The sequence below is a fragment of the Phlebotomus papatasi genome, chromosome 2, assembly GCF_024763615.1.
Source record: "Phlebotomus papatasi isolate M1 chromosome 2, Ppap_2.1, whole genome shotgun sequence".
NCBI lineage: Eukaryota > Metazoa > Arthropoda > Insecta > Diptera > Psychodidae > Phlebotomus > Phlebotomus papatasi.
The window spans coordinates 77,734,666-77,806,754 of record NC_077223.1 but is presented as its reverse complement, the minus strand read 5'-3'; the positions used below and the strand labels follow the sequence as shown (position 1 = coordinate 77,806,754).

Here is a 72,089-nt window from a genome sequence, read left to right as displayed (position 1 = left end):
AACCTAGAGCCATTTTAAGAAAACACAGTTGACTCCTTCTAGCTCGGGTCAGGAGGATCCGGAGGGCATACGTTTTTCTAATTGAAAGCTTTAAGGCCCAACTAAAAAAAAAATTGAAATTGAAAAACAAAAAATAATAATAATGGTAACGTTCCATAGACGAAATGGGCCTTCTCGCAAACGATATTTTCGGTATATGCACTAATTTTTTTCTTATACCGGAAAGGGATTATCAGTCCCATGCCCCGTGGAATTAAGTGCAGTGCGAGGTTCACTGGATGAAATTTAAGCAACTGTTAGAAAATTCCTGGTGATCCCGAGATACTTTCATCATAGAACAAGTGCTCTACCATTTATCCCATTGAGTGCCCAGCTCATGCTAGGTTATTGAGACATCAAAAATGTTTTTATTTCTTTTAAGCTAATTCCAATTTTCACCCGATATTATAATATTTTCTAAAAACAACAAGTCGTTATCTCTCTTAGTTTTTGAGTTTTTAAGCTCCAAAGACCAGCCGGACCACCGGGAACGTTTTTTTTTGGTTATAGGGGAAAGGCTCATAATTTTGAACAGGTTCTAAATTGGGACACTTTGAGGATAAAATTGGACACTAAAAATAAATTGATTAAAATTATGGATTTTTATACCAATATGTGGTGAATAATGAATTCTATCTAAATATTTGTTCTTTTTGGAAGATTTTAACACTAAATACGTTAAATTTTGAATATGATTTGAGTTGAAATTGCTTTGTTGAAAATTCAGTGTGAGCAATTGCTTACGAGAAATATGACAAAACTTTAGATTTAATTCAGTCTTATTTAGCTGTGGTGAAGAACTAACAATGTTTCCTCGCCTTTTTTGAGTAATATTATTGAATATTCATTGAATATTGTGTTGATTTACATTAATGGTGATTTGTACATTTGACCTTGAGTAAGATTTGCCTTGTGAATTACATTTTTTGTGTGAAAAATGGGAAATTTTCTAAGAGATTCACCAGTGAGATGATAGGCCTTATTTCCGACAGGTGTCTTTCTCTCAAAATTTCGTGAAGTTTTAGCTTTTGTGATGACCAGGTTGTATAAATGCCTGGAGAAACAAAGGAGGATCATCTCTACGAACGAGTACTGAGAAAAGCCTCAAAAACGCTCCCGGAAAGGCCAGGGAATGAGCGAATCCGCGAGTACTTGGATTACCGAAGTCAACTCACTTTAATGAATGATATAGTAAATTTCTTCGCTTCTTGAGACATTCTACGGTTTCCTTACATAAATAGGAAGAAGACTTGGTAAGATAGGTTTTTGAAATGGAGAACAATGTGAATCCTATTGAGGCGAATTAGCTGTCCAAATATACAACCAAGTTGTCCAAAATAAGAGTCAAAATCACCTCTATATATCAATCCATTTTCAAACGTATTAAAATTAATTTTAGTGAAAAAAAGACGATAAATAGCTTACCAAGTTTCTAAACAGCCCATTCAGAAATGAGAATAACAAAAAAATCAATTAGTATTGAAAACATCGCACTTCAAACTTGAAACATCGATGCTTATAAGCAGACTGTCCAAAATTATGAGCCTCTACCCTACGTATATTTGTGATCAGGAAGCAGCGAAAAACATTTGACAAAGTTTGAGCGCATTCAGAGGACTTGAGATTTTGTTAAGATTATAGTAGGCGAGATTGTTGACAATCTCACCCAATATATATAACAGTTCTACGTACCAACATGTTGTTATGTACAAGTTTTTTTTTGTTGCAGAATAATTCATAAAATAATATTTAGATCTTTTTATTGGCCATAACACAACGAAGAGAACTTTCAAGTGAAAGGTAATAGCGGAAGCAATGAATAATACTGTATGACATATTTTATGTGTTTTAAATTATAGTATTTTAGTAATAATGGGAAACAATATCCCATGAAGTGTATTGGTCTTTTTTCAAGTAAAATTTTTGAATGCATAAAAAGTGTTTTTATTCAGATATTATTCCGATAAAAATCTAGTATCTCTAGATGATGATAAGCTCGTAATATACTGCAATTTACCATAATTCCTCCTTTGATCACTGGATTAGGGGTGACACATTTCTTTTTTGGCACATTTTTTTCTAGCTTTTCTAGTTACTTTTGCTAATGTTAGTAGTATATTTCAATTTACAAAAATATTGAAGGGAAAGAGGAGAAATGAGGAAAAAATTAAGGCCCTGTTAATAGTGCGAAAGCCGACTTTTGGGGGGGGGGGGGGGGGGGGGGGGTCTTTTAAAGATCCCATGACTCTGTCTCTAACCGTTTAGCCTGCCGTTTCAGTTTCTCACAGATGGACAAATAGCATGAAAATAGCGCGTTGAAAGAAATAGTTTGAAACGCAAAAATGTTGAGAAAAGTGGTTTCCGTGGGTTGGAAAGTGGAAAATTTGTGGGGTCAAAACATTGAGGGATTAGGGTAAAGTGATATAAGTTGGACATAGTGTTACAAGTTGGACAGGGATTTTTTCTTGATAAATACATTACTCATTTTTTAAGCACAAGGAACCAAATTATAAAACTAAAGCATTAAAAATATACAAATAAAAATGAAGTACTAAATTTATCAAGAGAAAAAGCCCTGTCCAACTTGTACCATTTTCCAACTTGTACCATGGTCCAACTTGTACCACTTTACCTTATAACTGTTCTTTCTGTGAAGTTTACGCAGTAAAATTTCTGAACTGAATCTTGCCATTATATTTCTCATCGTGACTTAATGGAGTAATTGTATCGTCAAATTCCGTAAGAGAAATCAAGAGACTGAGTTTGGAAATTTGTTATCATGTTTTAGAAATCTTTAGGGGAATGTAGGCATGGTTCGCACACGGTGAATCTTCAAACGATGCGAATTCACCGTCACGCCTCATGTGGTTAATAATTGCTTAATAATTATCTATCTTATGTCTAATGGTTTCTACACACTAGAAGTAATTTTCGTCAAAATTGCCTTTTTTAAAAAATTCTGACGTTTTTGCCTACAAGGATGGGAGAAATTTTCTTTAAAAAGGCATTTTTTACGGAAATTTCTACTAGTGTAGGCCATAAGAAATGACGAACTAGTTCTTTGCAAACAAACAGAATATTCGCATTGATTGAAAGTTCACTGTGTGCGAACCATCATAGCTACATTCCCCTACAAAGGATTTTTTTTTAAAAGAACCAACTACCTAAATTGAATGGAGTTGCCTTGCCTTCAATTTTTTCTTAGTAATAGAAACAATTAATATTTACTTTAGAATGTCGATACTAAGTGCTCAAACATAGCCTGACAATAAAGCTTGTAATAGACAATACGAGTGGGGTATAGCATTGTGTACCATTTGCACTGCTTAATGCTCAAACACGCAATCGCAAATATTTTATGTGTATAATGATTCTTTGACCCGCACATGACAAAAGTCAATGTGAATCAGCTGTTGACTTTGGTGATTTTCACAAAGACTTTTGCAAAATATAATTAAAACTTTAGTTGTATTGAGTAAACAGTGTCCTTCGGTAAGTGATATGTAATGTTTAGCAAATTTTGCAAGATGTATGAGGGCAAAATTGTGGTCAAAAGACAGGAAATCGGGAGTCAAATAATGCAAAATTATTACGTCTTGTCATAACAAATCGGCAAAATTGTGATGAGCTTTCAAAATTTACGGCATGTACGCCATTAATAACAAATGAGGGGATGGAGTATTAATATTTTCTTTTTGATGTTGCGAATGAATGATTTATGTATTCTCCCCATCTCACAATTACCTCCAAAACCCCAGAAAAAAATGTTTTCTGTATGTTTTCAAATTGAATAAAAAGAAAAAGAAAGACTCACGGTAAATTTCAAGTATCACAAAAGAAACATATAAAAAAAATAACTATATAACATATTCCCTATTACGTGAAAAAAGTCTTTAAATTAACAAAGGGAATTAACACAGAAACAATAAATTTAACAGAAAAGTAAATGGAATTTCAATAACTAATTCCCTCTGCATAATCCCCATTCTCAATGTCACACAACTTAAATCCCTATAGAGAGATACATTCAACAGTATTTTGTGAAAAGTGAATATAAACAACGTCAGGGAAAATTTATGTTACACATAAGAATTACATGGAATAAAGATAACCGATTTTGGACAAAGCACAAAATTATAACAAAATTCAGAAAGATGAGAAGCGATGGGGACAACGAATACAAAATCGATGATTTTGTATTGAATTTCAAAGGCTCTCATCTTCCCTTTCATCTCTGTTTTTCCAATAAATTTTGGCAAAGAAAATTCATTTGAGCCTAAACACTAAAATAACGTCGCCATAATATTTAGCAATAGCCTATATAGTCTGAAACATTCACTCGGGTTACTTCTGATCCTCCTTTTCTTTATGACAGACATGTCAGAGAAATAATGAGACAGCAAACTGTTTCATGTAAAACGTAAATGAAAGGAAAGTACAGTAAACTTCCTTGTTTAAAATATTTCATATCCTTATTTCCGAACTATTTTATGATATAACCAGATAATTTTACCCATTTATAAATAGCAACTAAAGAGGTTCAATTTAGTACATTGTACAATAAATGTGACAAATTAAAAATATCGGTTAATATTTTTTTTAAATTTATATTGTAAGAAATATTCTTAATTCATTTAATTAACATGTTTTCAGAATTGCCTATGAGAGTGAGCGAGGTGACTAGATCGAAGTATCACTTACTGTTACTGAAATGTCAAAAACTTGTTTTGTAAACATGTTTTTGACATTTCAATGGGAGTGAGTGAGATCTAGAGCTAGTCATCTAGCTCACAATTATGGAAAACTTTAAAAACATATTTACAAACAAAAGCTATTGTGCGCTAGGCATTACACACATTGCAAAATATCCTGTTTGTATTTATATTTTTAAAATTGTCTTGGAAAGTGAGCAAGATGACTGGATTTAGATCTCTTTCACTCTCAAAGCTGACTGAAACGTCAAAGATATATTTACAAAATTGCTTATAAGAGTGAGTGAGATGACTTGATCAAAATTTCATTCACTCTTATTGATATATCAAAAACATGTTTACATAACTAATGTAATTGTGCTTTGGGCACTATGCCCACTAGATTTAGATCTTTTTCACTTTCATCAAAAAGTCAAAAACATGTTTGCGAAAAATATCACAAAAAATTTTGCTTCGACGAAAGAGATGATGTGAATATACTTTAGAAGAATTCCAGAAGGGCAGGGAACTCTTAGAATTGTGGCCGAAATATTGTCCAAAGCTATGTCTATAACTTTATCCATTTTAAAATGTAGAAAAAAATTTAGAGAAAACAAAGCCGGTAGACTATCTACAAGGTTTCAAACAACACTTCTTAATAAAAAAAAAAAACAAAAAATCAATTTGTATTAAAAAATATTATATTTCAAACTTAAGACTAATGGTTACATATATAGCAAATTTCTGGTGATTTGCAAAAAATATTCTATATTCCATATTCCTACAACCTTGTTCTTTATTCTTATTAAACTCATTCTCTCTATGGGCCACCGGTGCCCCAATCGTCCTTAACCGGTGAACTTAAAAACAAGTTACGCAGTGGAAAAACTTTGTTAACACACTTGAACTCATGAGCATGATGTTTTCTCCATGAGTTGGAGCTCTAAAGATTTTTGTTAATTAAATGATACGAAACTTGTTTTGAGGTATAAGTTTCAAGTCACGTGTTCAAGCACATCGCAAATCAAGGACTTTTTCACCACTTTTATTTCCTCATTTACTGGATGAATTCAAGACTGATATAACAGCAGTATAATCTACTGATGCCAAGGTTTGAATCCAAGATTTCAGAGTCATAGAGAAACTATTCAATCTGCTAATCAACTGATGTACAGTATAAAAGATCATTTTTGACGTGATCTATAAATCTATTTTAATCGATTGAGATCCGGAAAATGCATCCACAAAATAAAACAGAACTTGTGATTGTAATCATTATTCTCTTACCTAATTTGGAATGATTTATTTTTATTTTAATCATTCTAGTGACTCTAAATCAGAAGTGTGCAAGAACCGTTGAAACCGAATAAACGTCAAAATAAGTTTGTTCTGGTAGCGTTTTGACCATTGACGTACATGTTTCATTTGACGTTTATTCGGTTTCAACGGTTCTTGCACGCCTCTGCTCTAAATAATCATGGGTGGAATGATAACTTTTCGATGCTATTGAATCGATAGTATTGATAAATCTATATTCTGTTCGATTAAGTGAATATCAACTTCTTACGCATTGTTAGACCATTCAATACGACATTCTTATAAGAATGTGACTGTGGTAAGTATAAATTTTATCTATAAAAAGCGCAACTGTTCAAAATCGACAGACGATACTATCGAAAATAAGTTATCATGTTACCCCAGGTTTTCAAAATAGATGGTTAACTGGTTTTGCAGTGTTGCTTACACATTTCAATAAATAAATCTGGGTTCAAAAAAAAATTAAAATTCCTTGAAAGAAACGGTTTAAAACTGATTTTATCTATTAAAACCGGTTTTGTAAACTATCTCGCGAATAGGGCGTTTAACCGGTTATCCGGTAACCAGTTAACTGTTGCTGAAATTACTATTCGAGACTGTCTCTAATGGAATTGTAGCCATTGTACTGCACACAAGTGATAGAATAACTTTGTCATAATTTTGTCCCAGAGGTAAGAATTGAAGGTAAGACGGCGATAGACAGTGGCATATTTTTAATTTAAAAAAGATCAAATATAATATCTTCAGTGAGAGATTGTCGTGATATTTTGTACTGAAATTTGTAGACTGCTGTAGAAATTACTGTGCAAATCTGTAACATAAGATATGTGGGTAGACAAAAAGAGGAAACACCGAGGGTTTTGAACGGGAAATTCTCTCTCATCTCCTTGTGATCTCCAGAGAAATTTCTCTCAGTCAGTATAAACATTTCAAGTGAAGAGAGATATATGGGAATATATGATATTTTTCTATATATGGAAAATTACACACAATACCCATATTTCCTCTTTTTCATTTTTGGTGCAAGGCTCTCTCTCACTCTCTGTTCATCAACCTACTGGCATTACCTTCCCCATGTCTTTTCCTGTATACACGACATTGGATACACAAAGCCGATGGGGAGAACGCACTGAAAACACGGGAAAATCTCATTGTTTGTCCCACTCTGACATACGCTTTCCCGCATCCAGCCAACATCCTCCAGAATTTCCATCATATATAGCAAAATTTGTGTGAGTGAGAAGTAGCATCACCGGATGTATGAAAATACCAGGAGGATTCAATATTCACCAGGAATACGAGTGGAAATCATGTGATGGGGGTAGGTGAAGGGCAAAACATTGAGTGGTAAGATGAAAAGCACTGAGGGGATGCTTTTCTTTGGTCAGCCGCAGTCTCACTTCTTGTATTTTCAATTGATCCCACATGTGTGATGGTGGGACATCAGGTACAAATGATAATGTGAAAAAAGTAAGGTGAAATGGAGCTTTGATACTGTTGCAGAAAGAAACTCTGACGAGCTTTAACATGAGGACACCCACGCAATTTAAAAAAAAAACCCTTCAATTTTTAGCTTTTTCTCTTAGACTTATTCCGCATCTCTTAACCAACTCCATTTTTAAAGTAAACCCTAAAACAAAGACCAGGGACAATTTTGAGGTGAAAAAAAAAGTTGAAATTGAAATTTTTCTCTCTTATTCTACACGAATTAACCTCTTGAAGCATTAAAGATGAGCTTTCATCTCACCCAAAAACCTTCCCTAATATATTTCAGTAATTAATCTTCTTCTTGGTACTACCTTTTCAATCTTCAGAAATTTTATCAGTGGGAAAAAAAAGTTTCATGGAACTTTCTCATTTGCTCCTCTTGTCTGTGATTTCGCGCAAAAAAAAGCTCCCAGAAAACACGCGTGATTTTTGCAAGCATTTGACTCTACAAAATATAGAAATATTTCTTTGTTAGATAAATTTCTTACACTGGAATCTCCTCAATGATGTGGAAAATCCTTTATATATTTTTTTTTAAATAAAATTCTCTGGTATTTTTTATGTTGATTTTTTTTTACCCACTATTAAATATTACTCAAAATACAACCACTTTGACACATTTGACACACACTCCAGTAGAATTTTATACTCTCATTTATCTTTTTTTCGTATCCTTGTGTATCACTCTCTCACTCACACTTATTAGCATTTTCCTCTCACACACTCTCTCGCTCTCACTCTCCTGTATTATATTTATATGGCTGGGAAAATGATCCACCAAGCACTGGATGCTAACTCTGTGCAAACGAGAAATATAACATCCGTTCGCGCCAAAGTCCCATTTTGCACTGCGAACCACCGACTTTTGTCAAATATTCAACATGTATATAGTATCTCATGGGTGAGAGAAATCTCCCCCATGGTTGCCTCTTTCCTCAGCACGTCGCGACGCCACTCTCTGGCTCTCTTACTCTGCACATCGACATTGCAGGCATGAAATTCCACGGTGAATAGCTCAACACCCAACTGTTTGCTCCTTTAAAAGCTCTCTCTCAACCAGCATTTTCTCTCTGAATGCGCCGTCGTGTTGATTTTCCACATGAACATACGTCGAGAGATAGCTCCCGAGAGAAGGCAGGACTAGGTATGGGCACCTCAAGAGAGGTCAGCCAAAAAAAAAACACATCCCCCGTGAGAGTGTGACTTTAAACGATCAGGGAGCCCAGGAAATTGAGAAACAAGAACGTGGATGGTTAAAACAATATGTGACCAATGGACGTCCTCCACCTCCTGCAATCTCACCCATCCAAAAACCTAGCATCACACAAGAACGACCTTTATTTAGATTGCAATGAATCAATTTCGATGGAGGCGCCTGGTATGTGTCGTTGGGAGACCCCGAAGAAAATGAGCTCATTTATTTTTTATCGCAGGATGTACGGTAAACAAACCAATGATATCGTCAAAGTTGTGTATGACGACTGTCAATGAACAGTGGCAGAGAAATTTCTGATAAACAGAACAATAAAGACAGTAGGAACAAGAGAATTGGCAACAAGTTACATCAACATACTCGCTATCAAGCAACATTGTCTATAACCACAAAATCGAATATCGCGATCCACGATAGAAACTAATGATATATTTCCGAAAGTTTATAGAAATGTACACGCAAGTTTCCTGAAAAGCTTATCAATAACTCTCAAAGTAATTCAAATAAGCACCGTACGGAAGGTTGGGGTAGTTTCTTGTCTGAAAATCGAATTCGATGGGGTGTAATAGGCAATGGACGGTAAATTGTAATAAAAAAAGAAACAAATCACGAAGAATCTTTTAAGTTTTAGAGTTAAGCAAGGTGTAATTCGATGATAATCCCCGATGATGTAGCAATTGATTTTACAAAGCAATACATTTAAAACGAAAGCAAATTTTTAAATTTGACGCACGCTACATTTAATTTTAATATTCTTATTTTTTATTTCCATTGAATTATTCTTATTTTTAATACAAATAATATTTGATTAGAAAACTAAGATATTTAATACAAATATCTGTACATTTGTACTGAAAGTAAATTTATTTCAACTCGAATTTAAATGAAAAATATTTGAAATGATGGTGGTCTCATTTGAAGTGAAAGTTTAACCATTGTTTGGAAAGAAAATTCATTAGTTTCAAATATTTACCCAGAATTTTGTCAAATAAATATTAAATATTTAATTAAAAAAAATCTATTTTTCTCAGTGTACCCTGATACCCTTCTGGGGCAAAATGTAACAAGACGAAGATCTCAAAATTCCAAATTCTCCAAGTAGAAATTTGCTTTCAAAGTTCATTTCGCTTTAAGATACAGGAAAATGATCTATGACAACGTTATTGAACGGTCAATTTCTGTCATAAAATCTGACTGGAAATTTCTAAAGAAATTGTAAAAAAAATAAAACATTTTTTATCGATTAGACCGACATTCTCTACTTTATGACTTATTTCTGAAACTTTAAAACACCGAAATACAAAATAACAAACATTCTTTGAAGAAATTTTACAAATATTTACATAATTTGTTTATAAATAAAAAAACATACATTTTTGTCAAATAAAAATTGTTTATTAAAATATTTATAACCATGGGTGGAATGATGAGTTTTATACATTATTCGGACATTTATTGTACCACTCCTTAAAGAATGTGACAGTCAATAAATATCTACAGTGCCCACTTTGTAATCCGGATGATTGGGAGACAATATGACAGATCTCCGCTTCGTAATACGGATGGATTTTTGGAATTGGTTCAACGTCTCGAAAATATAATACAAGATTTTTTTTAGAATGAGAATAAAAGTTTTAAATAAGATTAAAAAGACATAATTAGAGAATTCTATGCAATTATACTTCATTTATTAAACAAAAACATCACAGGATAATTCATTTTTATTGCTGAACACACATGCATACATGACCTCAAAATTATTTTAAATGTAACCGTTGATAACTCGTCCGGATTACGCCTATCCGGATTAGAGAACGGCACTGTATATTATAGCTACAAAAGAGATGACAAAGCGTCCTAGCTTTGCAGAATGGTCAAACTCACGATTAAAAGCGTTCCGTGTATTATTTCTTCGCATGCTTTTGGGATGCATACCGCTCCTAATCGATTAGATCAATCCAAAAATCTAAAAAAAACACTCCGAAATAAGAAATTGCTTCAGAAAAGCACAATTAAGAATATTTTAGTATGGGTAACAAACATAAGGGCAAATCAAAAAGTAAATCTGAGAAAAGTATATCATTTACGAGTACTGATGCATCACCGCTAAAGTCCTATTCTACCGGGTTGGAAATTTTAAGATTTTTCAAAAAAAAAAAAAATCTAAAAAATATTCCCTTCAAAGTGGTTTGGCTTTGGTCTTCGAAAATTCGAATTCAAAATTACATAATATTTGTTGTAATTTTTAAAAAAAATAAATACCCTAAGCTAACTTTCAGCATTCTCATTTTGATAATATTGATATGTTTTAGACATTATTGCAATCCAATTTTTTGACACTATTGGTATTCCGAAATGTACCAAAAACACGTAAAGTTTATTGTGTAGACTACTGGCGCGGTCCTTAATCAGTGTAATATCACAAAACCTAATAATTTTAAAGGATTAGCCCGATTCCCTAAATAATAGGCTGATATTTAAGCCGGTACATGTGTTTCTTTAAAACCTTAACAGGTTATAGCGCAACGGTACCAAATTTTGGCATAGTTGCATGCAAACGCATAACGTGGACGTAACGTGGACGTTTGACGTGGACGAAACTAAAAATTTCCCAAAACACAGAGAATTTCCCTTTGCCCCGAGAGACGATACTGAGAACTTCCCAAAACACAGAAAATTTCCCTTTGCCCCAAAGGACGAAACTCAAAATTTCCCAAAACATAGAAAATTTTCCTTTGCCCTGGAAGACGAAACTAAAAACTTCAAAAAACACGATTGTAATATCATTATTTTATTTAATAAAATATATTTGTTTAAAATATATGAACGACAAGATTTCCAAAGACAAGGTTTCCAAAAAACAAAAAATACCGAAGACAAAGATTCCAACGACAAACTGGAAAAACAAAAGTGTAAAAACCAAAATGGAGAAAACAAAGATTCCGCAAACTTGACTTTTTTGTTACTTCTTTTTAAAGAATGTTACTAGAAGCCTTGTAGATAGTTTATCGTCTTAGTTTTCTCTAAAATCAGCCTTAATACATTTTAAAATGAATAATAATATAGGCATAGTTTTGGGTAATTTTTCGGCCACCTTGATTCTAATAGTTCCTTCCCCTTCTAGAATTCATCAAAAATCTTTCTGACATCATCTCGTTCGTAGAAGCGATATTTTTTTGCATTGTATAATCTTTAAAGTAAGCAAAAACTAAAAATTCATGAAAATTTGAGGAACAAAAGGAGTGGCCAAAATTGCAAGCTGGCCGAAATTTGGTACAGGCCAAAAATTGTAACAACTACGCTCTTCCCTACGGCAGAACGATATTGACCGTATTGCAAAATACAAGAAAAAATGATAATACAATGGATTCTTTACCTTATAATTACTTTATATATTAATTCAGAATAATGATAAAATAAATTCTAAATCATAAATTTTGTTCCAAATCATAATGTTAAAATCAGAAAAATTGCCATGGTATTCTCTTATCATCTTTTCCACTCTCAGTACCACCTTCATATTGTTCATAGAGGAAGAAAAGTGTCTACAAAATTGTGTGACATACTCAATCTTTATCACATTCACCTCATGAAACATTAACAAAACTCAGTGTTTCACGTATGTTTACGTGGAATACCACCATCATCCTTCTTGTTCATCGAACTTTAACTTAGTATAACAAACCCTACATTTATGCAATGACAATCCTTCTCTTTCTGGATAATTCAATATAATGAACATGAACTAATGAAACCACATTTGTCATTCAGATAAAATATCTTAATTTTCACGCAAACAAACTCATTTGATGTTGATGCAATCTTTAGCTAATATACAAATAAAGCTATCAATTGAAACTCACCATTTGGAAATGCCTATGTTGACATCTAGCAGACTAATGGAATTTACATTTTGAGCAGAAGAGATGTTAACTGTTGCCACACAACCGATGCAATTACCTGAAAAGCAAATATTACAATTTATTGTCTAACTATAGTTCAGAACTAGAATACACAAGTTTATATCAATTACTATTTAATATAAACAACATGCTTCTCTGAAAATTCGTAAAAGTGTTTGGGACAAAGAAAGGAAGTGCTGTCGTCAAAAGAAAAAATATGGGCAAAACGTTATGCTCAACAAGCCAATTTTGTAAGTAAGAAAAATGCTTATGATGTGATAATTAGAAAGTTTTATGCGCAAAATTTCTCTCTTCAGAAATTCTTTTCATGTTCCATCATTTCAAATGTATTTTCCACTTTTCCATGTTGTTTGGCAAAACTTATATAGAACTTATGCAAAAAGCACCATTTGTTGGTTGAAGTAAAAACGTCTTCTTATAGTTCTCTTTTTTTGTAGAAATATGCAAAAGTGTGAAAATAGCATAAAAACTAAACTTTTATGGAACAGTGTGTGTGATATTGAGAAATAAAAGACATAAAATGATAAATGTTTCACTGTAAGGGATAAAAAAAAATGTGAATGAACGTGAGACAGTGCGATGGAAAAGTTTGTATGCATCCCAATATACCTTTTGTTATCTATCTCCAGTAAAAGTGGATGTGCATAAAAAATATGTTGTAGCTATATCCCGAGAAATGTAGGTAAAAGTGGAATTGAAAAAGAGAAACTCTAGTGAATGAGGGCGCGGAAAAAGGTGGATATGGTGTTGGAAAATCTCCACATCTGCACCATATAGTCTCCCTCAGCTCGACAGTTAATTCATGAGCTCACGTTTCGACTGCCATTTGGACCAATCTCTCAAGCACATTCTGATACACACAAGGAACATTTCCACGAGACCACCGGTGAAAATTCACCGTCTCACAATGGGGTGGTGAACGATGGGCGGCTCATGGTTTCCCCGTGAAAACCCCCCGGAGTGTTGCGGACTGTACCGGATGATCGTGTTGAGAGACGGCACAAGAAGAAAAAGACGAGAAGAAAATAGAGAAAAAATATTCGGCCACATAAATTCTTAACAGCTGCTACTTTAATATACAGATGAAATTCTGGCTTGCATCTTTAATTCATTCGACCCTCCCTGTCCTTCCTCAAGACACACATAATTCTCTATTAATCAAGTTGGAAGGAAAAAGCAGAAAAATACCCAATCTTCCAATATACTACCCCAAACTACATATACCTCATGCTTATGTATTTCCAAAGTCAGCAAAAACCAAACCAATTAATTCACTCAATATGACGTAAAGCAACTGAGATTCAATTAATTTTGCCTCCTGTAAATGCAGCACTATTCATCAATGAATGAAAAGTTCTATGCTGAAAGCAGTTGAAAACCCCTAAAGCCAAATTAGCTTAAAAGCTCACCCCATGATTAGAATGCAGCACGCTACTTTACTTAGTATAGCAAACTCACCCTCAATTATACTTTAATGTTGTAAGTACCATCGGAATTCACTTTTTGTACAGATATAAAGTGAAATAAAATGTTGATTAAAGTAATTTTCCAATATAAAGTCCTAGGGTAAAGTGATACAATTTGGAATGTGATACAAGGAACATTTCGCGAGTACAAATTGGAACACTCAATTTTTTCATTAAAAAAAAACAATAACTAAATTTTTAATTATATATTTTCTTTGATGCAGTGTTATTATGCCCAAAGCACAATAACTTTTGTTTAGTAAACTTGTTTTTGACTTTTCAGTGAGAGTGAGTGAGATCTAGATCTAGTAATCTCGCACATTCTTATGGGAAATTTTGAAAACATATTTATAAACAAAAGTCATTGTGCGCTGGTCATAATTTGGTTCTTTGTGCTCCAAATAATGCGAAAATCCTTTCATATTAATAAGTTTTAACATAGGGTCGAAGGAAGGCGTGTTCGACAAGGAACCCCTAATGACACTTTTGTCATAATGTTGAAAATTATATAATGCATCTAACAAATTCTAAGTAATATGACGTTAATTCATTAATCTTCGTTTTTCCGTATAAATTTCTCATTTCAAGTAACATTGTAACCAGTGTAACTTTTCATCATCGAAAAATTCCATCAAACATTTTTTTGTTGAAAGAAAAACGAAATTGTTGATTAGATTTCATTGATATTTCTTGTGTTTTTCAGGCAATTTTTTTTTAGTGAAAAGTAGAGCTTACTTTATTGTTAACGCTACTTGAAGTCTTAAACTGATATAATTAATTATCTTACGAACAAAAAGTGCTTTTTTGAAGTGTTAAAAAAATAAGACATTTTTGAAACTTCAAAGGCAATTCTCAATGAACAATTTTTCCGGACAAAAATGGATAATAGCAACACCAGGAGATTTTAAAGGCTTGCACCACAATCGCATCAGAGGTAAAAGTTTCATTGAAGGAATCGTTTTAAGTACCTTTGCAGACAAAAAAAATTAAGTTATTAAATGATTTCGTAAAAGCTGCAAAAAGTGTATTTTTGGGTATTCTGAGGTGTTTTTGTGACAAACTGGAGATTGATACACTTCCTGAACCCCCGGAGACTGATATTGAGGCAGTTGATAGCCAGTCATCAGGTTGGGTTCCGGTGAAAATCCCGAACGCCAAAATCCCGTAAGCCAAAATCCCGAATGGGCCAAAATCCCGAACGCCAAAATCCCGAATTCTTAAAAGTGTCACAGCTACTCCCACGATTGCAGCCTCGTTTGCTGGAGGCAAATGGAAATCTTCTGTGTCTTGGGAAATTATTCTAAACATTTTCCTCCATATAATTTCATCGCTTTCAGGATTTTTAACATTAAGGATTTTGTATTTCGGGATTTTGGCTTTCGAAATTTTTGCCTTTTCCGTATTTTGCTTTTCGGAATTTTGGCTCCCACCGACCAGGTCATGCCATTCCACTGCACAATTATCCGTATTCAATTGGCCTAGTTCTAAATTGTAAAATTTCCCTTATTCCAATTTGTACCAACTCTGATCAAATTGTATTATTCTGGACTCACGTATTTTTCTTGCATTTAAGAACTTTTCAAACTGTATATGAAGCATTTCCATTAAACAATAATATTTTAGAAGAGTCAAGGAGTAAATTTATGTATGCTCTCGGGGAGAAATATATTTATTATGTCTTCAATCTTGTGTCAAAGTTTAGGTTAGTTTAGTTTAGTTTTAGTCACATTAGGCTATCTTTAAACTTTCTCGAAGTGAACAATCAGCAGGTACTGATATTTACTCACTGAGACACTGAAGGTAATATTGCGTTTCACCGTCACCTGGGTCAACAATTATCGAATAGGCCGTACGCTTACAATAAAATTCGTCAGTTAAATCAGCATTTGTCGTAATTTCATTTTTGCGATTTATAAAAATATACCCATTTGAAATCCGTGTATGTCGTTTATTAAGCCCACTTGGCAAAAGCAAAATTTAATAACTCTAATAAAATATATTTTAAAATTCATTCAACAAAATTCGCAAGATAAATGCTTGTAGGAATAGAGATATAGTTAGTCTGGCCATTTAAGTCAAAAAAAGACTTTAATATGATTAGGTAAATTTTTGTAATTTCCAAAATCTCAATGAAATTGTGGCTTTATAAATGACTGAGGTTACAATAAAATCATACTGTGTTTCTTCTGACATATATCTCTATTTCAGCTCTTTAATCATTTTCTAGATATTTTTTCCAATTTATTTACAGTTTATTGATACTACTTTCTTAATTGTGACTCAAAAGTGTCACACCCAGGGTCTATTTCGGAGACAATTGAAGCCAAACTTAAAATTTAATCTCCTAAAAATTGTCAAAAAAAAGTTACGACAAATACTAACTGACGAATCGGAAGTTACACGCATTTACATAATTTATTATTATTATTATTTATTACCATTATCAGGGGCCCATCAAGCCTAATGAAAAATGGAGCTATTTTTCATTTTTCCTTGTAAAAATTTTTCAGCTATTGTACCGCGACTTAAATAAATTCGCTCGTAGTTCTTGTATTATTTCGGCGAACATTATAAAATATGTATTTTTATATAGCTTTTAATGCACGATTTCGAAATATATCAGACTAATAAGTCAATTCTCTTTAGGACAAAGCTTGCCAATAGTCTTCAGTGCCTCTATGCAAAAACGTATGGAAAAATGAAATGCCGAGAAGCCCCTGCTATTATTGTATTTCAAATATCATTTATGATCACTTTAAAAACAATTTCGATTTTTTCATTTATTAGTGAATTATATCTCGACTTTATTAATCAAATCCATCAAATGGCACTATTATGGCTCCGGCACACCTTTTCGATTGAGAAAATTTCTTATAAAACAAATTCACATCCTTTTCTTTCTCGCACGCTTTGCATATGTCTATCTAACTCATTTTTTTGCACTCCAAATTTCCAAAGCGTGTAAGAAAAAAGGGATTCGAATTTCGAACTCATGAAATTTACCTGACCTAAAAGATATGCAGGAGCCATTAAAAACTAATTTGGTTTACGTAAACTGTCATTTAAAACCAATAAATATAAAGAGGATCTGAAGGTTGATTGTAAAATATGTTAGAAACATAAAGTCCCACAACGAATAAAAGTCTATTTCAAATCAAATGCACAATTTTGTCCCAAATCAAAACTCCCCTATTGGGAAATTTCACCTCTGGAGCAAAATACCATTGCGTGAGACGAAGGCATTGTGGGCAAAATTAAAACCTCCAACTTATATATTAAACTTTGAAATGAAATTTTGTTTGAGTCATGCTAGAGATTTAGCATTTTCCACTGACCACAAGCCATAAACACTGACAATGTGAAAGAGAACCAGAAAAAAAGTCTATAGAGAAAAATCACAATGAAAAGAGAGACGAAAAACAATAAATACCAATTTTACGACGCTTTTCCACAATTGACTTATTGCTCGAAAATGTTTTGTGAAAATTTACTCACATTCAAAACAGAAGCAATTTGTTCTCTTTTACTTTTTTCTTGTGGTTTGAGAATCTTCGCATTTTCCTTTATACTTATTTAATCTCTTTCACCACAAATTTTTAGTGTAATTACGCTTTAATGGCACGAAATAAAAAAATTATCGAACAATTTTCTCAAATTTCTCCTAATTCTGAAAATTGCATTATAATCAATTGGTATAAAACCTCTGGTACATTCATGTGAAATTTTTCATATAAACGAACGATATTAGGGATACGAGCAACTGTCGGTGATTGAGAAGGTATTTTATTCTCATGACTATATCACAAAATTTTTCTCTCGGGGGCAATTGAGAAAAACCACCTCAAATTGGATGGAGATTGTCTCCAAATATTTGTGCTGTGTTTATTTCTCCTTCGGCACTCTTGTTTCCAAAAGAAAAGTCCGTGATTGATACTCTCATTCACTTTTATTGCCCATAGTACATTTGCACGTCTGGTGAGTGACAAAGTCAATCTTTTCATGGTGATAGATTGACTCTGGCACTCAGATGACCTCAATAATTGATGTCATGCAAGAAAAGGAAAACACAGGGGATGACTTTCCTATCTTATAGAGAAAATTTTTGTCATGAAAAAATCGCCAAAATGTAGGCAGACATGACAGAATGTAGGAAAAACTCATAAATAACGGAAATTTTCATACTACCTCACATAATTTCAGTAACAATCACAATTTTGTTCATTCTTATCAGATATAGAGTTATTTGGAAGGCGGAACTGTCGGAAAAAAAACATCACAATATAAAATAAACAAAATAACTTGAATATATAACATAAATCGCAAATGTAATTATTTTATTCTGTCTTATGTGACATCTACAGGTTATTTCATTTTATATTCATTACACTTTTCCATTGCTCTCTCAACTCTGAAAATCTCTTTTATCTCCAAAATGTACATAAATTGTTTGTGAGTCATTCGTATACAGAGTATATTTTAGTAGTTAAAACACTTCATTAAATTTCATCTGCTCTTTTTCTAACTCACTGTCACATATAAGCAAATAATTCTTTCCAACAAAAGCTCTGTACTTTATCACATCTTCCTCATGAAAAAAAGCTTTTTTCTCTAACGTTTTATTGTGAGACAACACATAAACAATGAACGACATAGATAAGTTCCATAACAATGCAGAAAATTATCTAAAGAAATTCTAGCATGAAAGGTTTATCGAAAGTATTCTATCATTTACCGTAAATACACTTGATATACATATAACGGAACTTTAAAAATAGCATAAAGACACTTTTTTTCAATGAGAAAAAAAGGAATTCAAATCTACTTTTAAAGCAGTGATTCATTCGATGCCAAAAAAAACTTCCAAATAGTTTGAAATTGTTTTACTTTAAATGATTTAATTATCACAACTATACAAGATAAATAAATTCAAATGACAGATACACGCTTTAAAGATAAAAGTCTTTAGTGCCATTGATTACATCAGAGGAAAATCTGTTAAATCCAAATCCGTAGTGATTAAAGTATATCTACTTGAACTCCCTAAGGAAACAGTATAACTTTGTTGATTAGAACAGAAGTCCGACAAGATGTTGTATCTTAATTTCTAATCGTTCAATTGTAATTGATTGAATATTAATTGATAGTCTGTGGTGAGATAGATAAAGGTATAAATCTACTTATCTTGTCTCAACTTTGCCATGCAAATCTGCAGACCTTGAGTATTCCTTAGATAAAGTCATATCTTCATAAGGAAAAGATTTTCCTACCTCATTCGCTTCCTGGGTAAGTCTCAAAGGAAATAAAGTTCTTATCGTACCTCAGGATATGGTGATGGTGCTTGTTTATTGCAAATTACCTTTGAGCTTTCGTTTGTATTGGGCAAAAAAAATCTATCTGAAAAGCTCTTTATCAGTTGGGTTAGTTGAAAATACGTAGGATTCAACAAAAAAAAATTTTAAATAATAACAAAAAGAAATTATAGTAAAAACCGGAGGATATTGTGATTATTCAGTATTTGTTTTGATTATTGTCACCAAATGCTAAATGGAAAATAACACTAGCGGAAGCGACAAAAATGCCATGTTAGATTTAAAAAAAAAATCTAACAGCTCGTAAATTGTATTTTAATAATAAATTTGTTCTTTTTACGTACGTTTTCAACACTATTTACCAGACTGTACGCATAAAAAAACAATTGTTTGTTTAATTTCAAATGATGCACAAAAACACAATGAACATCACTTTCTGTGTAATTTCGTTTTTTGTAATACATCTTTACAAAGTATCTCTAAAGGTCAATTATATTGAATGGAAATTTGACAAAGTGCCAAAAATTAGATGTTCAGTCTTGGTTAGAGCATATAGGGACAGGAACAACAATATTCATTAATCATTTTTATAAAGGTAAATCTAAACTTGTTGCATTTTTGAAAGCACAGCAATGGAAACGACTGTCATAGGAATATTAAAGAAAAATCCGCACGCAAAAATTTAAAACATATAATAATTTGATAATATAAAAAAATCTTTGAGAAATACAAATTGTAGGGTGAAAGGAACGTCTATTGACACTTTAAGAACTCGTGTCAGCACCTATTGACACCCTACTCTGCACCATTTGGGAGATTTGGCATATGAAATTTGAACATCTCTGTTTATAGTAAAACGTATATTACAGAAAAAACGTTATTATTACTTATATTTTACTAGATACATTAAATAATTTTCAACATTTTGACAAAAGTGTCAGTAGGGGTTCCCTGTCGAACAGACGTTCCTCTGACCCTTATTTAAAAAAAATATACATATTTATTTTAGAATATTTTCTTTTCAATGATAGGGGAAGATTTTCTGGCTTCGCACATAATCTGGTTTCGAACATTTTATATTTTTCCCATATTCTTTTAATGTATTATGATCCTAATCTAAATATTTCAGAAGGCAGTCAACATCCCGAAAGCCAAAATCCCGAAATCCAAACCCCGAACGCCAAAATCCCGAAAGGGACAAAAACTCGAAAGCTAAAATCCCGAAAGTCAAAATCCCGAATGTTCAAAATCCTGAAAGGGATGGAACTATATGGAGGACAATGTGTAGAATAATTTCCGAAGCCATAGAAAATTTCCCTTTGCCTCGAGAAAGCGCGGGTCCAATCGTGGAAGTACCTATGACACTTTAAGGAATTCTGGATTTTGGCTTTTGGGATTTCGGCTTTCAGGGTTTTTGCTTTCGGAATTTCGGCTTTCAGGATTTTGACCGGGATCCATTTTTTCAGGAAATGTACGACTTAAAACTAGCTATTAAAATATATTGCCACTACATCAGATTCGTTGAAGGAGTTCGGGAAAAATTTGAAGTGCCTGAAGCTAGAGTATGTGCGAAACCTGAAAGACTTGCTCTATATATTTCGATTTTGTAATTTAAGAATATGATAGACGGAATTTTGCTCTGTGTAAATTTATATATTTTGCATGTGAAATATCACTAAATATGTTAATATCGATGAGTTCATGCACTTCAACATCTTGAACTTTGAGACAGCAAAAAAGCTTTTTGAACATTGCGAAATACTTTACCTAAATATATCTATTTACTAAACTTCTTTTACTATTCAACATTTTATTAGTCTCACATGGAGTTGCACAAAACCAATACTTTTTTTTTTCAATATAGATAAAATGACACATTTTCTGTGCATTACCAATTAAATTAAATTGAATTGTTCTGTGAGCATCGTAAAAATATAGAGAATTACACCATTCTTCAATGTCTACGTTGAGTTTATGGAAGACAAAACCTGAGATATGCTAAGAATTATCATTAATTATTTTACACAGTATTACGTCATAAGAATGTCGTCAAATATTTACACTCTCTTCTTAGTCAGATCGCATCGTTTGGGCCTCCAATTTGTTTTAAATGTGCTCAATTGTGTGCGAGAGTGAGACTATTAAGAGTGAAAATATCGTCATAGAATCGACATATTACACTCTCGAAGGCAACGAAGGTGAACAGCAAAACGGAGCATCTCGCGCCAAAGCTTAACGAGAATCCCACATGCACAGTGCTTTTGAACTTATCAGACGTCGGACGCATTTGTTCTGAACGCTTGATCTGTTCTCGCGACGCGATTTTCACCGATTTTTTTTGTGAAAGCACGTGAACCTAAGTTAATTTTAAGTGAATTTGTTTTCTTCTGATAAAAAAAAGAATATTCTGCTCCAGATAAAATCGTCATTATATTGAACTAGTAAAATGTTAACTCTAACAAACTTTTCCCTTGCAATGAAAATCAATCGTCACATCGACATTCAGAACTAAATCTGAAGAGGAAGACAAATTCAGTATCGAATAATTACAAATTGACAGTGAGCCAAAAAAAAAAAGAAAATTTTGTGAAAGAAAAGTGAGACACGAGAAGTGACAATAAATTCAAGTATTATTTTTTTTTCGTCAGTATACAATAAACGGTGGTTTTTGTCGAGAAAGTCGAGTAGCACGAAAATATGTTCTAACATTCCATAGAGCTTTTTCCGTCTTCAGCAAAGTGATTCCGTGTATTTTCCCGCCATAATTTCGCGTCCCTTATCAACCTCCTAAATCTTTAGTGCTTCCCGCGTTTTTTCTCTGTTACATATTTGCTCCGATTGACTACAGGAAGTGGTAAATATGACAATTTTCTCAACATTAACACGCAAACATATTGAATTCTTATACATCTTATACATATCGCAAAGCATTTATTTTATTTATAGTCCTAAAAATTTCAATCTTAAGGTCTCATTTATGGTTTGAGTTGCACATGGAATCATTGATTACACATAAGATTTATTCATGTGAGATTTTTTAAATAGATTTTTTTTTGTTGTTGTGGGATGACACGAATATTCTCTGTTAATTACGTGCAATTCAATTGAATTTTAATTACTTTATACAAGAAGTAGAAGTCCGCCCACTTTGTAAAGTACACACTACTGCTTTGTCTCATTTACTCACTTTTCCTTCATGGAGTAGGAAAAAAAATACCAATGATATCGCATTGTTGACAGTAACTAAAACCACAATTAAATACATCTATTTTCCTTTTGCAAATAACTTCAAAACACAACATTTATTTTTGCATGCAATTAGATGTGATGAGATTTTTTCTTCTCAGAACATATTTTTCACTCCTCAAGTAACCAGTAGCTTGTGTGGAGTGCAGTAGTTGTTGAAGTTATTAATTGTACTCTGAACTTTTGCTTTTTTATATATTTTCAAGTGACTTCTTTGGCATTCGTTGATGAGGTTAAGTGGCAAAGTTATAATGTTTTCTCTCTGTCTTCTTCTACCATTCAATTATATCTTAGTGGTGAGAAAGAAAAAAAAACAGACTGAGTTTCAATTGATAAGAAAACAATTCAAGTTGTTATTTTCACCTCAATTCACACTGTTTATGATGTGGGCGAAATATGAAAAGAAGAATACACTAATTTTATTGAACATTTACGTGATATTCAAACACAATGATTTCATTTAGAGCCTTGGTTTATTTTTACTTTAACTGAATAGTTTCTCCTCCCCCGCCCCCATTGCTGTAATATATCCCTAACAGAATTGTCGTTATCATAATAATTGTATCGGTATAGTAACCGACACTAAAAACTTATATTTAATAGCCACTCGAATAAGTCCTTCTTCAGAATATTGATTTAACGTCAATTGCAAATGACCCTAATAAATGCACTAGTATGGGTTTGAAATAGGGTGGAAACTTCATAAACAGCTTCTAACAAAATTTATTGAAGAAAATGATTAATTTTGTAAAAGGGTAATCTTCCACAAAGGTGAAGAATTAACTTTTCTTCCAAGTTGGTACATATAAAAGGGTTCACATGAATCGTCAAAGTACAGTAAGAACTTTTAATATACCTTACTTTCGATTTTCACGGACTTTTTCACCTTTTTAATAGAGGGGAAAAATCAAAGAGAATTGAAAATATAAATTTGTACAACATTAAAAAAAAACTACAGTGAATTAAGGAATAATTAGGGTCAAAGGAACACCTATTGGCTCCGTTCGGTAATAACCTTTCGAAGAGACAAATCCTGCCCGCTCACAAGTAGATTTTGATTCTCCAATAGTGTCTTGGATGAAAGGTAAATGGAGCTCTATTTGCACAAAAAGTCGTTGAAGTTCGAAGAATTCAAATTCAATTTCGAATTTTCATACTAAATTTTCGAACAAGTTGGGGAAAATTTATCAAATATCACACTAAAAAGCTGGCAAAAGAGTTACTCAGTGATTATGGGGTGATTGCATAATGGGACAAGAACAGTAATCGTTGTTGTTCAGTTTTTTTCCTCACAAAAATGTGAAGACCGTCACATTTTGACACTTGAGAACTTCGAAATTCGAACAGGATGTATCTCATCCACCTTGCGGAATTATCAAGAAATAAGAAAGTCTCTTTTTTGGAACTTCAAATAGATTTTCGAATTTTTCAAGATCTACTTCTGTACGGAAAGATCCACTCCAAAGCCAAGACAAACTTTTCGAAAATCTACCAGAAACCTAAGGTGCAAGTTCACGTACTCTCCGCTTTAGCGCAGATTGTTCTGCCATTTAGAATTTCGGTATTCGTGACACTTCAATCGTCAACAATGTCAACAAAAGTGTGCAAACGTGTGAAAAGAAAGTGAATTTTTGTGGAATTTCAGAATGGCTGAAGGCTTTAATTGCAGTTTCAATAAAATAAATGTCCTTTTCATGAACTTGCACACTTTTGTATAACTCGTCAGTTTAAATTTTCGAAACTCCAACAGGTTTTTAAGTAAGTTTTCTCTGATATCTTTGAATCGGTAGAGCAAAAAACTCAACCGGAGAGAGCTCTCAAATTCGGAAGGTTATTGCTGAACGAGAGGATTGACACTTTCCTGAGAATTGTACAGTAATAACTTTCACGATTTGAGAGATCTCTCCGGTTGAGGCTTTTCCTATACCGATTCGAAGGTATATCAGAGAGGACTTACCTAAAAACCCGATAGAAGTTCGAACGTTCTAACCTACGAGTTTTACAAAAATGAGCAAGTTTATCAAAAGGACATTATTTTAATGAAATAGCAATTCAAACGTACTGCCATCTTTAAATTCCACAAATGTTCTCAAATATTCACTTTTTGCACCAAACATTTACACAGTGTTGTTGGCATTGTTGAAGATCGAAGAGTCAAGAATATCGAAATTCAAAATGGCAGACCAATCAGCGCTAAAGCGGCGAGTACGTGAACTTGCACTTTAGGCTTGATAGAAATTCGAATAGATTTGGCTTGGCTTTGAAGTGGCCTTGTCTCTTCGAAAGGTTATTACTGAACGGAGTCTTTGGCACTCTATTTTGTACCATTTGGGGGGATATGAAATTTGAATAGCTATCCTTATAGGAAGAAGTAGATTAATGAAAAACCGTTATATATATATGTTGCGGCCACTAAAATGATGGCCGGACTTTCCGGTTACTTGTGGCCCGGTGACCTTTAAGTGGTACTGATGGCTGGGGGGGACGGCTGTGGCCTTTATTTAGTGCCTTCAGTGAGACACCTGGACTATTTGCCAATCCCCCTTCGCCGAAATTAAGGGAAATTAGGGTACCTTTGAATTGGGGCAGCTTTGAAACGAAGCTTTTTCTCCATTTTTAAATAGAATTCTGATCCTTATCATCATACAGTTTAACTTCACAATTGGTTTGTGGAACTAAATTTTATTATGAAAACGTTCTGTTCCATTAGAAAATAGAAAAAAAAATCTATTTTAAAGTTGCCCCAATTTAAACAAGCCCCACTTCCCTTACTCGCATTTTATTAGATACAACAATTTAAGTTTCAGTATTATCTCGAAATTTCCAATAGGTGTTTCATGCCGAACAGGTGTTCCTTCGACTCTAAAAACCTTGAAAATTAAAAAAAGAAAAACAAGGAAACTTACTATTTTGCACATATGATGCTTTTCTTGTAATATCCACAAATATATTCTAAACTAGACCGGCTCGAATGAACAAAATATATTGTTTACTTTTCACTGAACTTAAAACTTTATCCTAAAGGTGTCTGCCTGATTAGAGATGTCAAATTAAGTCTGAAAATAAAAAAAAAAAAACATTAAATTAAAAATTATTTTCGACAGGTATAACTTATTATTAATTTGAGGTTATGTTTCACAACTAATAATTATTAGAAATAAAAGTGCAAGTTTTAGAATTCCAATCAATAATCTCACATATTAATTAAAACTAAACTATAGTGAGATTTTTTTTGTTTTAGATTTATGATAAAATTCTTTCAATTAGAATTCTCAATGAGATAAAATTACAATTGTTCGTCGTGTGTGAAACGCATCATCACACTTACGGGGTGTCTCACAAATATAATTACACTTTCCGGATCAGTAAGTCCGGGAAAATAGAGTGCATGACGAAAAAGCTTTCCCCAGGTGCTAATCCTGAATCACTCTGTAGTTATGTGCTTCAATAAATTAATTATTAAGTAAAAAAGCACTCTCGATTCACCCTATTCCTCATTCTCTCTCACAGAGTTATGATATAACCAAAATGATCTAACACTACACGAATATTAAGTGAAGTTTAATTGTATTTCAATAACTACTCCCAATTCAAATCAGTCAATTAGTATTCATAGGATCGACTCAGTGTTAATCTTATAAGTCTGACTAGTTTCCATTTTTATTATTCCCACCTCTTTCAGATCGTCCAAAGCTCATTTTTCACCAGCAACAAGTAAATTTCGTCGTTGTCATTAGCGCTAAAAGCTCATTCGATTTTTTTCTCTCTCCTCACATTGTTGGTGCTTCTACCACCTCGAGTACATTCTTTAAAGTGGCCAGGAAATATTTTTCGTGTCTCTGAATACAAAATACACCATTAATTGGGATATTCCACTTCAAGTACGCTGTGATTGTTATACAAGAAAATTCGCAAGAGTGTGAGCATGAAAAATTGAATGAAAATTCAGTACCATTTCGTGCTTGTGAAAGAATTACCAGCAATTTTTCCTCCATGCACCACACAAATTGCATGGAAAATTGTAATTTAGTGAATTGTTCTACAACAAAAAAAGACTGGTTTTGTGGTAAAATAAAAATAAATACGATCAATGATACCAGATGCACTACTAAAAAATAGTGAGTCATCTTCAACAGACATCGTATTATTAATGCATCCATATGAATGATTTTAATCCATTCTTTTCTGCAATATGAAATTAATTACATTGTGGGTGAAATGAATTTCCTAGCAATGTGACATTATATAACAAAAGTGAGAGGAGAAAAAAAATGAGGAAAAATTTCACGTGCCAATAATTCACGACTTATGCTGTGCATATCGCAAATCAATTCTCAAAAGACCTTCAACTTCAACCACATCTCATTTTGCACGTTCATCTCTGTTTTTTTTCTTCATTTCTTTTCGTTACTTTTTGCACTTTCAGCTAGATTTTCTCAACAAATTCTTTACCAGTCATCCTTACTTACTTTCCCACAAAAAAAAAAAACATAAATAAATAAAAAAAATATATCACTCAGGTGTAAGTATAGGTACAAAATAAAACAGCTTTAACGAGACAATTTCCCCATATAGCAGATAACAACGTCAGATGAAGGCGGAAGGTTTTTCTTTCTTCTATTTCGGAAAATTCTCAATGTTTTCGCTCAATTTGCATATTTTTATTTCACAACATTTTTCTTTAAGTGGTGTGAGAGAGGAAAAAACACGCTTCAGGCTTATTCTCATATTTTCATACATGATTTATTCAACACTCTTTATGGCGACTTTTGTAATTATTGACGCAATCTTTCATCTCTGATATTCATTAGTAAAAAAATTCACATTAAAAATTCAGTTAAAAAAAAAACAAAATGCAGCATGAATTTTAAACACATTTTTCATTGTGAGTTTAAAAAATTATGCAAAAGCGGTTAAGTTCAATGGCACTTGCAGTATACAAATTCCAATATCAATAATACAATATGTTGTAATTGTTAAAATTAAATATTTACATACGTACACATAATATGATATAGACTTTTCGAATATCAAGGTGTTGACCACAGACCTTTTCAAATTAAAAAAAAAAAACAACTCGATAAACTTCTTTAAAGAAGTATTTAGGAAGTATAGGGTAGACTAACCATTTTTTGATACTTTTAATGATAAAAAGAGCTCCATTTGATTTCGACTTTTGTACTCTTGGTTAAATTAAACACATATTTTACATAATACCTGGAAACGATTGCAGCCAATAAGTTTAAACAATTTTTCTTTAGCTTTTTATTCCAAGTCCATTTATTTCCTGACCTCCATTTAATTCCTTTTGAAAGTAAACACATGTGGGCCCTGTGTGTATACTATAAGCCACATAAAAATAAAACGGTTTCTCGGATTTTCAACATAGGGTCATTTGCCTAAAGCGAGACAGTTTGGAAAGTTGGACAAAGCAGTGTGGAATTTGAGACACCTCCTTAAAAACTTGATAATAAATCAATTAAATATTTCAATTTTCGATAAAAAGATTATTAAACCTAATTTTATGATTATTTTAGAATTTAAAAATGCAAAAATCGTTATAAAACAATCAAAGGGTGACTCGCAAGAAGAATTTGAAAAATGTATTGCATGCATGATATTCATAGCCTTGACACGGTAGTTGTCATTTTCTCTGTTTCTTATGGAAGTTGCTAGGAAAATATCAAAGTTAACAAAGGAAATCATGTTAACAAGAACGACAAAGATCCTTAAGTATCCGGAGAAATAGTTGCAACAGCAGTTAGTAGCCGATAAGGAGAAAATCTCGTGGAGAAAGCCTGCCAAGATTTCCAGATTTCGAAGACCACTTTTTCTGACAGAATGGATAGTAAATATCGCAAAAACACATGAAGAAAGACAAATAAGTGCCTCTACAGAACTCCCAAAGCAAATGGAAAAGGATTTGGGCGGATGGGGAATTGAAATGTGCTAAAAATTGCATCCGCTTTAAAGCTATAACTGCTGGACAGCGCGAGGCGTCTCTGAAATGTACAGAACCACTTTTTGGTTGGACGTCCAGGAAGTTCTTGGTAATTAGCGTTCCTCAACTGTTACCCGGACATAAATGAGGGATTAGCATAAAATTTGATTTTCTACATATTTTGTATGATATTTTGTCATTAATATCACTATGTCCAACTTTCAAAAAGTTTTTGTCCAACTTTCCAAAATTTTGTCCATCTTTTCAAAATGTGTTGTTTTCTAATTTGATTGAATATTCTAATAAAAACTGTTAAGATTCTGTTAGAATATTTCACAAGGAATCTCATGATATAAATTAAGTGAAAATAATAAATATTTATTCGGCTTAAAAATGCATTTGAAATTGAACTTTATCTTAAGTGTTTCCCTTTCCACAATCCACACTAATACCACAAAGTCAAAACAAAAAAAATGTGTTCCAAACAATCCCTGTCTTTCCTAATCTTTGTAGCTTCATACATGAAATGAGGCCCAATTTCAAGATTTTTTACTAAATGTCAAACAATCCGAATCAATTAAAAAATCTCTTATTGGGTTCGTAATCTCACTTTATATTTCCTGGAAATCTCTGAATTTCCATCTAGAAGAAAATGAAAATTTAGTGGAAAATTTTACAAAGCTGCCTCGGTTTGCCCAGCTACGTACAAAATTCATCTACCTACGAATGACTATTGTCACTGTAAACTCTACACCATGTGCACAAAAATTTTCACATCAGTATTTAGATGGAACATTCATGTACGTGTTTTAATTGTTTGTAGGAGGTATCATGCATTTTAAAATCTTTTTATGCAATTTTTCTATGAGATGATTTTATGACACTTGGTAAACCATTTTTTACTGGAAATGCAGACAGTCAATTAGGTGTGATTATGATTGTGATGATGTGATTATTTAATGTATTCATCGAATTTTTTTTAACCACCTTTAATCGGTCTTATAAGACATATTTTGAGCACAACTGATTTCGAAAATGACTAGGGTAAAGTGATATAATTTGGAATTAGTGTTACAAGTTGGACAATTCGCCGGTACAAGTTGTACATGGTTTTTTTCTTGATAAATACAGTACAAAATTTGTTTTTAAGCATAAGGAATTAAATTATAAAACTAAAGCATTAAAAATATACAAATAAAAATGAAGTACTAAATTTATCAAGACAAAAAGCCCTGTCCAAATTGTACCATTGTCCAACTTGTACCACTTTACCCTAGCTAAAAATTTAAAGAAAAAATTTGAGAAACTTCACTTCAAATTAAGGGAAATTGGATGAAAAAAATGTACTGAATTGGCATTGAAAGAATCACACCTACCATAAGCAGACTTAGGCTTAATATTTGATTTGACGGGAGTAAAACAAAAAAAATATCTAATAAAATCTCATTCTTGAAGAATATATAACAATCTTGATAAGTTTTGTGAAGTATTATAAGGAATCCATCAATGAATCAAATATTCTAGAACAGCTTGCATAGTATAATCCAAAACAGTGTGATATTACTAACACCGGTGGTCCATAGTTTTGACTGACATAGTTTCCAAAACTGCAAAAGTTCGATTTTACCGAGCTACCAAGGAAGTAGTGTTCGTGAATTTACCACAAAACACAAAAATAGCCCCCATCGAGCAAAAGTTTAGGTGTAAATATTATGCTTTTTAGGTGTATTAGGGGTTAAAGTTACCCTTTTTCATGGTATTTTTACCCTTAAAAAGGTGTAAAATTAACATTAAAAAATGTTGATATATTTTTACACCTAAAAAGTGTTAAAGTTATGAGGAAAAAAAGTTAATCGCACCCTCGTTTTTTCTCAGTGTACATAAAATTACACATGAAAATCATAGTTTTAGGCCCATTTTTCATATTAACTTCTTGAACCTAGGGAAAAACGCCTAGATTCCCATTTTTTCTGGAAATGTGGGGTGTTGGGCAAGATACTAGAACATATTGCTATCGGTCATATTCATTTAGTAAAATAGAAAAAAGGTGACTTTTATGAAACTGAAAGATTACGAAGCTGCAAAAGTTTCCTCTACAATTTATTTACAACACATTTAAAGACGTTTAACCTTGCGTAGAACTTTATTTGAGTAATTCTGAAAATAAGTAAATATTGAGAAATGGGAAGTAATTTTATGTGACAAGAAGTTCACAAATTATATTAATTATAACTTAAAATAATAAAAAATAATAAAGAGTAAAGTTAACCAAGGTGACAAAAAAGTGGTTTCACCATCCTAGTTCGACGCTATAAAGATGGTAATATTGCAGCTTAGAGTACTCATACTTTTATTTAGCTTACTTTATATTATATTTATAATGAGAAAAACGTAGGTATTTTCAAGAAAAATTGTAATATCAAACCTTTTTATCTAGTTCATTCAAATGTAAAAAAATGTTTTTTTTTGCGTGTAAGGTCTTTAGCTTAAGTTATTAAAACATTTTATATTATAATTTTCAATATTATGAAAGCTTATTTTCCTTAAGACTTACTTTAGACTAAAATAAATATTTTATAGAATTAAATATTTAATCACAAGTAAATATAACACTTCTAAAAGAAAATTACTCAATGCGTTCATCAAAATCATGACAATTCTGGAATTTCAAGAGAAAGGTCTTTTTGGAAATCAAAATAATAAAACGATCTTAATCAGAGAAAGAAAAAATATGTTTAATTGGTGCAGTTTTAAAAATGGGGGTTTTCTCCTATTTTTAAATAGAACTGAACCTTATAATATAATTTAGCTTTACAAACTCATTGTGGTGAAGCTAAATTACATTATGATAAGCCTCAACTCCTTTTAAAAATAGGAGAGAAAAGTCCATTTTCTAAGGCACCTCAATTCAATGGTGCCACACTTTTCCTTTCTTTTTGTTTTCTCTGTGTTTTCGTTAAATTAAACAAAATGATACTTCATAAATTTCCAGTGCATACTTCATGATTTATAATACAACATCAAACACTCTTCAAAATAAAGAGCATAAAATCCCGTCTATTAAATATATTGATATTTAAATAAATACCTATATCTGTATAAGTGTTTATTAAAAAACTCATTTCGAATTTTAACAATATCAACAGCTATACAATCCATATATTTGTCTTTTATGATTTCCATAAAAAAATCTTCAATACAATTTTATTCGTTTGTATAAAAAAAATATTTCAATTTTCCTGCAATATTAAAATTTAGTGACGATTTCTTTTATTCATTGAGCAGTAGAATGAACGATTAAAACGATGTAAATAGAATAATTTATTTAATTTATGGTGTCACATTTATCTTCAAGTGTTTGTCTCTTATATCCATTGTATCTCCCCCACTTAAATAAGGTTTTTGCACCCAAAATTCAAGTATATTGCTATTTACAATTGAATCTAATGATTTATTATCTCCATAATGCAGATTACATTTTAAAATAAATACTTTTATCTTTGAGTAATAATATCAATAATTCAATTAATCTTATTTACATATTAAATTAATTGGATGTCGATGTATTGCGATAAATATAAAATATGAGAAATTTTTCTTGACATCACTGCAAATTTATGTCTCATCACATAAATTATGCCTCACTTATGCTTTTCAATATCATCAATGCAAAATTTTTCAATTGAAGATGAATGGGCAAAATTTTCCATATCCATGATAATTTTCAGTAATTTATCAGCATGTCTTTGAACTACAAACAAGTGTGCAAAGTATAAAATTTAAATTTATCTCATAACAATCCTATTTCATTTGTATATTATTGCAAGTATTCCATGCGTTACAAAATATCACAGTGCAATATGCAAAAATGAATCTAATTAATAAATATCGTAAATATCAAATAACAAATAATATATCACAGTTGACATCACGCATTGAGGAGAATCATTGGAAAGAACATCTTCAGAGAATCTTAAGGTTGTTGTAACTCTTCCAAAAATAACTAATTTCATATTGCTGTTCGATTTAGTAAAATTGAAGGATGAAGTCAGACAATCTGTCCCAAGAGGGAAAAAATATTTGTTTTTTCCTGAGTTATTGCAAAAAGCTGAAGAGTAGTAAAGATTAAAAGTTGACAATAATCACAAAAATCGAAATGCGAGTTATACTGAAATCGAATTGACAAGGATGTGTGTCACACCACCGTCCGGAAGATAGATTTTGGTTTAAGGATCTTAAGACTGTTGCTCAGAGGTCAGGAGGATGTGACCAAAAGCCTGGGATTCAGGACAAAAGGTAAAAGGAAGTGCTAGAGCTTTTTGAGAAGCAATTCAATCTTTTCGTGTGAAATGTTGGCAAAATATGGAATACGTTAAAGCTTGGTTCACAAAAGAGAAGGAATGGTTTGATAATCTAAAAAGCTCAGGTTGCTCCCCATCGGACCGACAAACACCGTCAAAGTGCAAAACAAGATTGCGGAAACTCAACGATCATCTTCTCAAATGATTCCAGGGCTGTGGGGAACATGTTTAACCTGCACCGAGAAAAATGTCCATCCTCCATACAAAATTCTAATGGCCGGATAGTAAAAAAGTCACCCAGCAAACGCGATATTAAATTGGACTGTCAAAAATTGTAGAATCTATTGCATAGATAGTAAATTCTAATAGCCGAATGGTAAATTCTAATATCCCGGATTTTAGATTTTACTAGCCGGATGGTAAGTAAATTTTACTGGTGGGATAGTAAATTTTACTAGTCGGATATTAGAATGAAAAATGTCGGAAAAATTTATTTTTCCTTATTTTCATTGATTTTTGGACATTTTTTGAGGGCTTGGGGTCCTTCTTGGATGACATTCTCTGTATTTCAAGCCATTTTGGTGCGTGAAAATCTTTTTCCAACATTTAAGCCTGCGCCGAGATTTGAACACGCGACCTTTGTGATGACAGTCGAGCATCTTCCAGCTGCGCCACGAATTGCTATAATGTATTCAAAGAATATCGGGAACCGTTACATCGGCACACACGATATTCCAAAATGACATTCTAACAGCAGGATAGCAAATTTTACTGGCTTGGATAGTAATTTCAATCCAAATTACTATCCTCCGTTAAAATTTACTGTCTTGCAGTTAAATTCTAACATCTAATATGCGGCCAGTAAAATTTACTTCCCGGATATTAGAATCTAAGAGAGGTCAAGGTAAAATCTAAATGAGGATAGTAGATTTTACTATCCGGCTATTAGAATTTACTATCCATAGGATAGTAAATTTTAAAATGTCAAGATGGTAGATTTTAAAGGAAATTTTCTATGGAGGATGGTATTTTCTACTATCTTTTGAGGCAGTACAATTTAAAGACACGATTTGTAGAAAATACCATCCAAATTTTTCCCGGTGTGCCCTACACTCCAGAAAATTGACAAATAACCAAAGTGGAAAATTTCCCTGGTTTCAATTTGTATCAACCCTGTTAAAATTGTATTGTTTTGCATTCACGTATTTTTTCTTGCATTTAAGAAGTTTTCAAGCTATATTTCAGGTACTTCCATGAATCAGTTAATATTCTAGAAGAGTCATATTCAACGCACAATAAATTTTGCTTGTAAATTATTTCAAAATTTCCTATGAGAGTGAGCGAGATGACTAGATATAGGTTTCATTCACACTCATTGAAAAGTCAAAAACATATTTACAAAACAAAAAATATTATACGTTGGGCATCAACGAGCAAATATATGTATGTTTTTGGGGAAAAAATATATTCATTATATCTTGAATCTTGTATCAAAGCTTAAGCCTGTGGAAATTGTTCCAAGTTATATCACTTTAATTGAAGAACTGAAGTTACCAAAAATCCAATTCGGACAGCAATTCGGATATAAACTGTGGAATAATAAATTATCCAAAATCGCTCAATTTGCGTAGGTATGAGATGTAATTCAATAGTAAAGAATAGGTTAACAAAATTTCCATTGGTTTGATAATACAATGGCAATCAGGGATCACATTTACGAGCATGGATAGAAAAAAATTTACTAATTATTCTTATAATATCATGAAGCTAATTATGCTTACATATTTCCTTATAAGAAGGCAAGGTGTCCCGGATTGAAGGGAAATGGTGCGTTGTATGAGATAATTAGTATTGCCTATCACCGAGTTTTTTAATTTAACAGGAAATCAGCGACATTGATCAGTTTTATCACGTTACACTAGTGAAAGATTTGCAATTATAATATTATGTAGATCTTCACTATTAAAACAAAGAATATTTCTATTTAATTTTTAATATAATAAGACTGATAATATAATAACCCTACGTTTTTCCCTTTCACCTTTTCCACTTTGCACATCAACCAAATGAACATAACCGTTAAGAGAGATTACACACATTTTACGTATGTTTACATTTAGTTTTTTCCAAAATAAATATCGCTGGACAAAAAAACAAACACGAAAAAAATATTTGAATAAAAAAGTGAGTTTTTTGGCAAGTTTTTCTAAAATGAAAAATACAAATAGTGAAATTTTATTCATTCTTGTAAATAAACCTTGAATGAATTATTTATGCTTGCAATATTAAAAAATAATTTTTATTTTCACGAAGAACTGTAATGTTCAATCGCTTTGTAAGATGAATACGGTGAATATGAATTCAAATTAGCCTTTTTTTAAAGCTATCAGAAATACTTTTCTCATATAATTTCTTATGTATTGAATTTGCGACTAGCATGTAGATGCTTTTTAATATTTTTTTTTTGTGAATCTTAGGGTGTCTGCACATTGTAAGCAGTTTTCGTCAAAAATTGCTCTTTTGAAGGAAATCGTAGGCACTGTTTTAGGTAGACATGTCAAAATTCTGTCAAAAATGCGATTTTTGACGAAAATTGCTCCCAATGTGTACAGGTGCCATTAAGAATGATGCAAACTTTTTTAAGAACACAATTCTAAGCCAGTTAAAAGGTTTTCAGCAATTCTTCTTTTTTAATTAATTTAAGAGCTGTATAATGAAATCGGCGGTAGCCTCTGTTCGACGATAAAATTTACGAAAATTACTTGATTTTACCCTTTTTGGAAAAAGGATTGGCTCTTTTCAAACACTTAAGATAACGTAAAATATGTGCGCATTCATTAGCTCTGAAAAATGCGACCGGTTTTAGTGTAATTTTTACCCTGTTTTCTTACACATTTCACGCGATATGTCCAAAACTACGTAGGTTGCCAATTTATGGTTTTCAGTTGCCTCTTCATTATTTAATTGGCTTTTATTTTGTATTAGTATTTCTTGCTAATTCATTCTACAATGACAGAAAACAGCTAATAAACTCAAAAGTTTTTTCGGCTCGCTAGAAACATATGGGACACATAGGAAATGTCGTGCCCCTGTGCGCATTAGCCAAAGTATTAATGAGGAGTTGTAAAGTTTTAATATAATCAAGTGTGCTAATCCGGGCGCTTCGCTATCTAGATCGTTTATGACTAATCCACTTAAAATAATATTTTTATTTTTATTTCCGTAATATAGTCACTACAGTAACATAATATAGTTATTCAAGTTTGAGAAAAATCAAAAAAATTATTTTAATCGATTAAATAAGTGAGTGTAATCGACTCATTTCAGTCTTGTACCAGCTGGGTTCTTCACTAAAAATTTTCTAGAAGTATTTCCCTAATGACAGCTGATTGATTGAAAACATTTATTGTTTTTTCCTTGTGAAAAAAAGTATTTTAAATCCAAAGGTTTAATTAAAAGTGAATTAGCGAAAAGACGACCCAGTTAGTGCATGCTGACTTATTTCCGTATCATCATTATTTTGTAAATTTTCTTTTATTATTTTTGATAATTTTTTCTATATTATGTTTCTGAATAAAACAGTGAATAATTCTATGGATTTAGAAGAAGTAAAAAAGAATTTTATCAGTCCAAAAACAAGTGTTTAAGTAGCACTCTTCGGAAAACGATCCAGTTACCCAAAAAAAATATTTTCAAAATTGCCTACATCGCCTAGACTGTATTGCTTTTACTAGTTAATCCGGATTTCCCTCTACAACTGTATCATATTCTCCCATTCAAAGACATTTGGCAACAATCCAAATATCATTGAGCTTTTGTTGGTCACATCTTCCTCTCAATCTCTCCCTCACATTCTTTGAACCTTGAGCTTGAACTATCCAAGGCGAATTTTCAGCTTCTCCCACACTTAATATAAGATCTTTCACATTAGATATCATTTTGGACTTGTGCCAATCAACAGGTGTTACAACACGCAGAATAATATAGTGTAACCACAAGTATCAATTTAGCAGTTTAATTGCTCTCCACTAAAACAAACATGGTAATAATTTGATTCCATAAAAAAAAGCCAACCCATTAATCATCTTTCCACAGTAAATAAATTAATATTATCGGGGATTTTTCACCTCGTTTGCAAATAAAATTTGTAATCAATTTGTTCTTCCGCCTACAAAAGACCATATTTTGGGCTATACGTAAAATTAATAAAATTATTAAAAGTGGGTCACGCAAATTTCCACGAAATTTTTCAGGTTGGAAAATAAAAATAATCATAAGAAAGTGTCTCAGAGTGTGTAAATAGAGTGATTTGCTAATTACTAGCAAATTAATTATGCTTAATTCTCAGTCTCTCTCACTTCTTAAGATTTGCATTTTTGCGATAAGCAAATATGGAAATTGAGTGCAAACATTACGTATTTATCCACAATTTTTTTTTTCAAGGCATACCAACAAGTGAAAATTACCGGTTGTCGTATATGGTGTGTCATGGAGAGAAGGAAATTCCTTCTAAACTAATTTTAATAGATTTTCTCTATAGGAATTTTTATAATTATCATTATGTGTAGTATCCATCAACAGTAGATAGTTTCAAATAATACCTTTGTTGCATGTGGTGCCATCTATCAGAGAGTAGAAACTAACTCAAATCCGAACATATGGTCAATGAATGACAGCGTAGATTTCGTAATTCCTACTGTGCTCCTACTCTAACTAACGTCCAAACCTTGATGTAGTAAGTGAGAGAGGGAATGTTTTGCAATTTTTGCTTACAATTCCCAGTAGTTCTCTCACTCGTGCTGTCAGAGAGTTCACCTTTACGTGTCGCCTCTTTTTGCATCTAAAACTTCTTAATTGCCATAACTTACTAGTGTTTTGCGAATAAAATAGACGGCTGACGTGCTACAAATTCCCTCGAAACTACTAGTGTTTGTGATCCTACTAAAAACAAACAAGTAAAATGGCGCTCACTAAATTCCAGGTGAGCGATGTCTGTGTGGACAACGAGTAGTGCCGGTTTAGACACAGTTCTTGCCACAACTCTTGGCACTTCCAGCCACAGTCTCACCCGCCATCACAATAATCTCAACCTCAAGCCATCCAACTCTTCGCATCATCTGAACTACCATCAGACACAGCAACAACAGGCTCAACCTCAACAGCCCAGCAGTGGCAGTGGTTCCATCTCCGGATCATCACCAGGAGGACACTGTAATCCCACTTTCAACTATCCCATATCACCGCCCAACTACTGGAAGCAGTCCAACTTCAACAGCAGTGGCACAAATCACAGCAAGGTACACCCACCTCAAGGTGTTTTGTTTTCTCAGCATCTCACCAAGAGATCAATCACCACATCATATCTTTTTGAGCTCTTCCTCAAGCCTCAATCAAATTTTTTTTTCACACACACAGTTTCTCTCATTCTTTGGCTATTGTTTACCACACAGTATTAATAGCCTCTAAAAAATTTGAAAAGAAAAACCACAGCCTGCACTGCGTCAATTACAAAAGAATCATTCGCCACTCTCACAAAAAAAAACACACACAAAAAGACATAACTTCCAATGAAATTCAAAACACTTCAAAAAAAAAAAAAATGCCACTACTATCCCTGAATTCTACTTTCCAGTCCCCAACAATGTGCATCAATTAAATAACCAATACGTTCAATTAATTAATGCATGATCAGTTGTTGCAAACCCAAACGTTCTAAATATAGCAAATTTTCTTTCCAACAAAAATCCTAAAACAGACTATGGTAAACAATTCTTTGCAACCATCTCTGCTTTGACCGAGCTGTAAATCAATTAAAAAAGTTACGATGATAGTTAAAAGAATACAAAGAATACCAAATGAAAAAAAGTAAAAGAAATTTAACGATTCCACAGAATAAATCAAGAAAATCCATTTGAAGATCATCTCTCGAAATTTGCAAGATGTCTTTTACAACGCCGAGTCTCTTTAATCTATACCTCTTTCACATTGTGTGTTCATTTTTAAAATTATTAATCTAATAACCTCTAGAACTACAAACAAAATCGGCACGATAACAGAGTTGAGTAAATGCGAGATAAAAGATAAAATATCTGAAACGCCACGCATATATTTAATAGTTCGTTGTTTTTCTTCAATTTTTGTTTTTACCGAACGTTCGAATGACTGTGCCTTTTCTACTACTCGACTTAATTCGACCAAACAAAGAATTAAGAACAAGCAATTTGCATGATACCATACTTTGTTAGTTTATTTTCAGTGAATTATGAAAATTAAGAGTGAAAAATATGAACTGGTTAAACACACTGCCAGACTAATAAGTTCTATACTATTGTTTATATCTGGGAAACCAGTTCCCCCTAATTTTCATCAATAGTATCTACACGGTGAATCTTTCTTTCTTAATCAGTAGAAAAAATCTTGATCTTTTACGCAACTATTTCATAGTCTCTTCTGAATGACATAAGGTACACTACTGTCTTTATACTCTCATGACCAGCGCACAATAACTTTTGTTTGTAAACATGTTTTCAAAATTTCCAATGAGAATGAGCGAGATGACTAGATCTAGATCTCACTCACTCTCATTGAAATGTCAAAAACATGTTTACTAAACAAAAGTTATTGTGCGTTGGGCATCAGTCACTTTTAAGAAGTCTTTCCTGATTGTTTTGTGAATGCTTCTGCTTTCGAGTGTTTTGAACAAAAATTCCGCTTGATTCGTAATCCGAAAAATATCGTATAGGGTAAGTGTACTAAATGTCGGCCAACTTCAATTGCGGTCACTTTTGTGTTCTTAGAATTTCCATGCATTTTTAGTTTTTGCCTACTCTAGAGATTATACAATGCATAAAAATAACAAAAAATGTCGCATCGACAAACGAGATGATGTGAAAAACACATTGGAAGAATTCCGGAAGTATCCAATTTTTTAAGAACTTAAGATAAAATGTCCAAGATCTACAAGATGGTATGGTCACCATCTTGATTTGACGTTTCTGTCCGCTATTTTGAATAACTGTAAAAACAATAGTCTCATCCGATTGAGCTGAAATTTTAGTATGTTATAGCTGATGTCAAGGCCTTTTCAGAACATATATAAAATCCGACTTAGGTCAAGGGATTGTCTGGATACAGGGGCTACAAGTTCAAAATTTTGACACTTTCATGAATACAAAACTATGAAGAGCTTCTTTTAGTGCAGGTGGCTGAAAAGCAAAGTTGAATTTTCCACAAAAAATTCCACTGAAATTACACAAAATATAAAAAGAAGAAGAATGAGTTCAAACGAAAGTAATTGAAAGTTGAACTTTTTGCTGCCATAATCGGTTGAAATCTTAAAACGATAATCGCATTGATCCTTACACACGATTATCGTAGAAATATTCAACCAGTAAATTAAATGAAATTTACGCTATTTTGTTGTTTCATTTTAGTACTATTATAATAATTATTACTACTATTTATTGCAATTGGGCCATTACTGAGGGTTGAATTTTACTAATTCTGCACTTATTTGATTCCTCCTCAATTGCAAGTTGATTTTTTCAGTGGTTGTTATTCGAAATTTCAACTAATAGAATTCAACTTGCCAATTTCGTCTTGTTTTTACTGTGTAGATTAAATAATGTTAAATTGAGTTGAACAGAATTAAAAAAAAATATCAGAAAATCAAAATTGTATTACTCCTAAGCTATTTTGGGCGATATTTTGAGTGATTCAACCTGTTCAATTAATCAGACGTGAATCGGTAAACGGTAAAGGATACGAAATTACTTTTGAGGTATAATGCGTAATAGCATCTACACACATGTGAAATTTATGTCCATATTTGACAGTTTTTCCTACTAAAGCGTAGGCAAATTACTTCAATATGGATATAAATTTCTTTAGTGTGTAGAGTAGAGGGCCTTAAGTCACGAGAGTTCGAGCTTTACGCAAAGCCGAGGTGCCTTGTTAATCCATTTTATTTTTAGAATGCAGAATTTTGTTACCGATCTAATAGGACATATGTAAATTAATTCAAATCAATAAGTCATAAGTATTATAGGGGGCAGTGGGGCACTTTTGAATTGAGATACCTTTGAAATTATATCTTTTTCACCTTTTTTTTTTAAAGGAATTTAAACCTATTTTGATGTAATTTAGCTTCATGGTTAATCTGGAAAACTAAATTATATCATAGTAAGGTCCAATACACTAAGTCCCGGCATTAAGTCATTCAGGATTATGCACCTGACGGAATTATGCACATACAATTATGCAAGTTTGCCTACCATTGGGATTTAATTTATGAAAATATTCTTAAAATACGCCTGAATGTATACTATTTTATGACGGGAGAAATTCGAAAACAGTGTGCTTTTTCAGAATAAAACTTTAATTTCTTTTATTAAGGTAATTTTTTTTAAATATTCTAACCATTTATTGAAGAACTCTGGCCAAAACGTACTCTTTGTTAATGCATTTCTGTTAAACAGTTGAATCTTTTTGTTTTAACTAATTTTACTCCGAGAAAAATTCGTTCTACGGCCGATTTATTCAAAAGACAGCCCCTGCGGGTATGCAAATTTTCTTGATGCGTAATGCCATTTGGCGCATTTTTTTCGATCCCGAAAATGTGCTTAATCCCGGAACTGAGTGTAATGCCATTTAAAAATAGAAGAAAAAAGTCGGATTTTAAAGCCTAATTCAAAGGTGCCCCACTTCCCCCTTCAACCACTTAGTATCATTATAATAGCCAATGGTTCATAGAATTTACTTTCTTATGAAAACTAATTGTGAATGGCAAATGAGAGTTTTTTTCTCATTTACATTCAAATTCTCAGTATATTCTCAAGATATTGTTTTTCTTTAAATTTTTAACGAAGAAAATGTTTGAATGCAAAATTATATTTAATCTTTATCTTTATGTATGCAAGTCAGCAGAAGAAAATGTTTGCATTCTCTTGGTCTTTTAATCAGTGTATTTTTTTTCTTTCTTAAGTTGTATTTGAAATAGCTTCCAGTTGTGGTAATTTTTATATCACAATAAAGTGTAATCTTGAGCAAATATGTATACACAAAATCTATGTTTAGTATCTTTCAAAAGCACGACCTCAACCTATAACGTTGCCGGCATAACAATTCTAAGTTTTTTTTTCTAGTTCATTATCTTATCATTTTTTTTAATGGCTTATTTTGGACTTATGTAGTCCGCAAATAAGACGTTCGATACCACTGATATAAATTCAAAATATTGTCAGCTGATAAATTCAATTAGTCAATCAAGGACTTTAGTTTGTTTTTTTCTTTACTTTACATGCTGACACTACTCAATATGCGATATTATAGTGTCGTTGGCACAGTTGCAATGCATCTCGAGCATCATTGGAGCATTCTAGTGCCAAATGTGAGAAAAAAAATGGCAAAAAGTACAGCCGAGACTTCGCGAAAATACAACTTTGATGTGTGTGAAGAGTAAGTGGGTGATGAAAAATCGTCCATGTGGGTGTTTCAGACTATTCTCATGAGTTTTCCCATGGAATTTCCGCCTTTGGTCGAACAGAACACCCTGCTCCACGAACATGGGAACAGTGCTTTCGATTGCCACGGACACGTATGACTGATTCCTCACTTGTCATAAGCAGTTTATTCCCAACTTTGAGCGTATTTGGCTCAACTTGCTTATCGACCGTTTTCTCTCATACGACAAAATTTCTAATCGTGGAAAATTCAGTAATTTTTCTCACAGTGGTCATTTCTAAGGTTGAAATGTGTCAGTGAACATTTACCGTGAATTTATTTTATATATTGCGCGCAAGTGTGAGGAAAAATCACAATCAACACAACAACAATATCAGGCATATTATCACAACATAAGTCTCTCAAGAACAAACTATACGTTTTTATTATATAGACTATACAATATGAATTCTAGATAGTGTCGCGTTTTAGGTGTGTGTTGTTGAACCTGTGACGTGTACCCTATCGAACTGAATTTAAAAATTGCTTTAACATACAACTAGTTCTGCATTAAAAATATCATATCGTTTAATTCACATTTTATTGCTGTGAGACACTTTTCCTCGAACTTGTGTACTCACTCTCTTACTTTTGGCAAATCACGAGGAAAAATAAATACATAGACAATTTTCCCGCGGGGTTTTTCACAGAAAAAAAAGAAGAGAGAAACGTGTGTGAGAAAAAGAGAAGTTTTTCGATGTCTCTCCTTCATCCCAGTTGTTCAGATTACAATTTGTGCCCAAATTCACGGCACAACTACACATTGGTACCCCAATGTGACACTCGCCACTTTGGCAGGTACCTCAGTGGTCACGGTGGTCAGAAAGTGAATTTTCTCTCTCCCGCACAGAGACGCTCAATCGGAATGTCGCAATCCGGTGAGGACCTTCATTCGCCCAGTTACCTATCCTGGCGCAAACTCCAGCTCAGCCGGGCTAAACTTAAAGCTTCCAGTAAAACGTCAGCTCTCCTTTCAGGATTTGCAATGGTAAGTGATCAACCTTCAACTTTAACCACGCTCAATATCTTCTTCCTATACCCATTAATTCATTTAATTTTTGTGTTATTTTCACTCTATAAAAAAAATAAATAGCTGAGGCAAACACTTTCCGCGATACGCTCCATTTCCTTCATAGTTTGATTACAAAACATTTATTATTTATCAAAGGCAGAATGTAGATTAAGCTTCTTTATAATGATCTTCAAAAAATTTAAATCCATAAACTTTTTGATTCATATAACCTAATTTATTGATCTAAGAACATCCTCTATACTCAAACACTAAATAAACCATACGATCCGTGTGATCAATAAATCTACCATTTACCTAAATAAACCGTCAGATCCGATTACAAAAAGACTTTAAAAAAATTGTAAAGCTTAAGGAAACTTATGCAACATTACGATTTTCTTTGTAGTATCGTACTATGAAAAAATACGATTTGGGAGTTTTTTTTGCAACGTAGCAAATTCTTATACTGGCTTTCAGTAATTAAATACGTACCTACGTTAGGGTAATTCCTTGTTTAGATTAGATTAAAAAATCGGTTAGGAATTTCCTAATAAAAATCTTGAATTATCTTCAGGTGTAAAATTTATTTAAGTGTCTAAACCGAAACGCTGAAATCAAGCACAAAAAAGAAATAATCTTTTAAATTCTCTTTAAAATTGAAACTGATCTTAAGAGCTTTAAAGGCTGCCGTGTGACTCACGGAGACCAAAAAGGCAACATATTCTCTTTAAAGTTTTTTCAAATAAAAATAAAGCACAAGTAAAAGTTAAACTAAACATAATAAAAAATAAAAGAATATCTACTTAGCTCATCTGCTAACAGAAGATAGGGGGAAGTGGGGCATTAATTGAGCCTTATCGTGATTTAACTTATCTGCATAAACAGATTGAAAAGCTAAATTACATTATGATATGGCTCAGTTCCACTTAAACGTAGGAGAAAAATCCCAATTTCAAAGGTGCCCCACTTTCAAAGGTGCCCCATTTCCCTCTATTTTGTTTTTCGACTTCTGATAAATCTACCCCGAGTAATCATGACTATCGCAAAGTAGTTTTTCAAGAAAAGTCCCCGAAAATAAGGTACTACCGGTTGAATTTTATTTTTTAACTCGTTTTTTGAGTCGGTGTCTAAAGTATACTTAAGTTTTTTTTCTTGTTTCGTAGACAAAATACCAGTTGGAACATACTAAAATAATACTAAGCATTAGGAGAATGTAGGCACGGTAGACACGGTTCGCACTCTCAGTGAAACTTCAAACATTGCGAGTTTTCTCTTTGTTTGCATAGAGGTGATTTACTGGTCTCATGAAGTTAGTAATTTATCTATCTTATGGCTAAGAAATGACGACCTAGCTCTTTGCAACTAAAGATGAAATTCGCATCGTTTGAAGGTTGACTGTATGCGAACCATGTCTACATTCTCTAACTTAAGATAAGATTTTACCAGGAGTCAGTTCTCCATTCCGGATTTCCGATGCATCCAGGCCACAATTTGGGCCCTTTATTTTTATTTTTTTTATTTTATTGTGCTTACACTCGAGTCCTTTTCAAGTAATTATATGTTTTGCGTTGTTGCGGCCACCGCCGTCTTAGCGTTGATGACCAACCTCCGGAGTGAAAAACGGTGGAAAAATCCTTCACAGGTTGTATATGCCAATCAATCATAGGATACATAGTTATAATTCTTGATATATGTCATAATAGCATTCCCTAAACACCGTTATGCAAAATTTAATAGCGGACCTCGAGGGATAGGTAGCGACTTAAAATTTCAGTAATTTTATGCTTCCTCACTCCTATTCTAATTTATCCCCCGATACGAGTAGCCGCTCTAAATCACAGCTCTGTATAAACCCAGTGCCGCTACTATATCACAGTAGCCTATCTCGGTGTGTGTTTGGATCAGTGACAGTGAATATTTGTATCGACTGAAGTACCACTTTCATGTCGAAACTCGTTCTCGTACAAGCCTCTATTGTTTAGGCGGTTCACTTTTTTCAAAGCCGATATGGCATGAGAAATATTTTCCTGCTGCTGCTCAGCTTTGAACCTAAGACCTCACAGTCATAGAAACACTACTCTATTCACTGATCCACTGAGGCTCTTTCCCCTAATTTAGAAAATTGCAAAATTTTCTTTTAATAATAGCGCCCCTAATAGTTGTTTTACAAACTTTCAATGCTTGGAGATGTGGAATTTCACGGGATCTTTCTAAAACGCCCTCATTGATCAAATTCTGTCAAATAAAACTGGATCTAGAACTATTTTAGAAAAAAAAATTGACCCCTTCTGATAAATCTGTGGTGGTCGGGTGGATTTCTCAACCGATAGTAACAAACACGCACTTTTTGTGGAAGGAAATTATACTTTATTTACAGACTTACTTTCTTGAGATGTTGTCTCTCCGAGGGTTCAGCTATAAGTGACCTTCTCACTCTTTCACTAAACACTAACTCCCTCTATGTACAATATTCTTAAACTTAGTACATATTTTAGTACAATAGCAGTTACCGTCATTGGCTAATTTAAATACACGACACCTTCTAGCTTTGGTCAATGGGACGAGGGGGGGCTTAAGTGTTTTTTAATAGGAAGTTCTAAGGTCCAGATATAACGTAATAAAATTTGAGCCCAATCGATGCCATGGTTGGCAGAGGCATCAAACAATTTAGAAAACTAAAAGGGGGGTTTCAAAATTGCGGAAGAAAAGGTGCGGCATAAGGGGTCAATGAACCAAGTTGCAATTTTCACACGATAACCTTTGACGATCACGGCTAGACGATATCTTGGTGTGGATCGTGTGGATTCTTCTTCCTAAATCAGACATTTAGGTCTTTGCACCGGGTGCGATTTGAACTCACAATTGTGAGCCGAGGCCTGGATTTACCCGCACAAGGGTCGATGCTCTTACCTATTGCGCCACTGAGATCCCCTGTATTACGGCTATAAAGTAAAGTCCCAAATAGACTCAGGCTGATTATCGAGAATTTAGCACGTAAAATTTGCCGATGTAACATTAACCCAAGCTTTCATACTCTAAGATTTTAGAATAGATTTATTAATTAGAACTTCTTTGCATAAATTTCTTATACCTGATCCCTTTTTGCCAAAATTTATAGACTAAACATTTTCGAGAATCGGTTTAAGTCCTTTTGAATCTCATACGAAAGATACGATTAAACATTAATCAGTTAAGTTGATTTGTTTATTCAAAATTCAATTAAATAACCTTTCAAGCTATGCAAAGTTCTAAGTTTGTGAGACCGATGCAATATCCGGACCGTTTCAACCATTTCAGTCTTGACTTATTTTTTCTATAAAACTAGATCTAAAAAGTGCATTACGACTGTTAGTTAATAGTTTCTTTATAGTTCATCAATTTGACATAAAAATTGTATTAATTACGTTTGCATCCTCTAGCCAAAAAAAAAAAAATTTCGCATTGTACATCGATATAAATAGCATCGGAAAGTTAAATGATTCCCTTAACTTTACATACACAACAAATAATCGTACATTCAGAAATTTTAAATAAAATTAAATAGTATAGGTTCATCTTAGTTGACTTTTTGTCAGAATGTCGTGTTTTTCACTTGAAGTGTTGACAAAATCTATTTAATTTTGCACAACTTTGGCAACCGTTCTATGGTCTTTTTTTCATTTTATACGTGAAAATTATCTTTATTGCTATTTTGGCTATTTTCACATCGTATTCCTTGCTTTCACTATGAGTTCGCACCTTCTTCCACATTAAACTGAATTCATTGATCTTTAGTGTTGCTTGTTTTCATTGTGCTTCCAGTTACACCTACTAAATCATGTTTTTTCTAGAATATTTTTTTTTCTAATGTTTATCATTATAGATTTCCCGGTAAAATTTATGACACATTATTAAGACATTTTGGTGGGAAATATATGTTATTTTTTGTGGGAAAAAAATTAGATGATGAAAGATTTGCCGAAAAAAATTGTTTATGGGGATTTTTTCGATAGATCTTTTGAGTTATATTAATGATTAGTATTTTCATCACGATTTGTCATGCCATTTTGACAATTTTAACTGCAATTCCGGACACTTTAGACCTTCAATAACAAAAATAGTACGTCTTAGAACTTCACCTTCCGGCTCGAAAATTATTTATTTATTATTCCAAGATTCCTCATTAGAAAATCTGTAAAATTCTGGCATTTGTCCAAATACCTTGCTTGCCAAGCAATTCAACTTTTCACATCAATATTCACGCACATTGAATTAATTTCACGTGATGATTAAAAAACCATCACATAAAAAATTGTCTGGGGATTTTTTTTTAATGAAAAATGCAAAACAAACACAGACAGGTCTCTGGTTCTGGTTCACTTAAAACCTTTTTTTCACACGATTATCAACATTGTCTCGTGTAGGAGATACAATATTGAGTGCAATGGATGTCAACATTTTTTCTGAAGTAGCTAATTGATTTATTTAAAATGAAAGTCGCTTTTAAAATGAACATCATTAAAATCAATTGTCCCTAATTACTTATTACCATATGCAATATTATTATTGTTTGCAAATAATAATAAGTATTTATGAAATAATTTATTATAATTACTTGTTTCATTTACTTTTATGCAATGTTCTTGAGAACATGAGAATAAGAGATAATAGATATTGGTTTCCAGTCTTCAGTGGAGCCCTCTGGCCTTAATGGAGCCCTTTGCATCCTTAAAGCCTTTTCGTTTATTTCGGAAGTGGTTAAAGAGATTTCTATTATTTTCAAATATATATTGGAGATAAGCTAAACAAATATTTCGTTGATAGTTTAATAAATATCTGCTCATAACCGAAAAAATATGCTTTTTGATTTTTTTCAATATCGAAGTTAAATAGGAACGACTCATTTCTCAGCCGATTTGTTCAAGATTGGAATCCATTGAAAAGTTGTTTCAATCAGTCCTCAACATCGGTCATAATCGGTAGTGGATCAGTAAACTCCCGGTAATTAGTTTATATTTCGACTTGTCAGAATATAAGTCGAATAAATCAATTTTTTTGCAAAATTCGTTTTTTCGCTTTTCGGGTACTCCTTGACACTCTCTACTTTTCCTTCATATCTTCCGCTTTCATATCTTAAAAATCCTGCTAAGTATGTAAAATTTCAGCTTGTAATCGCTCTCCTGTAAAGTTGGCCATTCGCAAGTTACTCGTCTTATATTCTGTTCTGAGCTGTAGATTTCTAGAATATTTCTTTTTTAGTTGTCCGTATGCACGTAACCGCGGTATTAAGGCCTTTAGGATTTAGGCTTTCAGGCTTCGCTGACCCCCATCCCAATAAATGTAGATCATCTCTGATAGTCCCCCTACCTTCCAAAATTATATTTGTTTTATTTTGAAAAGTTGAAAAATATCGAGGACTTCAAGAAAAAGTGGAATAAAATGGCCAAAGACAGGCGGTGATCTGGGATGGAGGTGGGAAAGGTGGGAAAAGTCGAATTGAAACGAACGCTATACTTCATAAGAGCTAATTGAGATTTCAATCTGCTGATTCTTCGCTAAAATCATTTGGATCTTCTGATTTTTGCTAATTTAACATACCAATCTGTTAATTTTTAGCTTCAGATCGCCAAAATTTTGCTGATTGCCGCTCACAATTTACTCTGATAACCACTTTATTTACCCCTTGTGCGACCTCGACCCCTGGTAAAAATGAAAGGATCACCAGGGATCTCTTGAAAGCTTCCTTGTTTTGGCACTTATTAATTTTATTTCATTTATTTTGATGTAACCGGGCTTTTATTGCCATTTATAGGGGAAAGTGACCATGCTTGATACTGTAAAATGATGTCCAAGGTTTGTGATTATTTTCTGATTAACACACAAACCGAAGCGATTCTTGCACTATGACAAAAAAATGTCTTACTTATTAGGTTCATAATCCAACCTCAAATAGTTCCTGGAAATCCTTAGATTTTCCTCAAGAAGAAAATGGAAATTCAGTGGCGATTTTTATACAAGTTGGATCCGGGGCCTTCCTGTATAATAATTGATTCGACAATTCGGAGGCCCATTTTCACTGCAAAAAATTCACCGGATACAAAAAATTGCACATCAATATTTAGACGGAACTCTAATCTATCTGCTTAAATCATTTGTAAGACTGGTTATTAGTTTTAAAATCACTTTTATGTAATTTTTCTAAGCCATGTTTTTATGACATTAGGGCGCTAGCGAAAACCATTTTTTCACTTTGAGTCCATGAAAATGTCATTCTGCAACCTTAAAATTCAGGCAACAGGGTTGAATATTATGTCAATTGTCGATAAAATTGGCGGATTGCAATATGTGTAATTATGAAATAATCACATCTAATGATATAGTTGCCACATTAAAATTATCATTCATGGACCCTTCTTAAAATATAGGATGGACACAAGTAGAATTTATGAATTTGTTACCACCCACAAAAACAGTGTCCACCAAGTAAAAATATTTTTACATAAATATTAGTACTGATGACCCCTCTATGTGCCTATGATAGTAGTTTTCCTGTACAGCGACATTAATTAAGAAATACTTATGAAATATCATGTATCGAAATTACAGTTTTGGGCCTATTTTTGATTTTTGCTTCCTGAAACTAGGAAAAAAGAGCTAGGATCCTAATTTTTTTAGGAAATGTGAGGCTTAGCACCAGCTATTGAAATATATTGCGATGAGTCATAACTATTGATTAACATAGGAAAAAAATAGTTATTATCAAGCTTGGATCGTATCAAGCATGGTCACTTTCCCCTACATTGTTCATTTTACAAATATTTTTACGGTTCATATTGTGTATGAAAAATAGGTCCTTTCAGGCGCTTTAATCATTTTCACAAGATGTGACTCGAATTCACAACTGCGACAGACGAGCCGGATTAAAAAATCCTATTTTAAGATGGCCATATCTCCGGTTCTAATTGTCAGAATTTGAAAAATTTTGGTGATTTGGAAAGGTCTTGTGAAATATTACAACTCTTTAATGCCACCAACTTCATTTGATTTAATCGAATGCCCGAAGAATTGAAAAATCAATTTTCGAAATTACAATGTTAAAGATTTCGAAAATAAGACAATGCTTTTTCTATAAAACTGAACTTACCGACCGTTTTTAGTTGTTTTTTGGGTGAAAATTCAATTGCGAATTCAATTTTTGCAGGTAAAGAATCGCGTCGAGCCAACTTTATCCAATTCGGCTGCGAAGAGCAGTTTTCGCGACTCAATTCTTTAATCCCAAAAATCAACTAAAAATCGAATTTTCGCGCATTCGGAGTTACATGCACTCCGAGGTGGCCTGTAAGGAATCTAAGCTATATCATAAGCTTATCTGGGTTTTTTTTAAGTCCCCAGTAGGGGGGAGAGCGGCAGCTATGAATTAAGGCAGTTTTGAAATTGGGCCTTGGGTTTTTTGTCTTCCTTTTAAATGGAATAGACCCTTATAATGTAATTTAGCTTCGCAATTGGTTTTTGGAGCTAAATTATATCATGATAAGGTCCCTTTTCTTTTGAAAATAGGAGAAAAAGCCCAATTTCAAAGCTGCCCTATTTCAAAGGTGTCCCACTTCGCTCTAAGGGTTTTATTAATTTTTCAAGAAGCTCAAATTTATAAAAATTTGGTTAAAATTGGATTTTTGCGATATGTTTTCTGGAAATTTTTTGTTTTTTTTTTTGCGTAAGAAAAACCAGGGATAACACTGGTGTCTACACACCAGTAGAAATTTCTTTAAAAAATGCCTTTTTAAAAAATTCTGACGTTTCTGCCTACAAGGATAGAGAAAATTTTCTTTAAAAAGACATTTTTTAAAGAAATTTTTACTAGTGTGTAGAGGCCAGGGAAAGTACCCTCCCTTCGAACGTTCATGCCTTCGAACAATCCGAATTTTCTTTTATTTTTCCTAAGAGACTTACACAATTCTGTTTAATATTATAGTTAGCTTATTGATAATTATGTGTAAGTCCCTTAGGAAAAATAAAAGAAATTCACATAATTCGAAGTCACGAACGTTCGAAAGCAGTGTACCTTCCCCTACAAATACATTTTTCTTAAATAAATTCAAAATTAGCCTACTTTTTACTAAAATCGTGGCTACGTCCTTAGTCAGGGGCCTCTGGAAATTCATTTTTCCATATACGCTTTTGCACAGAGGCACTGGAGACTAACTGCAAATTTTGTCCTAAAGAGAATAGACTTATCAGTCTGATATACAGTGGGACCTCGATAGAGTCAACTAATTATTTCTACGCCTGTTGACTCTATTGGATTCGTTGACTCTATCAGAGTCCGAAAAAATCAATTGAAATGTGAAATTTTGATATAAAGAGGTATTATTTTATGTTTGGACTAGAAAATTGATAAATTCAACATGATAGTAGAATATTTTATTATATTAATCCATATATTCTATACCCTCTGGCCCAAAAATGTCGTGTGTTTAGACAAAAGTTGGAGATTACGGAATGATTTTTAAGAATATTTTTATTATTGTTAAATACACTCAGTTCTGGGATTACATGCACATTTTCGGGACCAAAAAACTCGCGAAATGGCATTATGCATCAAGAAAATTTGCAAACTCACAGGCGATTTCTTTTTAATGAATTTGCTGAAAAATTTTAATTTTCTGTTGCTTATTTTTGTTTTTGATCCAAATTTTCTTTTGAGATACCTACTGATATTTCAAAAAAATGTAAGTTAAAATAAATTTACACGTTCTCTTTAGTAGCGTAATTTTTATGATTTTTTATCATGTAATTTTTTTTAAAGAAGTTAGATCCTTTAAAAGTTCGAATAAATTTAGAAAAGTTTCTTCACTATGTTATACTCAAAAAAATCTAGCATTCTGTACGTTTTTTTGGAATTCGAATTCATTTTTTGTTTTTGCCATAATATTGTTCACTTACAAATTAATTATAGCTCAAAATTCCTTACATTGTGATCATAGACCTAATCAAAAAATCTTAAGACAAGAAAGGAAAGCCAAGAGAACTTTCAATCGGTCAAAAAGCTTAAAATCACGTAAAGAAAATTATTTTGATGGAAAATGATTTACACGGTTAATAAACTTACGAATTTTATCACAAAATTACCATGTCCTTACATAAATATTTTTTCTTGTGTTCAAAGTGTTACGTTGATACACAATAAAACTGATTTTTATTTCGAATAGATCATATTAAATCATATAATATTATTAGTTCAATAACACAAGAAAAGTTGACTCTATAGGAGTCAATTTGGGCCTAAGTTGACTCTATCGGAGTTCGTAGAGTCAGTAAAAAAAAATAGCTGTTGACTCTAATGGAAATTGACTCTATCGGGGGTTGACTATCGAGGTCTCACTGTACTTCGAATTTGTTCGGATTTGTTCATTTAAAGAAGCTATCTAAAAATACATATTTCATAATGTTCGCCGAAATAATACAAGAACTACAACCAAATTTGTTTAAGGATCTTGACAGACTTGAGGATTAGCCGAGAAAGGGCTTAGCGTAATGATATTTGAAATAATGGTTAAACTTCATTTCCATCATTTTCCACTAATCGCCTCTCGCGGCTTAAGTCGTAAGTGTGTCTAGGGCAAAAGTCCTGGGGGGGAATTCTGTAACGTTGTGAAGCGATCATTTGTGAACTGTTCACTATAGTCCTAAAAAAAGCTATTCTGTAAGCGGTGATAACTTCACGTGAAGCTATCGTTTGAGGTTATGTCTTTCACTTGTCAATTTGAGAGTGATGCGGGTGATGCTGATGCAGTGAAAATGAATGGAAACCGTGAAAACAGTGAAAATTCAGAAAATTCTGAACCAATTCTTAAACAGACAAGGAAGAGGGGTCCCTCAGATGAGCAAAAAAAGTCTCTCGTGGACTTCTTGGAGCATAATCTTTGGGTTGCTCGCAATCAGTGAGTAGAACTTTTAGCCGTTCTTGCTAAATTCTCAATCAAAATGCTTTGTAAATTGTTTTAGGTTTCAATCTGAAGACGGCACGGGTGATCTCAAATCCAAGTGGGATGAGGTCACGAAGATGCTTAATATGAAATGTGGAGCCCATAAAAATCCTGCAGAATGGAAAAAATGTTGGGTAGATCTCAAAACTTCTGTCAAGAAGAGATATTTTGGCTTGAAAGCAAGGATGGTTCAATCCGGCAATAACGGGTCTGTTGTTGATGAATTAGATGAGCTTGATCAAAGGATTGTGGGCATAATTACAATTGAAGCCCTCGAAGGAGATGGAAGCAGGGAACACGGTATATCAGCGACATCAGTGAGATCTGCACAAAGGAGCTCTGTTTTGAGTGACATCACAGACATTGAATTTTTGCCGGGACCGAGCAATGCACCAGAAACAGTTGTTTCAGGAACTTCGCATACATCGTCTTCACAGCACTCGCCAGCTGGGTCCGCTCCACAGCTCCGTCAGCCCACTAGGCCTGCAGCCAATCCCAAGAAACGAAACAAAGAGAATGAGGAAATGGTGCTTTTCAAAGAAATGTTGGAAATAAAGAGACGCAAATTGGAAATCCTTGAAGCAGATAATTTGAGAAAAATTGAAGATGACAAAATAAAGAGAGAGGCCCATGAGGTAAAACTTGAACTCATGCGAGCTCAAGTACAAGTACTGAAAAAACAAATATAACTTTTATGTGAAAAATCATTCAACAATACCAAAAAAAAAACCATTGAATTAGCTAATTTGTTTCTTTTGTGATTATTTAAAAAGGCAATACTTGCGTTACAAAATAAATAAATACGTTTATATTTATAAAACTGTTCTAATGGAAAAAGAGCAATTTATTGAATTCTGTATAAATATAAATGTAATAAAATGTTTTTGAATTCATTAATTTCACCAATTTATTTGAATCTTTCATCAATTAAAATACACTCCTTATAAGGTGCTCCCTCTGTCTCCTTCCTTGCTGTAAAAGCGTAGATGTTTCATTATGCTGATCTTCAAAATATTCCTGTTGATCTTCCTGAATTTCCAGCATGATGTCATCTTCACTGGGTAAAGGATAATATTGTTGAACCATAATATTATGGAGAGTGCAGCAAGAGTTTATTATAGCTCCTGCCCTTTTAGGGGAGTACATAAGTATCCTTTGTTTTGAAAGGCATCTGAACCTACTTTTTAAAACCCCAATACATCTTTCAATCACAGAACGTGTCCTCTTGTGAACAATGTTGTACCTTTCTTCGGCTGCATTGTGGGTATTGGACAAAGGAGTCATTAGCCACGGAAGCTGTGGATATCCACTATCACCAAGAATCCAACTGCTCCTATCACCCCTGAAATAGTTGTCTTTTAAAAATGTGCTTACTGAGGAGCTTTTGAACACGAAACTATCATGGGCAGCACCTCCAAAGGCAGCATTCACGTTCAAAATTTTTAGATTTGCTCCACTTATCTAAAAATATAATAATATTTGGATATAAAATCAATAGACATTTTAAGTTTAAAACTCACAATTTGAACGTTCTTTGAGTGCGATGATTTTCGAACTGCATAATATGCGTGTTCAATATTGTTTGGTGGCCTTTTTATTAGGATATGGGTACCATCTATGAGTCCAATAATTCCGGGGATTCCAAACCTCTCATAAAATTCTTGTTTTATTTCATCTTTTTCTGTTTCGGTTGCAGGGAAGCTTATGAATTGAGGTGCCAGAAATTCATCAATTATATCTGACACCTCTGACACACACCGAGAGACAGAGGCTTGTGACAGGCAAATCCGGGTTTCTTGGCCAATAGGGCGTTGGTAGGATCCTGAAAAAATTTATCAAGGAATATTTATTAAAAGATATGACAACATTGATGCATAAGAACCTCACCGACTGCAAAGAATCTTATGGCACAAAAGACTCTTTGTTCTTTCGTAAGTCCTGTTTCTCTCTGCCTCTCTTCCATGAACGGGAGAATGTGGTCAAGAAAAGTCCTGCAGAGTGGCTTTGTCAAGCGAAACAGTAGCTTAAAATCCCTGTCTGAGAGATCTTCTAAAGGATTATATGAGTTCCTCAATTCTCTCAACAAGGCACGCGCCTGTCTCTGCCTCCGCTGTTCTCGTGCCCGCCGTATCATCATCAAACCAAGAATATCCATTTTTTTACTTTTCAGAATCAGTATATTTTGTATTTTTCGCACTTTTCAACATAAAACACCTTCGATACCGCGTGTACACAAGGAAAGTTACAAAAAAATGACATTCCAGCAGATGGCTATTCAGTGTGTTGACATTTTTGCTTCACTCACAGTTACAGAATCGCAATTCTAGCAGTCGTGAAGCAGCTTGCGTGAACAGTTCACGGTGAATCGTTCACTGGTGATGTGTTCACAAAGTTACAGAATTCCCCCCCTGGTGCAATATCTGTAAAATCTTTACAACGAAAAGTGAGAAATAGCTTCACTTTTTAGGCTTTATGGGCCTCTGCTCTTAGTACTCAAAATAATGATGAGATTAGATTTCCATCAGTTTCTGACCAATCCGTCTCTCGGCTTCAGCCCATAAACGGCTTAGTGGGAAACTGATGGAAATTTAGTCAAATCTTTATTTTTATTATAATTACGTTAAGCCCGTTAAGCCGTCTCTCGACTTAAGTCGTCTGTCTAGTGTAGGGTATGATTCTTTTAGATAAATTTGTAAAAACCTTAATTTCCTAAATGACCAACTTATACTGTCCTATTTAGACAATTTTAATGCACAGTCTTTGAATGTGTAACTGTGTTATCACACTTTCACATTAAAATTTTAATATGATTCACATTAATTGTCGCTGGTGAGAGTCCAAATGTGTAATTTGTGTATTTGAATCATTTTATATTCAAAATTTGATCTACATGTTGATAAAAAGGTAGAATTCGCCCGCAAAATTTGATATAAATTGATTTATAGCATTAATGCGAAAAATTAATGCGATTTTCTCTTTAATTTTTTAATGTGAAAAATATTTATGCTTTAGGTAAATTTAAACTTATTTTTGCAGGCCAAGTCCACTTCTTTATTAATAAATAGAAAAACACCCCAAATATAAACCCATTCAGTCAATGTACCAGAAATACTTGAGATATAATGTTCATATTTTGGGATTAGTTTCCTACAGATTAATGGCCTCTACACATTGGGAGCAATTTTTGTCAAAAATTGCTTTTTTGAAGTAAATTCCCTGCAGCGTTGTAGGAGGCAACGTCAAATTTCTGTCAAAAACGCAATTTTTGACGAAAATTGCTCCCAATGTGTAGACGCCTTAATAGATGAATTTTTTGAAAAGAAAATGTTTTTACCTATTATGGGGGCGCCGGAAGCCCCTGTCAAACACACGTCTTAACAGTCACTGAATTTAAATTCTGTGCATTAATTCATTACAAACTCTATTGCTTTAGATCAGAGGTGTGCAAGAAACCGTTAAAACCGAATTAACGTCAAAATAAGTTTGTTATAGTAGCGTTTTGACCATTGACGTACATGTTTCATTTGACGTTAATTCGGTTTCAACGGTTTCTTGCACACCTCTGCTTTAGATAGAATAACTATCCAAGAACACAAATTGGCAACTAGAATTCAAATCAGGTAGGAGGAAAGAGGGCAATTTTAACAAATTCGACGGGATGTCGTATTTTCCATCCACCATTTTGAGTAAAAATTTTGCATGATCTTCCGCGAAGCAAGAAAACAATACCAAAAAGTATTCTCATCTTTATCGGACTATTTTTCCCAAATAATTGAATAACTAACGTTACTAAAAATCCATTTCCGACAGCAATTCGGATAAAAATTGCCCAGGACTAAATAATCTAAAATCACTCAATTTGCGTATGATGTATAATACCATGGTAAGGAATGGGTTAAGTGACTTAAAGACACAAATAACATATTTGGACGCTCACAAGCGACAATTAATGTGAATCACATTAAAATTTTAATGTGCAAGTGTGACAACGCCGTAAAACAGTAATTTCTCAAAATCCAGAGATAAGTTGATGAAACTTCTCCCACCTTACCAATCTGTAAATTGTGGGAATCTTTCCCATAAATGTTCTCTTCCGTTTAATGCTAATCATGCGTTGTTTTTTTTCCTGTGGCATTCCGACAGGTCGCAATGGTGGAAGTGCAACTCAACAATGATACACAAGTGCCAGTTGGAATGCTGATAGCTTTTGCTATCTGCACGACACTCCTGGTGGCCGTTCATATGCTGGCCCTAATGATTAGCACCTGTATCCTGCCTAACATAGAGACTGTTTGCAATCTGCATAGCATCTCTCTTGTCCACGAATCTCCACATGAAAGACTGCATTGGTACATTGAGACAGCATGGGCATTCTCTACACTACTGGGACTGATACTATTTCTCCTGGAGATTGCTATTCTATGCTGGGTGAAATTCTACGATCTGAGTCAGGCAGCCGCATGGTCAGCATGCATTGTGCTCATTCCCGTTCTCATAGTCTTCCTGGCTTTTGCCATTCACTTCTACAGATCCCTCATGACACACAAATATGAGGTGACAGTGTCTGGGATTAGAGAATTGGAGATTCTCAAGGAACAAATGGAACATGATCATCTTGAGCATCATAGGAGTGTCAACAATGGACTCCACTACAACAGTGCCTCGGCAGAAATTGTCTAGCGATTGGAAGTAGAGGGAGAATGACTAGAACAAACATCCCGGAAGTGCCTGAGGACTTCCAGTAAACCACTTGATATGAGTGGAAAATCTCTTCAAAATGTGATTGCGTTTCTATAAGCAAAAGCGAAAATCATAAAGACAATTTTTCCGTGTGAATGTGATCTGAGAAATCTTAGGAGAGCGACATAATTTTTTTTATAAATCTTTTCTCATCTCATTTTATATTTTTAACAATATTGGTATCCATCCCCAAGACAGCTCCTATTTTGTGACAAAATACACCTTCTCCGTTTTTTTTTGCGCATTCGTGAGAATGTTCTGAGATGTTTTACTACTTAAGCGATAGTTTAGTATTAAGGTGTACTTATTGTTTAAGATACTGTGAATATTTTTACACAATTTGTCTTCCTTTGAGAATATGGGGAGAATGGTTTTGGGGGGCATGAAAATGAAGTCAGAAGAAGCCTTCCTCGTGAGAAACATAACCTCAAACCAAAAGCAATATGTACACGTCAATGTTTTCGCAGAAAACATCATGTAAATAGATAAATTGTAATAAAAATTAATAATTTAACAAACTTACCACTCTATTGTTGTTTTTGCACTACACTTTTTGAAGATTTAGAACTTTTTTTCACTCAGTCAACAAATTCACTTTTTTCTCAGAAACCCCGGCAAAGCCAACTGACTATTTGGATTCCATTTTTGTGATGACAGAGCCCTCTGTTGAGAAATTCATCGAAATCGTCCGGATCGCAGAAGGCTTGTCAAAAAGGCTATTTGTTTTTTGGATTTTCGTGTGAGTGAAATTTTCGAGGGAAAAATTGAGTAAATTGTAAAAAAATATCCAATAAAACATGTCTAAGACGATAGACTTAAATAGTAGTGATTGTCAAGTAATAGAAGAGCATGTATCTATTGTAAATTTGGACACAACAGAGGAAGAACTGGCTGTTCCAGAGGAGGATGCAGAGAAGCCCATAGAGCCGTTCCTGCACATGGAATTTCAGGATGAAAATGCATGTAAATGTCTCCTGGAGAAGATTAGACGGAGTGTAGAGTCTTTTCTCAAGACAAAGGACAAAAAAGTCCGTGTGGTAGTTGATGAATCGGGACAGAAAGCTGATATTTTCGCTGAGGAAGCGTCAGAAGCTGGATCCATCTTCATGGTGGACAACAAGCCGTCAATTAGGCTGAAAACCAACGAAGTGCCTACCTACCTGCCCAGCGAGCGGTCCACTCTGCACAATGGTGAGCTACCTGGGAATAAGGTAACGTTCAAGAAGACTCCAATGTGCTACAATTGTAGCGGCAGCCACTCCCTCATTGAATGCACCCAGCCCAGGAATCCAGATCGCATCCGGAGAGCCAGAATGCAGAATGCAAATTCCAAACTCGAGCGCTATCACACAGACATTGAGCAGAAATTTGCTCACATCAAACCCGGACGCTTTAGTGAAAATCTCCGGAAAGCTCTGGGGCTCCATCGGAAAAATCTTCCTGTATTTGTTTATCGAATGAGACTACTGGGATACCCACCTGGATGGCTCGAAGAAGCCAAGATCTCACACTCTGGGCTCAATCTGTTTGATTCCGAGGGACGCAGTGTACGTCCAGACACTCTGGAGGACGGAGAAGTGCACGAGTTGCGTGCTCAGTACAATCCAGAGCGAATAATTGACTTTCCGGGCTTCAATGTTGACCCACCCAAAGGCTCAGTGGACGAAGCCCAGCTCTATGGAGTGCCTCCCATGATGGAGTACCATCGGAAGGAGGTGATGTTCAAGATGTTTGGGCTTGAGGAATCGCAGCCGGGGTACAAGAGGAAAAAACTCGGCGAATTGGAAGCATCATCGCCCAATGGGGATGCTAATACTGAATCCCAGGACATGGATATTGCAGACAATGATGGTAAGTAAAATATCCAATTTATTGTTATCGCGTCTTTGTATTGTGTCCTCTGATCGTGCTGAAACTTTCCCAAAGTTTTTATCGGACCTCCACTGCAGGCACTTGGGTGATCTTGAGTGTTACAAAAAATATTCTAGATTTTTCTAGTTTACCATCAGCCACAAAATCTAATTTTTATCGATTAGAAATAGTCCTAAAATTTGTTTTCCCCGTTTTCCCTCACGGTAAAAAATTTCATATTTGTTCCCAAAAATTAGCTCGTCCACGGACACCATAATTTTTGGAATAAATTTGTACCTTCTAGGAGAAACAAATAACCGGCTTATGAGGTGAGATTCTTAATGTGAGCTAACTCGGAGTGCATGCAAATTCGATTTAGACCTGAAGTTGGGGTACGCCATTTAGTTATCTTGAATCAAATTCGTCAAATTATACAAATTTTGTATTAAAATCAAAATATCAAGGATTTGGATGAACTGGCACAAAAGTGATATATGGGTGAAATGTAGACCAGAATGTACTCTATAATTTTGCCGTAGAACTTGATCTCATCGATTAATCAGAAGCCGAGATAAGCGACGTTGTTTGTTTCTGAACTCGTTTTTTCGCCCAGAGCGCCCCAAGTGTTCATTTGGTGAACTTCAATTATATCAAAGAATTGTTGTATTTTGTGAGACTTTCCGTTTAAAACCCTATTTTAAGTGTCTTGGTCGAGAAGAAGCAGTCAAATTGTCATCTGAGTGGTTTCAAAACGTTATTAGGACAAGCTTATAATATTATATAAGGCCATTGCTCTCATCTTTTACATTCAGGGGGGTGACATTAGCTATGAAAAATGCGACCAGTTTTAGTGTACATTTTTCCCTGTTTTCGTACACATTTTACGAGATATCTCCGAAAGTACGTAGGTTGCCAATTTGGGGTTTTCGGTTGCCCATTCCATATTAAATTGGCTTTTATTTTGTATTTGTATTTTTTGCTAATCCATTCCACAATGACAGAAAAGACCGAATAAACTCCAAAGTTTTTTCGGCACGCTAGAAACATATCGTCAGTTAAATCAGCATTTATCGTAACTTCATTTTTGCGATTTTGGGATATATACATATTAGGAATCGGCGTAATTTTGTTTATTAAACGCACTTGTGAAAAGGAAACTTTTATAAGCCCAATAAAAATTATTTTAAATAAAAATTATCGTAAGTGCCTTTAATTAACAAAAATTTATCAGAATTTGTCGTAACTTCCATTTTTGGGGAAGTTACGACAAATTTCCATACAAAATTTTCAATAATCAGCATTTGCCGTAACTTCTTTTGCTTACTTGCGTGGTTTGTAATTTTCAGCAAAATTGCAATATTTCTCAATAAAACGTTTGTAAACTCTTCCAAATATCGAAAGACAGTGCGAATAGTGTAACATGAAATCATTTTAATTCAATATTTGCGAGAAAAAAGTGAGAAAAAATCCCTACCCATTTGTCATTAATTCAAAACAAAACAAGCGACGTGGCGCACAAAATTTATTCAATAAAACTTATGAAATAAAAGCTTTTAGGGACAGGTATAACAGTATTATTGACTAATTTAGTCAAATAATAGCACTTATTATCACTAGAATAATTCAAATTGATATAATGCATTTTAGGAAATTGTCGTAACTTCCAGAATCTCCATACATTGGAAGTTACGGCTTTATAAACCATGGAAGTTACGACAAAATATTATTGTGTTTCTTCTAACATATTTCTCAATATTGCAGCTTTTAAATAATTTTATAAAGATTTTCTCGAGTTAACTTACAGTTTATTAGTGCCACTTTTATTATTTTGACTCAAAAGTATCGCATTCGGAGCTAATTTTTAAGAAAAATAATATTGAAATGAAAATTTCGTCTCCCGAAAAGTTGTCAAAAGGAAGTTACGACAAATGCTGATTTAACTGCCGATATGGGATCAAAGGAAACGTCATGCCCTTGTTTACATTAATGGTCGCAAATACCCGGGTAATTTGAAATTGACGGGTACCCGGTTCCACTGAAGTTCTTACCCAGGTACCCTACCCGGGTATGAACCGGTTCTACATATCAATTTTTAAATATATTTTTAACTGCACTAAAAATGGATGTTTTAGGGCTTCAGGCATTCTTTCGGCCGCATGCCATCATTTTTAGCTTGCTACTTCGGAATGTTATCATCCGCGAGGATTATTCAATCCCTCGGGCGACAGGTCACTTTGCTCTCCTTTCTCCCTCTTGAATGTAGGCAGCCACGAGGATCATTGTGTATTCAGTGATGATCAAGCAAAAAGCCGAAGTAAATTTAAGGATGCCTTAAGAAAAAAAATTGAAAAACTCACCAAAGTAACGGAAAATTAAATAAATAAAATACCTGATTATTTTATTTAAAAAGGAGAATTTAGATCAATTTTAGATTAAAGAAAAATGTGGTAAGGAATCCCTTTTTTTTAGATACGTTGCTGGAAACTTATAAATTTTTGCTTTAGCGAGTGTGATTTTTATGGAGCACAAACTTGAATGGACCAACAAAGTAAAAAACATTTTGATAATAACTCTCTTTATCCCAAAAAAACTCTGTAACTTTTGTCGTGACTTCAAAAACCTTCTGCAGAAATCCTGCGAACTAAAAACGGCTATAGATAATTACAGATTTAAAAACCATTTAACACATATTTCTAAGACTAAAACTGATTTAGAATTTTAAACAAAAAGCAATTTTAGGGTTTCTGAACATAAGACAACATTCCAGAATTGCTCGAATTCTGAGTCAATCCACATAGTGACTATCCCCAGAATTGTTCTGGACAGGCAATTCTCGTGCTTCTTTACCATCTCTTTTTGAAAATGTTGAGAATTTAGGCAGAACAGGGTGAAAAATAAAAAAAATGGTTATTTATTTCTTACAGGCTCCTAGTGAGAAATCCTTAGTTTGAATATTATTATTCAATTTTTTCTTCTCTTCAACTTAACCAAAGATCGTTTTGCTTCACGTTTTTTAAACTTTTTTCAAGAAACAGAATAAAATATCGTTTTTTGAGTTGTAGTAATTTAACAGGTTTTCTGCGAGATATCTTAGGTTAAAAAATATTTTATTATAAAGTTTTTTACATTCTCTTTTAAACATTTTTTTTAAATTTATTTTACTACCATAACAAGAATTAGCAACAGAGTTTCTGAAATGCATACTTTTATGTATATTTTAATTTTGTTTTGGAAAGATGATTAGAAAATCCTGCATTGAATTTGCAACGCAGAAAACGAGACTAATAGTGTAATTTATTTTTTTTAGTAACATTTTATTACAATGTACTGAAAACACGCACAGCTCAATCATAAAACAGTTAAGGTTGCGCTTAAAATCACGCACACCTCAATCTTAAAACGGTCAAGATTGCGATTAAAAACAGGAAGAGCAGAATCATAAAACGTCTAAGAATGCGCTCAAAAACATGCACAGCTGAATCACAAAACGGTTAAGATTGCGCTTAAAATCACGCACAGCTCAATCATAAAACGGTTGTGCGTGTTTTCAGCACAATTTTAGCTGTATTTAGGACAATTTAGCTGTACTTAGGGCTTCGGTGTTTATATGCAACTATTCCAAAATTTGGCACACACTGAGAAAAAAAGAGGGTGCGAATAACTTTTTTCCCTCACAACTTTAACACTTTTTATGTGTAAAAATACATCAACATTTTATAATGTTAATTTTGCACCTTTTAACTCTTTCCGGACCGCAGCATATGCTGCAAGCCAATTTCACAATTTTTAATCAAAAATATCTAAGCTCAGGAATTAATTGAGGTCCTGCAAAAAATATCTTACATTTGGACATCCTTATAGTTTGTAATCATCCACAAGAATCGGATTTTTATCAACTCTGAATAATTAAAAAACATTGTTTTTCATAGAAAATGCATATGCTTCTTTGGGTACTAAAGTCCCAAAAGAGACGAAAGAGTTAAAGGGTAAAATTAACATGAAAAAATGTACCTTTAACCCTTAATACACCTAAAAGGGGTAATATTTACACCGATTTCGGATCAATACTGCAGGGTAAAATTAACCTTTCCGAAATGTTATTTTAACTTTCGGATTTCTCTCAGTGCACTTACCCCAAGTGAGGAGTGTTCGCTCACGTTAAGAATCTCACTTATAATAAGCTGATTTAGGCTTATCTATCCGTTTTGAAATTATTTTTTTACAAGAAGATGTGGCGATACCTCCGAAGAGACGCTATGAAACACACGTCGTAACGGTCACTGAATTTAAATTCTTTACTTTTGTTTTTTTTTTTTTCAAAAAATATTAATTTTTAGAGTTTAACTGTCTACGACACTAACTTGTCCCTCAGAATTACAATCAAGAAATAGAATGAAGGAAATTATTATCAAAAACGACGCAATGTCAAACGAAAATTATATATATGTAGTTTAGGCAGAAGCACTAAAATTTTAGATTAATTTTGAGGCAAATATTCTTCCTGAAAATCATGAGAAAAGATTCACATTTTTTTAATTCATGTGAATCTTTTACTCATATGTTTTCCTTCTGGTTTCACTTTCAGAGTCTGAGACTTCTCCTGAACAACATTTTGCCCTCAGTACAAATGAAGAGAGTAGTCAGAGTTCAAAGACCGATCAAGAAGCCAGTCAGGAGAGTGAAAATGGTAGAACTTCTCCGTCCTTGGATGAGCTCCAAGCTGCCCAGGAGCGTCTTCTGGAGGAGCTGAATTCCAACAGTAGTTCCGGAGAGTCCTCCAGGAGTGGCAAGGAAAGACCAAGGACACCTGAGAATCGTGGAAAGTCGCTCTCGACGATGCCTGGCACGCCAATTCTCGTGCCATTCTCTCCGTACTCCCGTCTCCCGGACGGTGACAGATGGGCCAAAGGTGTGAGTGGAGTGATTGACTTTGAGAATTTGCCCGATAGCACCGGCAAGTATGAGAAGATGAAGGGTGTTTTAGAGAAAGTGCGTGAAACTGTGTGCAAGATTCACAAAGAGTGAGAAGTGAGAATGCTGTAGAGGTATTAATACTTTTTTATTTAAATTGCGTTTCTATACATTTTTTTTTCTGCGTGTATTGTAAAATACGAGCCATTTTATGGGACAAAATAAAACACTGAGAGATATTGTTTTCTCAAAGAAAAGAAAAGAAAAATAAAATAAAACAAGAGAGGGATAAAGTGTGCTGAAAAGGATCATTGCAAAAAAAGGGCAATTTGCAAGAAGACAGAAAAAAAGAGCACGGAATCTCCTCAAAAAGCGAGGACAGCAAATCATGGAATTGTCAATCAGCCAACGGTTGGTGGGGGCCCGCCATCATCGGTTCCCGGACGATTGGCCACTGGCTTTTCCGTTGTGCCTACATTGCGGCGCAGACTACTGGGGCGCATCATGAAAAGTATCACAGCAAACACGAGGAACATGGTCATCGTGGTGAATCCCGTGCCAAGGTTGTCTGGATTGGAGGATGGCAAGTCGATGCACTCGGTGTCCGTGCAGTAATTCTGATTCTGTCGCAGCAGCGTCAAAAGGCGACGCATGGCGATCTCATGGCTCCAGATGCATTCGCATCCATCAAACTCGTCTGCCATCTTGATGATGTTCTCTTCCTGACTCGCGTGTTCAACACTCCTCAAATTGCCTCTCCCCCAAAAGGAATGATCTACACAAGGTAAGAGAGAGATCTTCGTTAAACCCTTGAAAAATAATTAAATTCTTCTAATTTGGCCAAATGATCAAAAGAAAGTCAACCACAAAATGCCCAACAGTATTTTGTTAATCACGATAAAAAAGTTACTTTAGTAAAAAAAAAATGAAGGTCATAAAGTAATTAAAAACAAAATACTGATAAAGATTTCCTCACACGTTTTCAAATTCAACTCAATCAAACCAGTCAAAATTTCACTTAACTTATGTGCTACATAGATCTACGGCTTAAGCCGAGAGATGGCTTAACGTAATGATAATCAAAATAGTGCATTAGACTACATTTCCATCAGTTTCTCACTAAGCTGTCTCTCGGCTTAAGCCGCAATGGCCTAAACAGACTTTCGACTTAAGCCGAGAGTCGGCTTAGTGGGAACCTGATGGAAACGTAGTCTACATTATTCTAATGTAGAAATGAATCCAGAAAATTAAAAAGCTTTGTCAAATCATCGGCCAAATGGATTTTGTTAAAACACTAAGACAAATCCGAAAAAGTTAAAATAACATTCCGGAAATGTTAATTTTACCCTGCAGTATTGATCCGAAATCGGTGTAAATATTACCCTTTTTAGGTGTATTATGAGTTAAAGTTACCCTTTTTCATGTTAATTTTACCCTTAAAAAGTTGTAAAATTAACATTAAAAAATGTTGATATAATTTCACACCTAAAAAGTGTTAAAATTATGAGGAAAAAATGTTAATCGCACCCTCTTTTTTTCTCAGTGAATGTCGAAAGGATGTTATTTTCCAATTTGACAAAACTTTTTTTACATTTATATGGGAAAAATATCTTTTTGACAAACTTTGAACAAAATCCAGTTGCACGTTTATTTGACAAAACTTTTTCGTTTTCTGTATAGAATTATCACTCTGACAAATTTTTAACAAAGGGGACCGCAGTTTATGCAGCTTATGCAGCAAGCCTATATAACGATATTTTGATCAAAAACATCTTAGTTCAGGAATTAATCGAGCTCCAACAAAATATATCGTCGGTTGCGTCTACCTCTATCGTATCAGCATTTCTTTTGTGTCAGCATTTCACGCAAGAGGAGACGTATGTATTGTTAGCTTGCACCAAATGCAGATACGACAGAGGTAGCCGCTACCGACTATATATCCTATCCCGTCAAATAATATCTGCAGATATCTTTAAGATTTCTGTAGAGAAAATCTACACCTCTACAGAATATCTGCAGATAAATTCTGTAGATATTCTTACGAATTTTATTTGGGCTTGGGACAAAATTCGTCAGAATATTTCGGCAGATTTTCTGACGAATCTCTAGACGAATTTCTGTAGATATTCTGTAGATTTTTTGTACATTCCAGACTTTCCAGACAAGATGTGTCAGAAGAGATGGAAAAAATTTTCACTGAAGTTTGCAAAATTCTATAGAGTTATTCTTAGTGATATCACGGTGTTTATATAAAATAAAGAATTCTGCGACGCCGTGTTACAAGTAGAGAAAAGTGAAGTGAAAACTTTAAGCAGAGTGTCGACCAAAATTTCATGTTTTTGTATCATTCGATTGGCGATTTTTAAGAAATTAGTATTTTTGTTCGCAGTTTTTTTACTTATCTAAAATGTGTACTCGGTAATGCTTGTTAAGCAGAGCATACAATTTTCTTTATAACTTCTACAGTTTCTTCATAAATCAACAATATTTTTGTGAAGTAATGGAGGTTATGCAGATTTTCTAGGGAGAAATTCTGCCGAGAATCTGCAGATTTTCTCTGAATGTACTAGAATATACCGTTAAAATTCAAAAAACCTCAGAGTAAAAATCGGCAGGTAGAGCAATGATTTGACGGGATATTTTTACAATTTTAAAGTTTGTAATCATATTCACAAATTTTTAACGATCCTAAATAGTGAAATAAAATTGTTTTTCCCGCAGTTCCAAAAGAATTAAAGTGACATTTTTTCAAAGTTTGTCCACTCTTCACTAAGTACTTTGGGTACTTTAGGTATCCATGTCAAAAATAATAGATTTCATGAAATCGAGGAAATTGGGGCAAAATGTGATATATTAAAAATTTAAAAATTCGGTATATTCTAAGATAGGAGGGTTCGTGATTTCTGATTTTTAGCGAAGATGTCCTTCATGAACATCCGTAAACTTACATGATTTATAGAATTTGAGCAAGGACTGGAAAACAAATAAATCTAATTTTGTGCCCTCTTTTATCTCTCACAAAGTAATAATGACCACCCACATAATACCAATTATAATCGACTTATTTTCTAGAAATAATGAATTTAGCATTATATCAGAATAATTTGGTTCCGCTGACAACGAATTTATTAACTGTTTTTTCCGAAGAGTTTTCCCCGTTTTCCCTTTAAAAATTATTTAATAGAAAATAAAAAAAATCAGGGTACAATGTGTGAGATGCAACAGTAGTGTAAGAAACGGAAAAAAGTTTACATTTGACTCTTCGTTATTCGGCTGACTGGGGGACAAAATGACATTTAAGTTTTTTGAATGATCAACGATTTTTCAATTTTGTGCTGTTTGAATTTATTTTCTGTCTGACAAAGAATCAGAGAATTTTCTTCATGGTGTGCTTATGTTTCATTTTTTATCACAATTATGTATTAAAAACTTCGATATAATGATAATAATACTTTATTTCACTCTGGAGAAACTTCATGTTTAGTAAAAATAATTTTGAATACATCAACCGCCAGTGTTTGGCAGCTGTCACCCGGATAACGGAAGTGCCGGATAACGAAGAGCTGAGTGTACTTTAAAACAATCTTTTTTGCACTTGAAAACGAAAAATGTTTGTTGTTTTTTCTCTGACCTGTCACACAAAACTGAAGATGGTAAGCAAACGAAAGGTCAAAATGAGTTCAGCTTCAGAAAATAAGTTAGTAAGACTATAACTGAGGACACTGTAGATGTAGATGTAGATATTTCAACTTCAAATAAGTAATATTATCTCAGTAAAATGCGTTTTATTGAATGACCGCCTTGAGGCGGTCTTACCTGTTTAGAAGGGTTAAAAAGGCCCTAGAAAACGCATTTATCAACCGAATGATACACTCAGCTCTTCGTTATCCGGGTGACAGCTGCCAAACACTGGCGGTTGATGTATTCAAAACGATTTTTTACGAAGAATGCAGTTTCTCCAGAGTGAAATAAAGTATTATTATCATTATATCGAAGTTTTTAATACATAATTGTGATAAAAAATGAAACATAAGCACACCATGAAGAAAATTCTCTTGTTCTTTGTCAGACAGAAAATAAATTCACACAGCACAAAATATAAAAACCATTGATCATTCAAAAAACTTAAATGTCATTTTGTCCCCCAGTCAGCCGGATAACGAAGAGTTTAATGTATTATGTTACTTTTAGTGTAAACGAAAAACAGATTTTTGCGAAAAACAAAAGAAATTCACATTATTCGAAGGCATGAAAACGTTCGAGGGGAGAGCACTTTCCCCTATACAGTAGACTCTCGCAAATTCGGCTCTTTTAAGATCGGGCTACTTTTTAATTCGGGCAGCGGTTACATTTGAATAAAGTTTGTTGTCATTTTTCAAGTTTGATTATGATTATCAAATGAATCAAATATGCTCAAATTTGACATGGGTTTGTTTTAGTTTTGATGTGGTTTTGCATTATTGAGGGATTTTCATGCAATTTACGTTATATATGAGTGTGTAAACTCAATATCTATATGCACATGAATGAAAAATCGTTGCATTTCAAAAACTTTGTCGCCCGAATTTCTGTCTAATTCGGCTGACATTTCGGCCCCATATGCCCGAATTTGAGAGAGTCTACTGTATATTTTTTTTGTCCGAAAATTTTATTACCTAAAACTATTTTGTGGGATCTTTTGAGTTATTCATGAATCTGCTCAAATCGGTTATGAACCGATAATCACGAGTTCGAGCACTTCGCAAAGCCTGAGGCACATTGCCACCCCTTTTCTAAACTGAATACTTTTACAACACAAAGTCCCTTCATAAACTATATTACTCACTTGTGAAAGTCAGATAAATTATTTTCTTTTTTTTTTATAGCAAAATTGTACTAAAGATTTTACTGTGCCCCAAAGTACTAAAAAAGAGTTTTGCCAAAACGAAAAATTTTTTATTCAAGGAAACATTAAATAATAATTTACCAAACACATTTGGGATGAAGTAATTACTATTATCTGGTGTTTATTATCTGGGTTATCAGAGTAAATAGCCCATTTTTTCCGTTGTTCGACAAATGAATAAAACAAATCATCTATACACTCATGAAGTTGTTTTTTACATTGTAAGCAAACTTTTCAATTACAAAGTATAATTTTTTTTGGGGTAATTTGAGGAAAAGCAAATAAAAATTACTTGTGCAAGTCTTGACCTCCACTTTGGTATACGTTAGTGACCTTGAGGAATTCTCAATGGACAGCAATTTTGGGCTAGATAATTTCTGATGACTCCTTAACATTGCTGCTTTTAGTTTTGGAGAAAAAAAAATGCCCAAGAGTTTCCTTGGGAACAGCGATTTGCGCTTTTGGGCTCGTGAAGTCGTGGCACGATTGCATGAGCTGGTAAATCGTGAATGGTTGAGGAATATGGAAAGCAAATAGTTGAAACAAGTGGAATAGAACATTATTTTTTACAGTTTCGCAGAGAAATATGGGAATGTTTCCGGGAGTTTTTTAGCTGCTGATTTCTTCTTCGTCTTATCAAATTTTTGCGTTTTATTGAAGATTTACAAAGTTGAAGGTTTTTTTTTTCTGTTAAAAAACTTTCTAGTTTACAATAAGACAGTTTTAATTATCTTGAGAAATTGTAATTATGTGAATTATGATGTCATCACATAAATTGGGCAATAACTGGGCCAATTAATTCTTACTAATTTTCTGTCCTTATTTTTTTTTACGTATCTTGTGTAAACTTAGAACTTTGATTATTTAATATTATGTTTAGTAAATATTGCCACTCCCCTTATTCACTATCTCTTCTAGAAATCTTCTGTAGAAATGTTTATAAACAAAGAGGAAATGGTTTTCTTTTGGGCGGAATGGAGGCTGAAGAAATTTGCTACTGTGGCATCTGTCATGGAATATTTTCGTCAATTTACCCCAGAAATCATTGACAATCCCACAAGATTTCTATAAAATTTGCAAGATAACACTTTTAACTTTCACTTACACGTAATTTTAATCACTCCCTTCTCGTCTTCGACATAGATTTTGGGAAAAATTACAGCTCGAATATTTTTCTGCACGAAAAGAAAACCAATGCAAAACACAATTCAATAAACAATACAGATGGCGTCTAGATCGAATGAAAGATCCAATGAGAGGGCTATTCGAAGGGATATTGAGATTGCGCGCTTTTTATTACCTTCAATGGGTTTGATAAGAATTTTCTCAACACACTCTTATCCTTTTTTCACAAGGAAAATCAAACAAATTTTGCACATAACACCTTTATTCCACAAAATGTAAATGTCGAATGGACGTACAGTCGGCTTTCACGGAGAAATTGCGACGACTAAATGTATTGTGTGACGTTTTCTAGCATCAACGGCCAATCAACGTGCGTTTCGTGGTGCTTTTCACAGGCAAAGATTGCAAATTGCATGAAAAATAAATAAATGAATATTTCATGTGCAATTATTTCCCTCTTATCAAACATATACATGTGTATAATATTTGAGGACCTCAGAACAAAAAAAAAAACGATATTTTAATAGGGAAATGCATACGACTTAGAGTTTTTTTTTGCTCCGAGCGCCTCATTTGTGATGTGATTCTGTTTCACTGCTTATTATTATTCATATTATTTTTGATCATTTTTTATACGAATCGCTCTTAGTGCAGGCCTGAGCTAAAAGAAAAGCCGAAGTGAATTTGGTGGTGCCTGTTGGCATTCTTCGAAAGGCCGCGAAAATTCACGTAGAGAAAATGAGAGGTTTTTTTTAATGTGAAAATTGTTTAATTCCTTAGAGTTAAGTCATTTTTACAAGAAAATCCTTTTATTAATTTAGTTGAATACAGTTATTTGGGTTAATTGTGAATAATTGTCGATATTACAACAAAAACACTGAGATGAAATTTTGGGAAGACTCATATTCTTTTGAGCTGTCCCAAAATTCAGGATAGGTTTGAGAAAAACCCTTTTGTACAACACTATTTTGGTTAATAAGGAATGCAAAAGTACATATTACAAGAAGGGACACGACCTGCTAAAAGGATAAAATAGAGAAGAAAATATTTTGTCGCATATCAGAGATTTTTTTGCAATCGCAGCGCCGCCAGACGTTTGTCAAGTGAGTTATTTGTGTCTCTATCTCTCTCTCACAGTTGAATTGCGCGCGATTTAAGAACTTTC

At 33.5% G+C, this 72,089-nt stretch overlaps 5 protein-coding genes across 9 annotated transcripts in view; 2 read left to right on the top strand and 3 right to left on the bottom strand.

The window, feature by feature from the left end:
- LOC129801044 (uncharacterized) overlaps nucleotides 1-12,665 on the bottom strand; it is a 73,180-nt gene extending 60,515 nt beyond the window's left edge. The window contains exon 1 of the mRNA XM_055845803.1: nucleotides 12,612-12,665. The gene's annotated coding sequence lies outside the window, so the exon portion shown is untranslated. The remainder of the gene's footprint in view (nucleotides 1-12,611) is intronic.
- A 9,018-nt stretch (nucleotides 12,666-21,683) lies between these two features.
- Nucleotides 21,684-58,677, top strand: LOC129804525 (calcium release-activated calcium channel protein 1). 4 transcript variants are annotated; one of them, XM_055851881.1, is made up of 4 exons: nucleotides 21,684-22,300; nucleotides 37,916-38,231; nucleotides 43,286-43,423; nucleotides 57,556-58,677. In XM_055851881.1, the coding sequence occupies exons 2-4, from the start codon at nucleotides 37,923-37,925 to the stop codon at nucleotides 58,090-58,092; spliced, it is 984 nt and encodes a 327-aa protein (XP_055707856.1). In that variant the 5' UTR covers nucleotides 21,684-22,300; nucleotides 37,916-37,922; the 3' UTR covers nucleotides 58,093-58,677. The 4 variants fall into 4 exon arrangements, with proteins under 4 accessions (XP_055707856.1, XP_055707857.1, XP_055707855.1 ...); XM_055851882.1 differs by lacking the exon at nucleotides 21,684-22,300 and adding an exon at nucleotides 22,792-22,988; XM_055851880.1 differs by lacking the exon at nucleotides 21,684-22,300 and adding an exon at nucleotides 26,314-26,810.
- LOC129804523 (putative nuclease HARBI1) lies at nucleotides 54,328-55,824 on the bottom strand. Its single transcript, XM_055851878.1, has 3 exons — nucleotides 55,300-55,824; nucleotides 54,933-55,234; nucleotides 54,328-54,873 (listed from the first exon to the last, which is right to left on the bottom strand). The coding sequence occupies exons 1-3, from the start codon at nucleotides 55,565-55,567 to the stop codon at nucleotides 54,340-54,342; spliced, it is 1,104 nt and encodes a 367-aa protein (XP_055707853.1). The 5' UTR covers nucleotides 55,568-55,824; the 3' UTR covers nucleotides 54,328-54,339.
- A 136-nt stretch (nucleotides 58,678-58,813) lies between the features above and the next one.
- On the top strand, nucleotides 58,814-65,192 carry LOC129804518 (zinc finger CCHC domain-containing protein 8 homolog). The gene is made up of 2 exons (XM_055851872.1): nucleotides 58,814-60,003; nucleotides 64,589-65,192. The coding sequence occupies exons 1-2, from the start codon at nucleotides 58,950-58,952 to the stop codon at nucleotides 65,026-65,028; spliced, it is 1,494 nt and encodes a 497-aa protein (XP_055707847.1). The 5' UTR covers nucleotides 58,814-58,949; the 3' UTR covers nucleotides 65,029-65,192.
- LOC129804529 (small integral membrane protein 14) lies at nucleotides 65,044-71,246 on the bottom strand. Of its 2 annotated transcripts, XM_055851887.1 has the most exons (3): nucleotides 71,100-71,246; nucleotides 70,905-70,974; nucleotides 65,044-65,689 (listed from the first exon to the last, which is right to left on the bottom strand). In XM_055851887.1, exon 3 carries the CDS (start codon nucleotides 65,616-65,618, stop codon nucleotides 65,316-65,318), a length of 303 nt encoding a protein of 100 aa, XP_055707862.1. In that variant the 5' UTR covers nucleotides 65,619-65,689; nucleotides 70,905-70,974; nucleotides 71,100-71,246; the 3' UTR covers nucleotides 65,044-65,315. The 2 variants fall into 2 exon arrangements, with proteins under 2 accessions (XP_055707862.1, XP_055707863.1); XM_055851888.1 differs by lacking the exon at nucleotides 70,905-70,974.
- Nucleotides 71,247-72,089: the final 843 nt, after the last annotated feature.

Excerpts from the sequence above, each read along its gene's own strand:
- LOC129804525 (XM_055851881.1), top strand. The coding sequence starts at position 37,923 with ATGTCTGTGTGGACAACGAGTAGTGCCGGTTTAGACACAGTTCTTGCC. Across the intron at positions 38,232-43,285 it reads GTGGCACAAATCACAGCAAG|AGACGCTCAATCGGAATGTC; the intron begins GTACACCCACCT and ends TCTCCCGCACAG. Across the intron at positions 43,424-57,555 it reads TCCTTTCAGGATTTGCAATG|GTCGCAATGGTGGAAGTGCA; the intron begins GTAAGTGATCAA and ends GCATTCCGACAG.
- LOC129804529 (XM_055851887.1), bottom strand. The coding sequence starts at position 65,618 with ATGGCAGACGAGTTTGATGGATGCGAATGCATCTGGAGCCATGAGATC.
- LOC129804518 (XM_055851872.1), top strand. The coding sequence starts at position 58,950 with ATGTCTAAGACGATAGACTTAAATAGTAGTGATTGTCAAGTAATAGAA. Across the intron at positions 60,004-64,588 it reads GGATATTGCAGACAATGATG|AGTCTGAGACTTCTCCTGAA; the intron begins GTAAGTAAAATA and ends TTTCACTTTCAG.
- LOC129804523 (XM_055851878.1), bottom strand. The coding sequence starts at position 55,567 with ATGGATATTCTTGGTTTGATGATGATACGGCGGGCACGAGAACAGCGG. Across the intron at positions 55,235-55,299 it reads CATAAGATTCTTTGCAGTCG|GATCCTACCAACGCCCTATT; the intron begins GTGAGGTTCTTA and ends AAATTTTTTCAG. Across the intron at positions 54,874-54,932 it reads ACTCAAAGAACGTTCAAATT|ATAAGTGGAGCAAATCTAAA; the intron begins GTGAGTTTTAAA and ends TTATATTTTTAG.